Below are 72,089 nucleotides of genomic sequence, written 5' to 3'. Positions count from 1 at the left end.
TAAACTTGGACATGTAAACCAGGATAAGATTCGCAAGATGTCGAAAGATGGATATCTTAGCCCATTAGGTAATGACCTCATGGGAACTTGTGAACCTTGTCTACTGGGGAAGATGACCAAATCTCCATTCACTGGGAAAGGAGAGCGTGCCACTGAAATTCTAGGGTTAATCCACACTGACGTAAGTGGACCTATGTCTACTACGTCGAGAGGAGGCTTCTCCTACTATATCACATTCACCGACGATCACTCTCGGTTTGGCTATTTGTATCTTATGAAGTACAAGTCAGAATCCTTTGAAAGGTTCAAAGAATTCAAGAATGAAGTTGAGAAGCAAACTGGGAAACAGATAAAGACCCTAAGATCGGATCGAGGGGGTGAATATCTGAGTAATGAGTTCCTAGATTATCTCAAAGAGTGTGGAATTGTATCACAGTGGACTCCACCAGGAACTCCTCAACATAACGGAGTTTCTGAGAGGAGAAACCGAACCTTGATGAACATGGTTTGTTCTATGATGAGTTCCGCTGATCTACCAATATCATTATGGGGATATGCACTACACACAGTAGCTTATTTGCTGAATGCGGTGCCTTCTAAATCTGTTCCATAAACACCATATGAGATATGGTATGGAAAGAAGCCAAGTCTTAAACATCTTAAGATTTGGGGTTGTCCAGCATACGTTAAGAAACAAGATGCTGGAAAGCTTGAAGCGAGATCCGTTAAATGCTATTTTGTGGGGTATCCTAAACAAACCTATGGATACGAATTCTATCACCCTGACGATCAGAAAGTCTTTGTCGCCAGAACCGCTATATTCATGGAGGATGAATTAGTTCTTAAAGGAACTAGCAAGATAGAATTGAAGGAAATTAATGAGATTAATGATGAACCACAAACAAGCACTCGACAAGTTGACAACCCTGTTCCTGAACCCCTAGCTCCACGTAGATCTGAACGGGTTAGTAAGCCACCTAGGAGGTATGGCTTAGACAAAGACTTTGGGGAATTGTACCTTCTAGGTGACAATGACACAAAGGAAGACCCTAGAGACTACATTGAGGCAATGTCCGACATTGACTCAAAGAGATGGCAAGAAGCCATGAAATCCGAGATGGATTCCATGTATAAAAATCAAGTCTGGACTCTTGTAGACCCTCCAGAAGGTATAGTACCTGTTGGAAACAAATGGATCTTCAAGAGGAAAATAGGCGTTGATGGGAACGTGGAGACTTATAAGGCTAGACTAGTAGCCAAGGGTTACAGGCAAAGATAAGGGATTGACTATGAAGAAACCTTTTCTCCTGTAGCCGTGATTAAGTCCATTCGGATTTTGCTTGCTATAGCTGCGTACCATGATTATGAAATCTGGCAAATGGACGTGAAGACAGCCTTTCTGAACGGCTACCTAGAGGAAGAGCTTTATATGGCTCAACCCGAAGGTTTCGTGTCCAAGTCTGAAAAGACAAAGGTATGCAAACTTCAGAGGTCCATTTATGGACTCAAGCAAGCCTCCAGGAGCTGGAACATTCGTTTTGATACTGAAATCAAATCGTTTGGTTTTACTCAAAATGAAGACGACAATTGTGTTTATCAAAAGGTCGTTGGGGAAGCAGTTGTATTCCTAGTGTTATATGTAGATGACATATTACTATTCGGGAATGACACTGCAGTACTTTCTTCTGTAAAAGTGTGGTTGTCCAAAACCTTCCACATGAAAGATTTAGGAGATGCATCTTATGTACTTGGGATAAAGCTCTATCGTGATAGATCCAGAAAATTAATTGGATTATCCCAATCTATGTACATTGATAAGGTGCTAAGTAGGTTCCAGATGGAACAATCTAAGAAAGGTATTCTTCCTGTTAGACATGGAATTCATCTTTCTAAGTCCATGGGACCTAAGACTCCTGAAGAGATACGGCATATGAATATGATTCCTTATGCTTCCGCCATAGGAAGTCTTATGTATGCCATGATATGCACAAGGCCTGATATCACATATGCTGTAAGCATTACTAGTCGATATCAATCTAACCCAGGATCAGAACACTGGGCAGCTGTCAAGACGGTCCTTAAGTACTTAAGAAGAACTAAGGACATGTTCCTCGTTTATGGAGGAGCGACAGAGTTGCGAGTGGAAGACTATACAGACGCAGATTTCCAATCTGACGTCGATGATAGAAGTTCCAACTCCGGATATGTATTCACTCTGAATGGTGGGGCTGTCAGCTGGAAAAGCAAGAAACAAAGTGTAATTGCCGATTCCACGACAGAGGCTGAATATGTCGCTGCAGCTGAAGCCGGCAAATAAGCGTTTTGGATGAAAAAGTTCATTACTGAACTTGGAGTGGTTCCAACCATTACATCACCAGTAACTTTGTACTGTGATAATAGTGGGGCGATAGCTCAAGCCAAGGAACCCAGGGCACATCAAAAGAACAAGCACTTTGACAGGCGCTTTAATATCATTAGAAGATATGCTGCCGAGGGGAAAGTCAACATCCTCAAAGTTGCTTCAGCCGATAACGTAGCAGATCCACTGACAAAGCCAATGTCTCAAATCCAGCTTGACCGTCATATGGAAAAGATGGGTATTAGATACATGGGAAGATGGCTTTGAGTTCAAGTGGGAGATTGTTAGAAGTATGCCCACAAAGCCACTCATTTGATGTAATAGCTTTTTGGAATACTTATTGTGTTAAACTTTTATATGTTTAATAGAGGGCAAAGCTTATTGTTAATCACTATTTATAGTATCTTGTATTTAAGCAATAAGGGAATCCAAGGAATGTATTTGATCTAAGAGACAAGTGATTTAAGTTAGTTAAATTAACGGGACCTTTCTCTTATGTTCATTCCTAAAACGTTCCTAGCCATAGGATTGCCAATTGGGCATTGACAATCCGCTAAGGTTAGTATGTGTTATGTCGACTCAAGCGTGAGTATGAACTAGTCTCAAGTCATTTGGTGTTGGACACTAAGGCAAACACATAGGTGCTCGAAAGAGTAATCAAGTACACTGAACAACGATCAAACGAGAGTTCGAACATACATGTCATGTGAGAACTCAATAGTTGCAATATGCAAAGTAGTCCTTTAACCTGAGGCATCATTGATGTCTAATGGTTAGGTCCTTGATCTTTGATTATGTCAACGGCATTCCATTGGAATGTCCACGGCATTGTTGGGGTCAAGCTATCTAGTCATGTAGGCATATGAATGCACAACAAGGGATCTCTAACCTTCCATGGTGGAAGGAGAATACTCTAAGATATGATTCGAGAGTCTTTGGCCAAAGCATATGAATATGACTAAGGAAGTTTGTTCCAAATCTTATTCAATTGAATCATATAGAGAAGTATCACATTGGATAGTAGACATGAAACAAACTATCACTTAAACAATGTGATTAAGAGTATTGTATTAGAGAAGGACCGTATTGCATTGTAGTTGTAACTGGATAGGTTCTCCAACCACTTCTACTTAGCTTGGGTAACAATGACATGCTGCTAGGCGTCACCCATGGTTTGTGGAAGCCCTAAAGATTAGCAAACGCTAATTTTAAGGGAGAATTGAAATGTGGTTTCAATTCACAATCGATCGTTAAGAGTAACATCGCCCACTACCTCACTAATTGGAACCTAATGGATCGTACACCGAGTAAGGATATAAGTGAAGAAATTATATGAAATGGATAAGCAATTAAATGGTTTAATTGAAGAATGGTCAAGATTAATTAAATAGTTAATTAATTATACGAAACGTTCGTATTGGGCGTTTAAGTTAGTTTTGGGCTTCGGGGCACAAAAACGTTTTGGTCCACAAGGCCCATTATGTTTAAGTTGTATGACAACTAAAACAAAATGGGCAATTAAGCCCAATAACAAATGGAGGCCGGCCATATCAAGGGTAGTGGGAACTTTTGCTTAATTGCAAGTTTGCCACTAACCTAAGAGATGAAGTATAAAGTCATCTTTATAGCTTTGTTTCTAATTAGGGTTTTCTAATTGAATTTGGGTGAAACATATTCTCTCATTTTCTACATAGAGGCCGGCCACTTAGGGGAGGAACATCTAGCAATCTTCTTCTTCCCTAAGTCATCCATTTCATCTTCACACTACATCTTTGGTGTGGAGACTTAGAGACACCAAACCTTTGGTGTTTTTGGAGAACAAATCCTCAAATCCTCAAAGAAGAAAATGAGCACTAAAAGGGAGGAAATCACAAGGAAGATCCAAGGAGCAAGGAGGTGACTTGAAGGCCCTCCACTTGGGTGAATCCCTTGTGTAATCAAGGATGAGCTTCAAGGGTAAAGAATCTCTAAATTCTTATTCTCTTTAATATTGTTAAAGAGTCTTATGGTTCACCATATACTAGGCTTTGAAAGTCATGGGTTTTATGAATTGTTTTTGAATGCATGCCTACTTTAAAGTGTTATTAGTATGCCTATGTATTCAAATGTTCTTACATGTTCTTAGCTAGGACAAAATTTTTCCTTCAAATATAAGTAGCAACAACTAAAGCACGAAGGAGATGATATCTTACGATGCCGTTAGTGCAAAACTTGGTTTGGAAATCCATCGTGAAGAATGGTGCACATAAGGTGACATGTTGGCTCTAAACACGAAGAAATAGAAGGTTATGCATCAGCAATTAGAGCAGCTTCAAACATAACAAGAACAACATTACAAAGGAAAGAAGAATACCTGGACGATTGATGAAATGATATCGTAAAGGGTGCAGTAAGGATTGGCTGCCGCAGGGACATGTGTACATGAGATGAAGCTAGGGCTAAAGTTGCATACTGTAGACTGTGGCTAAAGCAGAGGGGGCTAGATTGTAGGCCTAGGGCCTCAAGTGCTGGCAGAGAGGCAATAAAAAGAGAAGTAAGTTGAATGTCTAGTTCAATGAGATAAAAGGGAGATGAAACCTGCAAAGAGAAAAAGGAATTATAATTTGTTAAATAAAACATGCCTAAAGTCGTAGACACGACCAATGATGGGATCTAATCAACAATACCTTTGTGGTTAACACTATAACCTAAAAAGACACATTCCAAAGATTGACTCATTCATTTGTGTTTGACATAAGGACCAAGGTAGTGAAACAGACACCTAAAGATGCAAGGGTGAGGCATTGTCACTTAGTTGAAAATGCTCACACTCTTTTTGCAGCTTCTAAAGTGCCACACATATATTGGGTTGAGGCATTTAACATAGCAATTTATCTTATTAACAGATTGCCCACTGCATCCAGACAATCTCCTTGGGAATCTCTGTATCATCTAACACCAAACTATGAATTTTTAAAGGTCTTTGGTTATGCCTGTTTCCCATGGCTCAAGCCCTATACTTCCTCGAAGCTAGATCCTAAAAGTAAGGCATATGTATTTCTCGGCTACAGCCTGAATCATAAGGATACAAGTGTCTTGATCCTGCAACCAACAAGGTGTACATTTCAAGGCACGTTCTTTTCAATGAATCCAGTTTTCCATTCCACCATATGTCAAACTCCACAACCCTATCTCCAACCTCGCATACTCGATCTAGATCCGCTATACCATCCACTTTTACTTTTACGTTTACTTTTTCTCCTACACCTGTTAATACCACTTCACCAACTATGTCCTCCTCCATTCCACCTTTCATTTCCCATGTACATTCCCCTAGTACCACCTCAAGTCCTCCAGTGGCAATTTCAGATCCTATTCCCACCAACCTTATTCAACCCACTAACACTCATTAAATGCAAACAAGGTCTAAATCTGGCATCTCCAAACCTAAAGCTTTCACTACCACTAAACACCCCTTACCCACCCATCTCTCAGTGGACTACATACCCAACATCTACCTTTAAGCCTCAAAGTACCCTCATTGGCGCCAAGCAATGCAAGAGAAAGTCCATGCTCTTATCAACACTGGAACATGGTTTCTTGTTCCTAAGTCTTCATCACAGAATATTGTAGGTTGCAAATGGATCTTCTGAATCAAGAGAAAGCCCGATGGCACTATAGACAGGTACAAAGCCCGGCTAGTTGCTAAGTGGTTCAATCAATAGGAAAGTTTAGATTACACTAAAACTTTCAGTCCTATAGCTAAACCAGCTACCATTATACTTCTCCTTACTCTTGCAGCTCAATTTGATTGGTTTTTGAACTAACTTTATGTTAGTAATGCCCTTTTACATGGGACACTCAATGAATCAATTTTCATGCAACAACCTCTTAGATTTGAAGATTCAACTAAGCCATTTCATGTATGTCACTTGCATAGATCCTTATATGGTTTAAAACAAGCTCTGAGAGCTTGGTATGAGAAGTTTCATGGTGCTCTTCACTCTCTTGGCTTTATTGAATCTCCAAGTGATCATTCGTTGTTTAACAAAAAGGTTCCAGATATAATTTTCATTCTTGTCTGTGTTGATGATATTTTGGTCACTGGTCTTAATTCTGCAGCATGTCAACAAGTAATTCAGCAACTCAGCTCCATGTTCCCAATCAAGGACCTTGGACCTCTCCACTACTTTCTTGGTCTTGAAGTTAAAAGATCTTCCTCAGGTACCTTCCTATCCCATACCAAATACATCTTGGATCTATTATCCAAAGCCAACATGATTGGAGCTAAACCTTGTAGTACCCCACTCAGCACCTCCAAACTTGATCATAACTCTCCCTCATGTGAAAATGCTTCTAAGTATCGTTCATTAGTTGGTGTTCTCCAATATCTAACCTAGACATGGCCATATCTCAGTTTTATAGTTAATCTTGTCTGCCAATACATGCAAAATCCCAGAATTTCACACTTTCAAGCAGTTAACAAATCCTCATGTACCTTAAGGGTTCCCTTGATCTTGGTCTATGGTTCTCCATGTGTTCAACCACTCCCACCATCATAGCATTCTTAGATGCTGATTGGGCTGGATGTGCCCTTGACATAAGATCAACTGGAGCTTATTGTGTTTATATAGGCAACTCATTGATTAGCTGAAGTGTTAAGAAGCAACCAACTGTTACCTGATTTTCCACAGAGGCAGATACAGATCTCTAGCCAAAACTGGCTCTGACATTACCTGGGTATATCAGTTAATGGTGGATATTGGCTATTACTTGCCTAGTTCTCCCCAACTGTGACAACATTTCTGCCATATCTTTGGCCAAAAACCCTATTTTTCATGCTCAGAAAAAGTATGTAGAAATAGACTATCATTACATTCGGGAAAAAGTCTTGGCTAAACATATTTCTGTGCATTTTGTTTGTACTCAAGATCAAGTGGCTGATGTTTGCACAAAGTCTCTGTCTAAGTCCAGATTCATCTTTCTTCATGACAAACTTCAACTTCGAATTCCTCAGTTTAATTTGAGGGGGGATATAAAGGGAAATATTGTAACTATACCATCAAAAGATATTTCTTAGTGGTTAAGAAATATGTTAGTTTGTTTCTCTTAGTGGTTACAAAATGCTTGTATATATATACCTAAGTTGTAACATTATTCATGTGTGAAATGAAATCATTTTTACCAAATAAGAATATGTAGGTGACATTGATAGAGGCAAGAGGAGGGAGTGGCTTAACTGAGAACGGGAATGGAAAGATGATTGATGAGATGCATGAAGGTGAGTGCGGCTCCAGCCCAAAGGTTATGAGGAATTTTAGATGTGGATTAGAGAATACGAATCATGGTGGCCATATGCCCGTGTTTGCGTTCAGTGAGGCCATTTGTTATGGTATATGAGGACAAAAGAAGAAGCATTGAATAATGCCATTTTGTTTGCAAAAAGTAGAAAAGGAATTATTGACGTACTCAGTGCCATTATCACTTTGAAGATTTTTCGCAACCCCATTAAATACATTTCTAATTATAAATAGTGTTTGGAAGTTGATGAAAACTTCAAATTTGTAACGCATAGGATAAATTCAAGAGTAAAGAGAATATTCATCCGTAAATGGTATATTTTAAAGAAAGCCTTTAACAAAAGACACGTGACATCCATATATCGGAATGAATTATTTAAAATAAACAGTGCGTAATATCAGTATTATGCAAAAAAGTTTGTTGATAAGACTTGCTGAGAGCTCAGTGTTTGCAAAAGTTATGAGAATGATCCTAAATGAGATAACACTGATGAAGATGGGTAACCCAAGAGGTTATGGCAGACATAGGAAAAAACAGCAGCAAGAGCATTATCTAAGGATGGATTGGTGGAGCGAAAAGACAAGGGATACAAGCCACTTCTAGAGGGTCTGAAAAAGTAACGCACCAATACGTAAGTCATAGATTTGGTAAAAGTTAGGAGCAAAGAGAAAGAAAACAAGATTTTCTTAAGTGAATTGAGCAAAAGAGTACAAGTTTTTCTGTAGATAAAATTCAGAATGACCAAAAGATAAGGAAATGCTACTAGTGTGGGTAATAGACATAAAGTCCCCATTACCTAAACAAAACAGAGTTATTACATAAAGCTGAGGGTTTTGAAAAGAGTTGGGCTAGCCCTCATATGATGTGTTGCGTCGGTATCTGGATATCAAGGAATATCAGCGGGTTGAACAGTCTTAGTACTAGCAAATGGAGGAAAGGCGTCAAGGTTATTGTAGTGATCCAAGCTTGCAACAATAATGTGTTGATTGGGGGAATATATAAGACACCACGGAGGGGGAGCAGTGCCTAAGAGATTAGGTTAGAAGAACGAGGACAAAATCCACTTTGGAGAAACTGATATGGCATGGGCCTACCCCACTGATTCTATGCAAAGGCTGGAGCCCAAGACTGTAGTGCAAGAGAATTCGTTTCCTTCCGATTGTTCTAGTGAGAAATGCCATAATTTCCATTGCCAGAGTTACGATTTCCACGAAACCCTCCATTATCAAAGCCATGATTTCCACAAGAACCATCCTAGGAGTATGAGCCAGAAATAGGACAGGGCCCATGGTTAAAGAGAGAACCTATTATGTGAGAGTGGTGGTGATGTAATTGATGATGGGCTGGTCGTGACAATGTCAAGTTGCAAAGATAGGATTACGAACATAAGCGAGGGCTTTATCTTCATCTATATGTTTACGGTAAGGGATGATGGGGAGGGACGATGATGGGGAGGGACAAAGATGGGAACCATCGATGAATTTCATAGATCATGACTGATAAGAAACAATTGAATCTGACGGAGCCCAACAAAGGTAATTAGTTTTAGGGAGTTTAAGAAAATGAGCGGTGTTCAGCTATGAAGAGAAGGAATAGTAGCAGAATAGAATCGGGGGAAGCCATTGGAGAAGAAGAAGAAGGAAGAATGCATGATCAAAGGAAATAGTACGTAATCCTAGAACTATGATGATACCATGTAAAAAATTTGTTTCCCTCAATATCTTTCATTAGTGTGCATACAATACATACAAATACATGTAAGATGTTTTAGGAAAAACAGGCAAATAAATCAATCATGAGATTTACACATTCCTAAACTTAGGGAGATGAAGAGATATTAGTGGGCTTAGAAAGAAACCCTACATGCTCGAAAGCCAAAATAAAGGAATTCAACGAAAACTACAATCTATATACAATTGTACAACAAATCTAGAGAAAATTAGGAGGATCCTTGAAGCAAATGTTAATCGATGTGCAACATAATTCGCATGCATGTCTCTTAACAAAGAAAATTTTGAGGCATTTAGATTTAGCAACAACATCCTTACATCCTCAATAATTCCAACAATTATAGATAAGTCAGAATTCTTTGCTAAGTGGGAATCACAACTTGCAGAGCGTCTGCTTCAATGTGCACCTAGGAGAATCCTTGCGACAAGACCAAAGCCACCCACCCCCTTCTAGCTGCCAGAGCTTCAACATGATTTAAGGAAGTAGGTCCTGAAATAGATCACTCGTGATAGGAGCATATTCATGCGACTTAAATGGCTTGTTCTCGTGCATTTACGTTATGTTTATTTAGTTATTTTAGTACTTTAAGCTATTTTCGTGTATTTGTAGGTCCAAAGGGCTAAAGGAGCAAAAAGATGCATTTTGGAGACTTTTGGAGCACTTTTGGGCTAAGGATGGATAGCTAATGCTTGGAGCCAAAGTGTTGGACGAAATTGAAGACCTAATTGAAGGCCAAAGTGTTGGAACCTTGTTCCCTTTAGTTTTAGGACATTTAAACCTTTCCTTTATCCTTAGCCGTGCATAACATTCCAACATTCCACACTCCCACTTATCACATATCATTCACCACTTATCATAACATATCACTTATCACATATCATACACCACATATCACTTATCACACACCACATATCACTTATCACATATCACTTATCACATATCACTTACCACTTATCATTCAACCAACTTTGCACATGCATTCATCATAACCATGCCGTGCATCCCCTTTACATTTCAGCCATTCCACATGCACTCATTGTCATTCCAACCTTTAATCCACATGCATTCCCATCCATTTCATCATTGCATTTGCAGAAAATCCACTTCCTTTGCACATGCATTCATCATCATCACTCTAGTTTTAATTCACATGCAAAACCACCAACACATGCACCCATCACCAAACACTTACCTTTGCCGTGACTCTTCACTCCCATTTCCAGCTTTTCCTTTGCATTCCCCCTTTAATCAACACATGCATCCACTCACCAAGAAATCATTCATTCCACATGCACCCAGAAATCACTCAATGCCGTGAGTTCCCATTGCATTTCCAGCTTTGCACATGCATTCACTCACCACAAACAAGTCACATGCATTCATCAACATATCTAGCTGTCATTCACATGCATTTCATTCATCATTTCCACCTCCACATGTCCCTTTAATCCACATGCATTTCCACCTAGCTTTCCACCTCACAACCACCAGAAATCTCCCAAAACCGTGCATATCATTCCCCTCACTCTTTGTTTATTTCAGCCACATATCCAACTCACATATTAATTCAACCTAGCTTTAATCCACATGCACTCCCATCCACCACTCATTGCCGTGCACATTCCATCAGAAAATCCACTTCATTCACATGCATTCATCATCATTCACCACACCTTGCAGCCACATGCATCCTTTAATTCAATTCCAGAAAATCACAACCCATGCCGTGCACATTCACTCACCATACCATTCCAACATTTGCACATGCAACCTAGCTGTCATGTTCCCCCCATTTCACCTATACATTCTCATTCAATTCGTCCATATTCAGAAAATCATCCAAAACACCACCAGAAATCATCCCCTTGTGCCTTGAGTATCCCTACTAATCCAAACACCACTCCAACCACTCCCCATCCCTCCAAAACACTTCACATTATCCCAAAACACACCTTAGACCTTGTGATACAACAACGAGGAAGAGAAGAGTGCCTAAACGTTCATACAATTCAAGTTTGAGTTGTTGGAATGTTTAGGTGTTTCTTTGATCTCAATGTTTAAATTCAATTATCTTTGTTTTGTACGTATGAGGAATGGAAGAGAAGAGTGCCTAAACGTTCATACAATTCAAGTTTGAGTTGTTGGAATGTTTAGGTGTTTCTTTGATTTCAAAGTTATGAGGAACTAAACCCCCCCTTGGCTAGGGGGGATTCGAAATATATGTTTATGCTTGCATTTTGATTTGATTACTTCTAATTGCGTTTCATAAGTTGTGGATTCAATTTGTTTAACCGTTTGATTGATAACTTATTTATGTATGTTTATTGAGAATGCGCGCTTAATTTTCATGCATGAATATGACGCTAGAATATAAGTGAGTTTCACCTAATAGTTACGAACTTATATTCACAAGTAGTGGAGGTTGCTTATAAACAATCGCGTTAAATGAATTCTTGGCATAAGTTTCATGCGTATTCCATAGTAACGAATGCCTCGTCGATGTTTATGATTTCCGTTGAACTTAATGATCTTTGTTGAATGTCTCTATCATGCGTATTCCATAGTTAGGGACTTTGATTAGGAATAATTTGGTTGTAATGCGTATTCCATTCAATCCAATGAATCTAGGGAAATCTAAAAGTTAATTTAAGCGGACCTAATTAACTTGGAGCGTTGAGAAGTCATGGTTTATTGAAATGCAATTGGAAATCATTGTATTATGCAAGTGTAACATATATGGAGATCAACCCCTTAGCTATTCTATCATCCATTCATTCCATTTCATCAATTTCATATTTACAATCTGTTTTAATTAGAATCTGTGCATTTAGTTTAAATTCGTCCAAAACTCAATCCCCCTTTACTTTAATGTCAAATTAGTTAGAAAGTGTCTTAGTTTATGTTTCTCAGTGTTTTGATTCAATTTATTACATAATTTCGTCCAAATTCACCAAAGTGCTCAAAACTGCCCAGAAAGTGTTTTTAAGGCAGTTTTGAGTGTTTTGGGTGATGTTTGAGTCTTTTGGTTTATTTTAGTGTTTTAAAGTTTAGTTTTGCATTCTTTGAGTCTAGTATAGTGTTTTATATTGTGTTTTTACGTTTTTGAGTCAAATCCAAGTGATTAACAATCCCTCCTAATCCCCGGTCCAGAACGATCCCTACTTATACTTATACTACAATTGACAAAAAGAGTGTTTAATTTGTGTGCGTATAATTCTCGCATCAACTCGCAGCGAAAAGAAAGCAAATTGATCTTTTGAAAGGTCCCTTGCAATTTGAAAAACCCATTCTTTAGTTCCTTCAATTAGGAATAGGATCATTTTCGGATCCTCTTTGTGAAGATTATGTGGATTACTTTATCGTGTCTATTTATTATCCGTTCATCTATCATCCTCCGGCCAGAAATCATTTTAAATTTTTTTAATTTAAAATTGAACATAAACAATACTTGATAAAAACTTGTCGCACAATGTACAATAAACTGTTGGAAATGTGCCCTAAAACCAATCATATGATGATACTTTATGGACATTTCACATGTTAAACTAATCTAGTTTAATATTAAGGGCAAACATTATTGTTTGAGCCGTCTCATATAAATGTTATATGCTTAAACGATAAGTCCAAGGAATATGTGATTGGAAGAATGCGATCTAAAGAAGTTAGATTCATGAGACCATTCTTTCGTTGACACATCCTAAACGTTCCTGATCATAGGATTGTCAATTGGGCATTGACAGTCCGTTAAGATCAGTACGTGCTATTTCTTCTCTCAGGGAGAGTGACTAGTCTCGAGTCATTGGTGTGTGTGACATCAAGACAAGTACGTAGGTGCTCAATAGAGAATGAGTTCACTGAACACGATCAACGAAGAGTTCTCATATTCATGTCACATGAGAACTCATGGTTGGGATAATGCAAATTAGTCTTTTGACTTGAGGCATCACAGTTGTCTTGTGGTTAGGTCCTTAATCTTTGATTATGTCAAAGTCACTCCATCAGGAGGGTGTCCACGGCATCGTTGGGGTTAAGCCACTTAGCCATGGAGGCAAGTGAATGCGCAACAAGGGATCTCTAACCTTCAAACTGTTTGAGGGAGAATACTCTATGATATGATTAAGAATCTTTGGCCAAAGTATGAATGAGATTTAGGAATGTGTTCCAAATCACATTCAAGGTAATCATATAAGCACAAGACTCACATTGGATAGTAGACATGAATAAACTATCAAACCAAACAATGTAGTCAAGAGTATTGTATTAGAGAAAGACCGTATTGCATTTGTAATCCTAAAACTGAATAGGTTCTCCACCTCTTCTGATTAGCTTGGGTAACCATGACATGCTGCTAGGCGTCAACCATGGTTTGTGGAAGCCCTAAAAGTGTATTATCACTAACAGGAGAATTGAAAGTAAGTTTCAATTCACAATCGATTTGAAAGAGTTTGAATCGCCCACTGCCTCGCTAAAAGGAACCTAATGGATCGTACACCGTGTAAGGTAGAGATTGAAGATTCAACGAAGATGAGTAAGAATAATTAAATGGTTTAATTATTTATGGCAAGGATTAATTAATATGTTAATTAATCAAACGAATAAGTTCGTTAAAGACCTCGGGATAGTTTTGGACCTTAAGGCCCAATGGGCTTCGAACGTCAAGTCCATTGACTTAAGTTGTATGACAACTTAATGAATAATGATTCACAAAGGCCCAAATAGCCCAATAAATCCCCTTAGGCCGGCCATTTAGAGGAGGGTAGTGAACTTGGCTTAATTGCAAGTTTGCCACTCCATTGTGAGGTGGTATAAAGACATCTTTATAGCCATTTCATCCTAAGGGTTTTCTTAGGAGTAAAGATGAGAACACAAACCTCCCTTTGCTCTAAAAGAGGCCGGCCACCTTGGAGGGATCATCTAGCAATCAAACTCCTCCAAGGTCACTCATTTCTTCTACAATATGCCTTGGTGTGGAGACTTAGAGGTTCTCAATTTTGGGAACTTGGAGAAACCTTTTCATCCATCCAAATCCATGGATCTAAGATGCAAGGAATGAAGGCCCTCTCTTTGGGTGATTAGCCTTTGCTTATGCAAAGAGGAATCTACAAAGGTATTGATTTCTCAACTCACTTTGTTTTGAGTTGAGTCTTGGTTCACCTATCTACTAGGCTTTGAAGTTCATGGGTTAAGTTTTGTTTTTGAGTGCATATAAACATGATTCCGCCTTTTAATTGTTAATTGCATGTTGTTGATGTTGCTCAAATGAACTTGTTTTTCACAAATCTTCCTTCATAAACAGACACGATGATGTGATCCCTGGAATCCTCACAAAGAGAATCCTGAGAGGATCCTCGTCGCTTCAGTTACTAACCTGACATGTCGCATCAACTTGCAAACCCAATGGACTAGCAAGCCAGACACAAGAAGCTTGAACACAATCTCTAAACTCAAGAACTATCTTGAGTGTAATTTTGATGGCTTTATGTTTGTTTCGGCAAAGTTGTGTTGGGATTGAACTACATGATTTGAATGGAAAATGTATATAACAAGTTTTGTTCTTACTGAATTTTCTTTAGTTTGAAGTTGAAGAAGAGGCCTTAAGAATGGGCAACAAAGCAAAAAAGTATGGAATTTTGTATTTTTTTTTTTTTTTGTATATTTTGTTTTGGTCAAGCGTAAAATATAATACCACAACAACAAACATACAGAAAGAGGTCCAAATACAATGTGAGCACTAAACTGAAAAATGGATCCCAAATCAACACTAAAACAGAGCCCAACCAACCGATTGAGCCCAAAATATACAAACAAAAAGCAAAAAAACCCTAACAACTATGTCGCTGTTTCCGAAGCCGCTGACTACAAACCAACGCCATAATGGAAAAGAAGAATGCTCCACCCTCCACCACCAAGCACCACAAAGTCCAAATCCACAACGAACAAGTAAAGGAAGCTAGTGGAAAAAACCTCCCACAAGCAACAATGCAAACTGCATATAGGAGTTAGAGCTCAACACACCTTCCAAGATGGCCACAAACCGCGGTAACAGAAAATGAACACAGATCTATAACATTATAGGATGAAGAGAAGCCAAAACAGGGGATAGGTAGAAAATGGATCGATTGGAGCCAGGGATATGAGAAATCTAGAGGTAGAAGGGGAAAAGGGAAGTCGGAATTAAGCTTTTCCGGTTAAAGCTTAAGAGTAGTTGAATCAGTACCAAATCGGGTTGGAAAGCGGAGAAAAATAGGTCAGAAAAAGAGGGAGAACCTGGCGTACAGAGGAAGGAAGAGAGACAAAGAAAAAGAAAAAAGGGTTATCACCGACCCAAACCCAGCCAAGGGCCGGTGGCTGAAGAAAACGCCTGAGATGAAGACTCGCATAAGTGCTGAGAATGAACTCTCAGATAAAGAAAGAACTCTCATGCTGATAGAAAAGTTAGCATATAGATGTTGGAGATATGCCCTGAAAGTCAATCTTTGGAAGAAACCTTTCAGGACAATGTCTGTATGTGTAGATAACTCTAATATAGCAAAACGGCAAAGTCACTCATTAAGACTATCTCAATAAACGATATACGTCCAAAATAGTGAATCCATGGACAATGGATTGATGGAAGAAGTAATCTTATGATGTTAGACTGCAGGGACCTTCTTCACATAACCATAATGTCCAAAAGGTTCTTGGTCATAGGATTGTCAAAGGGACACTGACAATACATAGACTAGTACATACTATGTCCCTTTCAAATGGGAAGGATTGAAAGTCTCAAGCCATTTTTGTAGTGACACTAAGACAAGTATGCAGGTGCTCATTAACGGAATGAATTCATTGAACACAATCAAACAAGAGTACTTGCATGAAGGTCTACTCACATGTCAAGCAAGTAACTCTACTGGTTGGAATAATGTAAGTAATCCTTTGACATGAGACATCATAGTTGTCTTAGGGATACATTACTGATCATTTGATAATGAAACGTGACCACATTTCATCTTGGATGTTTTCTATGCATTGTTGGGGTCAGTGATTTATTCTCAGAGGCATGTGAATGATCAACAAGGGATCTCTAATCCTTGTTATGAGAGGAAGAATACTCTAAGATATGATTCGGGAATCTTCGGCCAAAGTATCAAGTGTAATGATTGAAGGTATTCCTATACGACTCAATTGAATCATTTAACTTGGTATAATCACATTAAGGGTTGGACATTAAATATCCATACCCTAGTAATGTGATTGTGAGTATTGTATTAGAGAAGGATCGAATTACAATGTAATTCCAACTAAATAGGTTCTCCCACCAAATTCTACATTTGCTTGGGTAGCCATGATATATGGTTAGATGTCACTCATGGCTTGTGGGTTGTTCTAGATGATTAAATAAGTAGTCATCAAAGAAGAAGGATAATTAAAAGTAAGTTTTAATTCACTGAGTGAATTTTTAATTCACTGAGCAATTGGATAAATACTAATCAATTGGATTGATATAAATCACCTCACTGTCTCGCTAATTAGAACCTAAAACGATTGTACACCGATACACTCTTGTGTTGAGACAACTAAAGGATGATGGAACTAATTAATTGGATTAATTAAGTCTCATGATTAATTAGAAAGTCTAAAGAAATCTTGGAAGCAATGAAAGATCGCTTCGATCTTAAAGAAAAGTTTGGGTTCATTATCGGGCCCAAACCCAAAGTTCAAACCTACACTAAGGGGCTGGCCAAAGATGAGGAAAGAAGAGAGAGAAAGAGTCAATTAGTTGACTTACTTCTTTTACCTTTATAAAGGGAGTTTAATTAAAAAGTTTCATTAGGGCTTTTTGTGTGAACTTTTCAACAAGAGAAAAACAAGTCACTCTCTCTCTCTCTCTACACACATACATAGCCAGCCACCAAGAGGGGAAATAGTTGATCATCTCTTCTCCTTTTGGTTATTCCAACATCTATCTCACTACACTAGTGGGTGTGGATCTTTAGAGGTTTTCTACTTTGGAGACTAGAGGAGAATCAAAGGAGTTCCAAATCTATCAAGGTGGAAGAATCAAGGAGGGAGGCTAGACTCAAGGAGTTCCAAGAACAAAGAGCTTGGATGTGGTCTATCCTTGGTCTAAAGTCTAGATCAAGAGGTATAAAACTCAACCTTCACTTTGTTCTTCAATATTTTGTTAGATGCATATATGAACCTATGCTTCTTGAAGGGGATTTGCATGACTATAACTTTGATAATATGTGATAATATGCTTCCGTTGCTTATGTATATAAATTTAGAATTGTATATGCATGCTAGTCACTAGAAATCTCACATAAATCTCATTATTTCCCTTCAATAGATATACAAGTTTTTGGAGGATAAAAAAGGGTTTCACTGAATTTTTTAAAAATATTCTATAAAATACTGAAAAATATCATGTCAGAATTACAAGTTTGAGTTTGAAGATGTGATTGGGGACAGTGACGGCGTCAAAATTCTATGTGAAAAAGGGCTTTTTAGATATGTAATGAGAAAAAATTACGAACCCATAACAGAACAATTGGATAATCTTTACAAAACTGAAAGATCGATTAAATTTAGGCAATGCTAGGGAGACAAAATTTGGAGACAAAATTTGCTAACTAAATGATGTAACACCAATAGAAATGAGCGTGTTTATCACTGTTTAGGTAATAAACTAATCATCAACTTCCATGTTCTTTAGTTTTCAAATTTTTGTTTACAAATTAAGTCTCCCTAGCATTACCCTTAAATTTAATAGAAAGAATCAAAAGAATTGTATGAACTATGTGGGAGGTAGAGAGCAAGGTAAACCACTAAAAAATTTGAAATTATAAAAAATAATAATAATAATAATAATTGATTAGGTTGCTTTAGGTTGTAAATAATAGTTGATTAGGTTGCTTTAAGAATAACATTAAATTGATTTTAAAACTCTCATCCTAAACTCACCATTTCACTAAACCACAAAGATAAAACAAACAAACTCTAAGAAAATATGAGACACGACGTCGTTAGGCTCAACTTCTTCAAGAGGACAATTTAGATCTTCTTCCTTATATCTTATGGTTCTACAACTGTAGGCTTGAGGCTATTAAAAATTTCTATAAAATAGACAGAATGGACATAATTAATAAAATGTTTTAATTCAGAAAAAATTATATTCTTGAATTAAAATACAAAGCTTAGTCTTTGGCTCTTCCCAACTCTGAAGGGTTACAATATTACATTCCTGTCGTTTTGTGCAAGGAGATGACTCTTCCAACCCACTTCCCACTTTTATGTGCCGGGACAAAGGTCAATGCGTATGCTATGCCAAGCAAAGGAGCTCGTACAATGCTTGCGCAGCCTAAATAAGATACGATTAATTAGTCAGTGGTGACAAATAAATAAGATATGATTAATTAGTCATTGGTGACAAATATCTTATTAGCCTCAAAGATATTGGGCAATAAAGTTGAGACAAAAACTTTGCCTTCCTCTATGCAAATCCGATGTTATGGCTTGCGTCACTTTAGTTGCCAAGACCTGATAAGGAAAAACCTAAAACAGATTTTGATCTCATCCAAATTCTCTTTGTGATTTTGGATCCTCACATTCTATCCGTTCATCGTGCATCTTGTGGTCAGAAATCATTACGAATTTTTTTATTTAAAATTAAACACAAACCGTACCTAACGAAAACTAACCACACAATGTACGATGAAAGGATAAGATAGAATCCTCACAAATAGAATCCGGGGAGAATCCTCATCCACCTAAAACCATGTTCTCCAAATATTGCCTCAGACAGCCCCTAGTTTTGGAACATGTGCTATATAATCAAAGTTGTTTGCTAAAAATTGAAATCTACAAGGAGAATGGCTCTCCAGTGCCCTGAAGAGTTGCCTCTAAATCTAATCTTCACTGGCTTTTACTATATATATTCTCTGCCAAAGAATATTGATCTCATTGTTCATACCGTCAATACAATTTTCAATCAGTTAAGTTAAAATTCTTAGAGCTCCACTTTTTGTGACAATTAAATTGTTATAGCATGGAAGGCAAAGTTTTCACAGAAGAACAGGAAACACTGGTGGTGAAGTCATGGGGTGTGATGAAGCAGAATGCTGCTGATTTGGGCCTTAAGTTCTTCTTGAAGTAAGTCTGTTTTACATAACTCGCAAATTTAGCCAATACAAAGCTATAATATAGCACCCAATTCTTCCGTTTCGTTCTTTTTTCATCTGCACTTCATAGTTTATATATGATGTCAAAAGAAAGGTTTTGAACCAACTGGGACTTCCATTTGCAGGATCTTTGAAATTGCACCATCAGCTCAGAAGCTGTTCTCTTTCTTGAGGGACTCTAATATTCCTCTTGAGAAGAACCCAAAGCTCAAGCCTCATGCCATGTCTGTATTTGTTATGGTAAATATAATTAAGCCGCTAGTGTGATACTATTACATACGAGTTAATTATAATTAACTTGGGTTCGATCACTAATCCTTGATTTGTGTTCCAGACTTGTGAATCAGCAGTTCAACTCAGGAAAGCAGGCAAGGTTACAGTGAGAGAGTCAACCTTGAAAAGATTAGGTGGTGTCCACTTCAAGTCTGGAGTGGTAGATGAACATTATGAGGTATATGCTTCACCATAACTAAGTAAATAAGAATAATGTTTGTCCTTGCACGCGAAGTTTTGCGTCCGAATTCTTCTCTTCCAAATATGTGCCTTAGCGAACAATTTATTTTATATATAGGTGACCAAGTTCGCATTGTTGGAAACCATAAAGGAGGCCGTACCGGAAATGTGGTCACCGGAGATGAAGAATGCATGGGGAGAAGCTTATGATCAGTTGGTTACTGCTATAAAATCAGAAATGAAGCCTCCCCTTAATTAGCCACAACTCTTTACAAGTTGTTTTCTTAATTTGTAACTTAATAAGGGGGAAATACTATCTGCCTCTATTTGTTTGGTTGTTTGTTAGGCCGTACCGGAAATGTGGTCACCGGAGATGAGGAATGCATGGGGAGAAGCGTATGATCAGTTGGTTACTGCTATAAAATCAGAAATGAAGCCTCCCCTTAATTAGCCACAACTCTTTACAAGTTCTTTTCTTAATTTGTAACTTAATAAGACGGAAATACTATCTGCCTCTATTTGTTTGGTTGTTTGTTCCTATCTTTTGTTATTATCTAAAACACCCTCAATATTTTAGTGTCGTTCTAAATTAACATCAATTTTTTTAGGATTTTTATCACAAGTAGTCCCTCAAATTGACTTTTAGCATTAAGATGGTTCCTGAAAATGAAAATCAATAAATGTAGTCCTTGGATATTGATGTTGCAAATCAATGTGATCATTCCATTAGAATTTTGTCAAATTTTCAGTTAGTGTGCTGATGGCACATATTTGAACCCACATGTATTGCCACATGGATAAATTATTAAAAGCTTTATAAATTTTAATTAAAATCATTTAAAACTAAACTCAAAGCGATTAAATAAAAAAACATAAAGCTGTTCAACAAAAAAAAAAAAGGTTGCATCTACTTTCACAAGGAGGAAGGCACAATTTGTGCCAAGGAGAGAGAGCCATGGGCAGGCTAGAGGCAGAAAGAGCCAGAATTTTAAATATTTTATAAAATATTGAAAAATATCATGTCAGAATTACAAGTTAGAGTTCAAATAAATGTGATCTGGACAATAACGGAGCCATAATTGTATGTGAAGGAGGGTTTCTCAGATATGTAATGATGAGATGTTTGGTCAAGTCCTTTAATGAGCGAAACCCTCATTTTGTGTTGCTGAGACATGCACCTAAGGAGAAAGTCTTCGGAACCGAAGTGAGCCAAGGAACCAAGTGACATGCCCGCCCTACTAATTGAGTGCCAGCACGTAGCAGTGTTGTCAGTAAGAAGGGGAGCCAACAGTTTTCTCACTTGTTTAGTAAAGTCAAGTTTTTTGCCTTATCTAGCAGGTGACGACAACGTGGAGTTGGCAGCAGAGAAAGACTCAACATTCAAATGAGCCACCCGGTGGTGTGGTATGTAGTGATTTAGTACACCCATCCAAAATGGCTCTGAAAGGAACAAAAATGTGTGTGCCGCACTCACGAGGGATTGCCAGTGAAATATTGGAGGAAGGTGGGGATGTGTCAAGTTCGCATGGCCCTTATGGGTTGGGCCACACATGTGCTTCAATGGCAATTACAATGGGAAGCAAGGCTTACGAACCCATAACATGAGCAGTTGAAGTAATTTTTATAAAACTAAAAGTCCAATTAAATTTAATAGAGAGAATCCAAAGAATTGTATGATACAACTATGTGAGAGGTAGAGAGCAGGTTTACCACTAAAAAGTTTGAAATTATAGAAAGAAAGTACAAAGAAATATGGTTTGAATAGTCAAATGAAAAATGAGGGCAAAGAGGAGGGCTGCAAATAATAGTTGATTAGGTTGCAAATAATAGTTGATTAGGTTCCTTTAGGAATAACATTAAATTTGATTTTAAAACTCTCATCCTAAATGTTATGTTCCTTTCAAGTGCAAATATAAGGATAGTATAATGACACAAGTAGGGTGTCAAACCACATGGACTGATTAGACCTCTACAAATTACTAGCTTTATGTGAACCCTAACTAAACAATGAAACTACAAACTGAATTTGGATTTTTGTTTTGGAAAACTAAAGTAAGCTTAAAATGCAAGAGAATATAAATATAAATGATAGATTGATTTGGAAATAGGGATCTCGATTTCACCATTACAAGCTAATAACGTGTTTATTAAGTCAAAACGTATTCAACTTTCCAATCTGCAACTGGAGTTCGTTTTACTTATTTATGATCATCCATTTGATGTGTGCTTGTGATCAAGTACTCCTAATCTACAACCTAGTTGTGATGTTGTTTGGGCCCAAAATATTATTGTTGGGCCGAGCAGCAGGATGTGCTCGGCCCAAGGTAATGACAAATACTATGGGCCGAATAATAAATCCCGGGCCAGTTGGCAGGGTCGGCCAAATCCTATCCTAAGTAGTCCGGATAAATAGAAAAGGTCCAGGAAGTCCTGGTGCGACCAGGATTCTCAACCGGCAAGGAATAAAGCCTCGAAAAGAAGGAAAATTCAGAATCCCAGTGGGAGTAGGTTTGTTCGAGTTAGAGTCGAAATGGGACAAGGACTCCCAATCCAAATCAGAATTGGTCTCAAGGAATGGGGTGCTATAAATACAAGAAATCATGCAACAGAAAAGGCCCTTCAAATCAGCATACAATTGCCCTGCGCAAAACCTCTCAAACACCTTGAGATTTTTCCTTTTCTTTTCTGCCGACACACCTTCAGTTTGGATAAACAGCACTGTGGAAGCACACGCCGAGCATCTTCAGTTTGGATAAACAGCACTGCTGCCGCAGAATCAGCCGACCAAGAAGCACCTTCAGTTTGAATAAACAGCACTGCGTCGAGGTCGACCGGTTATCTATCTAAATCTCGACCGAAAAGGGTTTTCGAACCTTTGTTGGCAGAGGTCACCTTGCTAGCCTTCTCGGCATAGTCAGGTGTTACGAATTGCATCGCTCGGCGTGCTGGACGCTGAGTGATTGTATGATTGGATACTCGCAAGTAGGTTTCAGGGTTCGGCATTCCGACTGCCGAACTACGTTTACCATCAAGACATACATCACGTTTGAGTACCTGTGCCCATATAGTTTGGTCTCGATTCGACGTGCTTATACTCTTACGAATATAATCACAGTGACCGAATCGGGCTCCGACGATTTGTGAACTCCGCAGAATTAGTAGCCTTGTCTTCAGGCTGTAGAACCCAGAGACCGAGAGTGTTCCTTCCTCGGTCGCAATCATAAGATAGAGAAGTCAACGACGCGCTCAACGCGACATCAACAAATTTTACTCCTCGGCCGAGCTCGGCCGATGAGTTGGCACGCCCCGCATTCAACCGAAGGACGTAGTTAGCTTATTAGTTACTCGGCCTGCGCGCCACGTAGGTTTTGTAATTTTTAGAGTCAACAGATGTTCAACTTAGATTACCAATTAAGAATTCATTAAGAACAAGAAAACTTCAAAGAACCAAGAAGTCATATGGCATGATGTTTGCATAGCAGCTTCTCCATTCATTCACATTTCCACCAAGATTAAGTATGATGTATACTATAACCTTGATTATATAATCTGTAGAAAACCCTAATGGTCATCAAACATTAAGATAAACTAACAAATTAAACTATAAAATTAGTAAATGAAACAAGAAAACAGATTGACAAATTGAATGCTTTAACTTAATAACATAGAATAGTTTCGCAAGGCTCCATTACACAACATGATCACATATAGATATGAAGAACATTAGTGAAATCAAATCCATATAAAAAACCCCTTGATACAATTTTGATGTGGAACTCCCTTAAGAACAGCGCGGCTGCAAGGTTTCTTTGGTGCACTACTACGAAACCATTTATTAGTGTCGCTATGAAAACCGACAAGAAATGTATATTACTGTTGGATTTTAAGCAAAATCCAATAGAAAATGGATGCAGTGGCGGATATAATAAGCAACAGAATTGCTAGTGTCAGGAAATGAATTTTCCGACAAAAAATACTCTAAAACCGACATAAATTGTATTGGATATAACCGACAGAGAATATATTAATAAATGAATAAATAAGAGCATTTATGTCGGATAAAACTGACAGAAAATACTAAAACCAATAGGATTTCTGTCGGATTTAACCAACAGATAATTTGTTAATAAGAATACATAAAAGCATTCTTGTCGGATAAAACCGACAGAAAATATATGAATAATAAAAAAAATATAAACAACCACTTTCTGCATTTTCCATATTCACTGCATTTTCCATATTCACATTCCATTATAATCACTCAATCACATCAAGCATTCCTCATTCAATTGAATCTCTCCCCAAAATTGAATGAAAATTGAAATGCTTATAGTGTTGATGAGATCTATGATAATGGAGAGCTCCTGGTGTGCCAGCTGCAAGTTCTGCACCATGCTCTGCCATTGCCAGTGTGTTGCCGCGCTCTCCTTCGAGCTCTTCTTCTGCTTCTTGGTCTCACACGACCTTCCAATAGCTATTCCAAGTTGCTTCCGGCACATTATCAGGTCAGGATGATGCTTCGCCATGTTCCTGCAACAATAGGGTAAACTAAGCTTCTGTCCAGCAGATCAAATAGGGCCAAATTGCAGTAGAAACAGAATCCAAATGATAAAAAATAGAAAAGTGATAGATAAGAGCAATTGATTCGAACAACGATAATTGAGTTCTATGGAAAGAAACCCAGGAGAAAACTTCGATTTCTGGAAATATTTTGAAAAAACTGAATACAAAATTCTCTTCATATCCTATTTCTACTAGAGTAGAGAAGCCTAGAATTCCTAATCCTTGTTTATTAGGAAATCCGTATTCTACTAGGAACTACCAAATAAATCTTATTCATACTACTTCATAAACCCTGATCCTAATAGGACTACACAAAACATATAGGAAAATTTGAAAAACAAAAAAACATGCAGATACAGACACAAAGGTGATTACAAGAATCAATCATCTCTATAAGATTGTACCTAGATGCCGGGTGCACCTCCTTGAGACTCTCGTAAGTGTGGCAGATTAGCCCTTTAGCTTCAGCTGTGCAGTGATAAGCTTATATTTATATATATTTTATATCAAATTCACTTGTCTTTTCTTAGTTAATTCCTTATGTTTTTGAGTTATTTACTTTGTTTTTGTGTTTTGTAGGATTTGTCAAGTAAAGAAAAGAAAAATAACACAAGTGGAATTTTAAGTAACAAATTCGTCAAAACTGCCTGTGCAGGTCAGCTGACTTTGGAAGCAAGGTGCAGACAGCTCAGAATGAATTAGAGAATGTGCCTTATATTCTTGGAAAGCTACGGATGTCTACTTTCTGGAGAATTTTGCGGATTGTTAATATCATTTTTCTAGAAGAAGTTATGGCCATTTTAACACTGAAAGGTTCTCAAGAGGCTGAGCAGTTTGTAACTGACAAGAAAGCATTGAAAGCAATAAATCCAATAAATCTAGTAGCCAAAACTGATGCAATCAAGAACAAACCAGCTGACACCTATTCAAATATTAGAGGAAATGGAATTAAAGATAAGGATTAAGAGGGAGTAATTGGCATAAAGGCTACCCAAGGAGTTACAATTGTTTTACATTTCCAATCACTTATTGTCATCACTAAATGGCTATTAGTGGGTGAGTTAAGGAGAAGAAAATGATGCAGCAAGAATTGGTTTAAAAGTAGCATTGGGGAAGGAAGGAAAGAGGGAGGCCTCAGTCGATTTCTTTCGGTTTTATTTTCTCAAACTCATGTCTATCTTTTGTTTTAACTTAAGGATTGTGTAACTAAATTTTTAGTAGTTAGGGGCTGTTTGAAGCCCCAAATATGATTACAAGTTTGTTATGACATTTCGTTTGAATTACTTTTATGAACGGATGAAAATTGATTTACTACTTGTCTCATTGATGAATTCTTTATGTGTTTTCTACGGATGCATACTTAGTAAGCATATCTAGGATTCTAATGCTATGAATATGTGTGTGCCTGCCCTTGTTGAATGAGGACCTACATATGTTCTAGAGTAGTACTTGTTAATTGCGATTAACATGTGAACCAATTTCTAGGATAAGTAAGACAACGCCAGTACTTACGATGCCTTATGATGACTCAAACTCTTTTTCTTCTTAATGATTTCTACTTGTTAAATCTATGAACACTCCATTCTAGATTGCATGTTAGGGACTACAATAAGTTGAAAACGCCATTCTCTTAACATACTACATAAGAAAGAGTAATAGGTTGAGTTCTACCATTAAGCCAACTTGAGCATCTTCATCCGGAAATGAAAGGAATTTGAATAAAACATAACATGTTTGCATGATTATTTGGTGGTGGATAGCAATTCCCCTAACTCGTTTTTCTTAATTTATGAACTACTTAAAATCTGTTTCTGTTCTATTTTTGTTTGATTTAATTTAAATAGCAAATCAACTCCAAAAATCCCAAAAATTTGTGTGAGTGTAGCTCTGTCTGTCTAGTGCTTGCATATAAAATTTCGTAGACTTTAGATAAGTGTAAGTCGGTCTAATTATTATTTTTTGGTGGCTGGTCAGTAGGGACAGCAGCCCAATTTTTGTGACATTTTAAGTAGTTAGATAAAACAATCTTCTGCGGGAAAGACCCTTATTTTCATATGCTACAATTGACAAATCTTATTGTTAATAAGGAAAATTAATAGGACATTTGTGTGCTACTTTGTGGTGTGCTTTTAATCCTATCATGCAGTCTGGAAGCACAAGAGCTTCAGCCTCTCAATTGAATCTAACAATGTGACAACTATGCTTGAACTCATGTCTGAATTATTTCACCTTGTCCTTTCCCAAAGGCTCTCAGTTGCAAGTGTTGAACTCGACAGAAGGAAGGGAGGGGAGAAAAGGGGGAAGGAAGGGGGAAGGGAGAAGGAAATGAGGAGAGAAAAGAAGAGAAGGAAATGTGGAGAGGAGAAGGAAGGGGGAAGGGAGAAGGCACCGGCGCAAGGAAGAGATGGAGAGGTATTATGTTGGAAAATTTTCATTACTGTCGGTTAAAATCGGCAAAAACATTTTTTTTGAATATAAACCGACAAAAAATTTTCATTCCTGTCGATTATAACCAACAGAAAAAAAATGGCGGCAAAATTCCCTCCCAAAATTTTGTTAAGATTAAAAAAAATAAAATAATAATTGTTTGGTTTAATAAATAATATGTATTTAAATAGAATACGATTTTAAAAATTAAATAAATAATTGTTTGGTTAAATAGATAATAACCCATGTAAAATATGCAATAAAGAAACAAAAAGATAATTGTACAATGAAAATGTCATCACACAAACTAAATATTGTCTAATCAATACTTGAAAAACATAAATAAAAATTTAACACAAATTACTTTTCATACTTCAAAATTTAGGCAAATTTAACGGAAATATGCATTCTACGAAGCTAGTTTCAATGATCTAACCATCAAACTTGTTTGTAGATACTACAAGATCGCATACATAAAAAATTACAAAAAAAAAAAAAAAAAAAAAAAAAAACATTCAGAGATTAGGTAACGGAACAAAAGTTTTCGACGGTTATAAACAAAAAATCACAATTTAACGGTTATTTTAACTTCGGTTTTGATGGTTTTTTTACAACTACACTCCTCAATCCTATAAGAATGCAATGAACAAATTCGATCTTCAATTTAAAATATTTACACTAGTGGATACCACAAAATCCTATTTTATACTTAATGGAAGTATAATATTAACTTTAAGTGTTTGTTCAATCTACCGTTTTGGTGCGATATGCATTCTATGAAACTTTTTTCAACGATCCAACCGTCAAACTTATTTGTACATACTCCGAGATTGTATACGTAAAAAATCGTAAAAAATAAACATTCAAAGATTACGTAATGGAACAAAAGTTTTCGACGGTTATAAACGAAAAATCACAATTTAACTGTTATTTTAGCTCCGATTTTAATGATTTTTCACAGCTACATTCCTCGACCCTATAAGAATGCAATGAATAAATTTGATCTTTAATTTAAAATATTTACACTAGTGGATACCACAAATCTTATTTTATATTTAATGTAAGTATAACATTAACTCTTAAGTATTTATTTAATCTACCGTTTTGATGTGATAGATATTATACAAATTTTTTTTCAATGATCTAACCATCAAACTTGTTTGTACACACTCCGAGATCACATACGTAAAAAATCACAAAAAACAAACATTCAGAGATTAGGTAACAAAACAAAAGTTTTCTACGGTTATAAAGGAAAAATCACAATTTAACGGTTATTTTAGCTCTGATTTTGATGATTTTTTACAGCTACACTCCTCAACCCTATAAGAATGCATTGAACGAATTTGACCTTCAATTTAAAATATTTACACTAGTGGATACCACAAAATCTTATTTTATACTTGATGGGGAAGTACAACATTAACTCTAAGTGTTGGTTTAATCTACCGTTTTGATGCGATGCACATTCTACGAAATGTTTTTCAACGATCCAACTGTCAAACTTGTTTGTACACACTCCAAGATCACATACGTAAAAAATCGCAAAAAACAAACATTCAGAGATTAGGTAATGGAACAAAAGTTTTTTATGGTTATAAACGAAAAATCACAATTTAACGGTTATTTTAGCTCCAATTTTGATGATTTTTTGCAGCTACACTCCTCGATCCTATAAGAATGCAATGAACGAATTTGATCATCAATTTAAAATATTTACACTAGTGGATAAATCTTATTTTATACTTAATGGAAGTATAACATTAAGTCCTAAGTGTTTGTTAAATCTATCAATTTGATAGGATATGCATTCTACGAAACTAGTTTCAATAAGAGATTATTCTGGCGGTCATCCAAAATTTTGCTTTGTTCGTGTCGGTTATATCTAACTGGGCCATGAGTGAAAAAAAATTTAAATATGTGTTTATTTATTTATTTTTAATCAATATAACATTTTAAAATAATAAAATCAGACATGATAGACTTCACCAGATGTTTATGTGTGTTTATGTGCTAGACAATGTGCTTTATGGGCATAGAAATTTTTTTTTTGAATTTCTTTGTATCTTTTTGCTTGCCTGTGAGGGAGCATAATCCTTATTACAAAAATGATAGAGCTTCAGATTGTAGTCAGTTGTTATTATTCTCTCAAAAAATTTATGGCTCGTGGGAATTGTGTGACAGCCCGTCCCGGACTTTTAGCACCGTAGGGGTGAAATGATGGTTTTGCCCCTAGTATGGTTGCTTCGTTGTGTGGTTATTTTTGGGCTTTGGTTGGTGGAGTTTGGACCACACACATATCACACTCACCCTTTCTCTCTGCCCTGTCCTGAGTCCCTCTCTCTCTCCCTTTCCTATCCTTTTCGTACGGACACACCCAAAACTCTTGAAACCTTCACAGATCAAGGAAACAAATTACATATTCGTGCTCATGAGGTCCTTAGGAGTTCAACCATACCCATTTCAGGTAAGGATACCTTCGTTTTCACGTCAAACTCGGGATCCCCCGATTTGGTCACTGTTCATGCACACATTAATTCTTGTGTTTTTGGGAATTTCAAGCTTGTAGGAAGCTTGGTGAGGTCCTTAGGAGGCTCGGGGTGGTTCGTTTGAAGGTTTTGGACGTCGGGATCGTGAGTTGCAGGTTTGGCCGGAGTTGGTGGTGTTTTCCCGGTGAGATTCCGTGGGTTTTAGTGCTTGAAAGTGGTATGGAATTGTTCCTCTTGTTGTAAGCTTCATTTTGGTACCAATTTTGTGAAATTTGGTTGAAAAACGAAGAAGTTACAAGGTTTTAAAAATTTCCCGGTTTTCGGGTGCCGGCGACGGCGCCGGAGTTTGGCCGTAGAAGATGACGGAATATTCCGTCAGTTTGGACAAAATATTCCTAACGGCGTTAACGACATCAGTTAGATTTAATGGAATATTCCTGACGACGTTAACTGATGCCGTTAGTGTGCCAGGCACGTGCCTGCGCGTGGGCGGTGCGTGTGGCCGTGCCTTGGCCGGCGCGTGGGGTCGCGTGCGGTGTCAAAAAATTATTTTAAAAATATGGGGATGTTCCTGAGGTTGAGTAGATCACGTTGGTGTATTCATCCACCCCATTTGAGCCTTGTATGAGAAGTTATTTCGTATGGTTGGTTATGTGCTTTAAAATTAACGTTTTTATAGTTGTTTCGCATATAGGTGAGACCTATCGCGAGGACGAGTGCGGTCACTCGAGGTAAGGGGGTTACGACCCTTCTACATACCAGTGAGTGGGCTTTTGGTTTTCCGTATATACCTATATACTTATGTTTTTCCCAGAAAGTGAAATGAAACGTTTATACGTTTATATGCCATGCATTATGTTTTCCAATTTATTTATGCATTATTAGTTGCATATCTATATGTGTGTTGGTGCTGCGGACGCACAGGTAAGTGCCAGGTGAGTTATGGTTTATTTTTATGTTCAGTAGTGATTTGAGATGCATAAAGAGCTCATAACCTGCACCCCCGGTGTTAGTGCTCCCGCCCAGAGTTGGGCACAGTCCTTCACGTGATGTTCACCTCCCGCACCGCACGCTCATCTTGGATCCAAGTTAGGTGCACAGTCCTGTCGTACAAACCACTTTAGGTGGTTCCGACTCGTAGGTGACCCGCGATTATTCGCCCAGCCTTCACGTGATCGTAGCACTTGAGCGTACTTATATTACACCCAGTCCTGTCGTACAAACCACTTTAGGTGGTTCTGACTCGTGTGCAGGTATAGTTAGTGAGATGGAGATTTGAGCTCTAGATTCAGTGATGCGTGAATTATACGCACACAAATTAAACCCTCTTTTTATCAATTGTAGTAAGTATGTAAGTAGGGATCGTTCTGGACCGAGGATTAGGAGGGATTGTTAATCACTTGGATTTGACTCAAAAACATAAAAACAAAGTTAAAAACGTTCACAAAGACTCAAAGGACTCAAAACAAGTTCAAAAGACTCAAAACTGCCTAAAAACACTAACTAGGCAGTTTCTGACCTTAAACCCAATGTTGGACGAATTTAAGATTATGGCTTGATTCAAACGTAAAATAACAATATAAAACACTATACTAGACTCAAAGAATGAAAAACTAAACTTTAAAACACTAAAACAAACCAAAAGACTCAAAACAACACAAACACACTCAAATCTGCCTAAAAACCACTTTCTGGGCAGATTTGAGCACAAACACAAATTTGGACGAATTTGTGTAACAAAATGACTCAAAACTCTTATAAACACAAACTAAGACACTTTCTAACTAAATTAGACAATAAAGTAAAGGGGGATTTTAATTTGACGAAAATTGAAATAACGAAACAAGTTTAATAAACTAGACAGAATGTAAATATGAATGCGATGAAAATGAATGGATGAATGCTAGCTAGAAGGTTCTTCTCCACACATGTTACACTTGCATAATAAAATGATTTCCAATTGCATTTCAATAAACCATGAATTCTCAACACCCCAAGTTAACCGTGATGCACTAATTAACCTTCAAATCTTCCTAACGTTATTGAATTGGATGGGTTAGCGCATACAACAATTCAAAACATTCCCCACAAGTCCCCTACATGATTGCATAATAGAGATACAAGCAAGAATCATTACGCTCTATGAAAATTATAAGTGTTGACGAGGCATTCGTTACTATGGAATACGCATGAAACTTATGCCAAGAATTTGTTTAACGCGATTGTTTATAAGCAACCTCCACTACTTGTGAATATAAGTTCGTAACTATTAGGTGAAACTCACTTATATTCTAGCGTCATATTCATGCATGAAAATTAAGCGTGCACTCTCAATAAACATACATAAATAAGTTATCAATCAAACGGTTAAACAAATTGAATCACAACTTATGAAACGCAATTAGAAGTAATCAAATCAAAATGCAAGCATAAACATATATTTCGAATTTCCTCATAACTTTGAAATCAAAGAAACACCTAAACATTCCAACAACTCAAACTTGAATTGTATGAACGTTTAGGCACTCTTTTCTTCCATTCCTCATACGTACAAAACAAAGAGTATTGAAATTAAACATTGAAATCAAAGAAACACCTAAACATTCCAACAACTCAAACTTGAATTGTATGAACGTTTAGGCACTCTTCTCTTCCTCTTCGTTGTAGCACAAGGTCTAAGGATAATTTGATGGTGTGAATGGTTTGGGGAGTGGTGAAAATGGAAGGATGGTGTTTGGATTGTAAGGGAGTGGTGCCTCAAGGCCACGGCACCAAGGGCAGTTTGTGATGGCTACATTCTGAAATGGAAGAGTTGTGTCGAATGGGTGAATTTCTGGCACAAAGGCCTTATTTCTGTGGTGAATGGATCCCCCCCTTTGTGGCTGCAATGAAGGGTTATTTATAGGTGAAATGGGGGGAACATGACAGCTAGGAGGGTGGTGGAAATCTGGAATGGTGATGGGAGATGCATGTGGCTGATTTATGCATGTGATTAAAGGGTGGAAATGCATGTGCTTTGAATAAGTGGCTGCATGTGCAAGGGGACAATCTGGAAATGAGATGGGAGATGCATGTGTTGAAATGGTGGTGCATGTGCTGAAATGAATGTGTTTGCATGTGACTTAAAGCTAGGGTGAATGATGATAAATGCATGTGGCTGGAAATAATGAAGGGTGAATGTGCATGTGCTGCAATGGGTTGGGAAAACATGTGAGGGAATGATTAAGGTGAATGAATAATGAAATGGGAAAGCATGTGCAAAAGGGGAATGCATGTGGCTGCAAGATTTTGTGTTAGGTGATGGGTGCATGTTAAGTGATAAGTGATTATGATAAGTGATATGATAAGTGATGATGATAAGTGATAAGTGATAAGTGATAAGTGATATGATATGTGGTTATATGATAAGTGGTGAATGATATGTAATGATATGTGGGAGTGTGGTTGAAATGAAGAAGTGGAATGTTGGAATGTTATGCACGGCTAAGGATATAGGAAAGGTTTAAATGTCCTAAAACTAAAGGGAACAAGGTTCCAACACTTTGGTCTTCAATTAGGTCTTCAATTTCGTCCAACACTTTGGCTCCAAGCATAAGCTATCCATCCTTAGCCCAAAAGTGCTCCAAAAGTCTCCAAAATGCATCTTTTTGCTCCTTTAGCCCTTTGGACCTACAAACACACGAAAATAGCTTAAAGGACTAAAATAACTAAAGAAACATAACGTAAATGCACGAGAACAAGCCATTTAAGTCGCATGAATATGCTCCTATCATTCAGCCGTACAGGTCACGTTAGGTGACTCTGGCTGACATATTACATGGCATTGATTTGACATTTCCTGAGCACTTGCATTCTATTTAGAGGAATTTAACATGGCATATTGCCGAGCATGACTTATACATATGTATATTCTATTTTCTGGGAAGTATACAGGTTTTACGGCGAGAGGTTAGAACTTTGTTTATAAAATGATTTTTGAAAAGCTTTGTTTTTGCCCACTCACGCTTTCTGTTTTGCGCCCCTCCACGTTCTAGTTGGCTAGCACTTTTGGTGGCTCCCCAGAGGATTTTCCCGGCATATCTGATACATTATCACCAGTGTAGGACCACCTTTGGGTGTGTTATATAGTGTTGTTCCTCCCGGACTGCATTAAGTCTTCCGTGCTCTGAACTTTGTTTTTCACTCTTCCATGCTCTGAACTTTGTTTTTCACACTTACGCTTGCACATGTATGTTATTATCTTGTGTATAGCTGGGTTTTCATTTATTCGTACTTTTATTTTTATTACTTGTAGCTTACGCACTGTGCACATGGCTACGTCACTTCCACGTGAAGGCCAGCATGCCCTGATCTCGGTCGGGGTGTGTCAAATTGGGTTCATTAGACTTTAGGGTCATGAGTGAAAAAAAAAATATTTAAAATGTGTTTATTTATTTATTTTTAATCAATATAACATTTTAAAATAATAAAATTTTCATTTATGTCAGTTATAACCGCCAGAATACTAGAATAATAACCACCAGAAAGTAAAATAATAAAATAGTCAATTTCTGTCGGTTATAACCGCCACCATTAACTTAAAAACCGCCAGAATCCGTCACTAAATATCCGCCAGGACTTTATGTCAGATATAACCAACAGAATTTTTCTAATATCCGCCACTAATTAAATGATGTGTCGGATATAATTTATCTGACATAATTTTTATAATATCCGCCACCATCATCCGCCACCTAAAGCTAATATTGTAGTAGAGGTGGCAGCTAGTGGTGAATGGAAAAAGGATTTTGTTTCAAGAAGAAAGGCCAAAGAAAGAGAAGAGAGAGAGCTATGGGCATCTCCAAGAGGGGGTTTGTGTAAAAGTGATGTAAAACCTAGTATTTAAGTGCTAAAAGAGGCTACTACAAGATGCCAAGACATTGCAGTAATTGAGCATTTATTTCACACGTTTTTTATTTATTTCTGTTATTGGTCTCTTAAATGACCATATTCATCACCATATTCAATTGTACACAATCTCTCAGTACATCAGAATCTGGCCTTATTGAATTCTCTACTTTCAACACCATTTTGCCTTATTTGCCACCAAATGGACTCTAAAATACAATTAACTGCACATTAACACAAAAGAGGGTAAAACACAATTAATTTAACTCAAAAAGATCACAAAGAGACTAGGAATGGATGGTATAAATTTATGAAATATATGAGTTATCACCATATATACTCATCATTTCACTAAACCACAAAGACAAAACAAACAAACTGTTAGAAAATATAAGATAGGATGTTGTTAGACTCAACTTCTTCATGAGGACAATTCAGATCTTCTCCCTCATCTCTTACGGTTCTACAACTATAAGCTTGAGGCTGTTAGAAATTTCTTACATAGTAGTCAGGATGGGTTTTGACAATTTGCACATTTTCATTGGAGCATTGCTCGTTGCCTACCAACATTGAAATACAAAGCTTCGTTTTTGGTTCTCTCCAACTCTGAAGGGTTTTGACAATACTATATTCCTGTCTTTTAGTGCAAAGATAACTCTTCAAACCATTTCCGACTTTTATATGCCAAGACAAAGGCCAATGTGTCTGCCATGCCAAGCAAAGGACCTCGTACAATGCTTGCGCAGCCTAAGAAAGATATGATTAATTAGTCATTGTTGACAAATATGTTATTAGCCTCAAAGATATTGGGCAATAAAGTTGAGACAAAAACTTTGCCTTCCTGTATGCAAATCCGATGTTATGGCTTGCGTCACTTTAGTTGCCAAGACCTGATATGGAAAAACCTAAAACGGATTTTGATCTCATCTAAATTCTCTTTGTGATTTTGGATCCTCACATTCTATCCGTTCATCGTGCATCTTGTAGTCAGAAATCATTATAATTTTTTTTATTTAAAATTAAACACAAACCGTACCTAACGAAAATTGACCACACGATGTACGATGAAAATATAAGATAGGATTCTCACAAAGAGAATCCGGAGAGGATCCTCATCCACCTAAAACCATGTTCTCCAAATATTGCCTCAGACAGCCCCTAGTTTTGGAACATGTGCTACATAATCAAAGTTGTTTGCTAAAAATTGAAATCTATAAGGAGAATGGCTCTCCAGTGCCCTGAAGAGTTGCCTCTAAATCTAATCTTCACTGGCTTTTACCATATATATTCTCTGCCAAAGAATATTGATCTCATTGTTCATATCGTCAATACAATTTTCAATCAGTTAAGTTAAAATTCTTAGAGCTCCACTTTTTGTGACAAGTTAATTGTTATAGCATGGAAGGCAAAGTTTTCACAGAAGAACAGGAAACACTGGTGGTGAAGTCATGGGGTGTGATGAAGCAGAATGCTGCTGATTTGAGCCTTAAGTTCTTCTTGAAGTAAGTCTGTTTTACATAACTCGCAAATTTAGCCAATACAAAGCTATAATATAGCACCCAATTCTTCCGTTTCGTTCTTTTTTCATCTGCACTTCATAGTTTATATATGATGTCAAAAGAAAGGTTTTGAACCAACTGGGACTTCCATTTGCAGGATCTTTGAAATTGCACCATCAGCTCAGAAGCTGTTCTCTTTCTTGAGGGACTCTAATATTCCGCTTGAGAAGAACCCAAAGCTCAAGCCTCATGCCATGTCTGTATTTGTTATGGTAAATATAATTAAGCCGCTAGTGTGATACTATTACATACGAGTTAATTTAATTAACTTGGGTTCGATCACTAATCCTTGATTTGTGTTCCAGACTTGTGAATCAGCAGTTCAACTCAGGAAAGCAGGCAAGGTTACAGTGAGAGAGTCAACCTTGAAAAGATTAGGTGGTGTCCACTTCAAGTCTGGAGTGGTAGATGAACATTATGAGGTATATGCTTCACCATAACTAAGTACATAAGAATAATGTTTGTCCTTGCACGCGAAGTTTTGCGTTCGAATTCTTCTTTTCTAAATATGTGCCTTAGCGAACAATTTATTTTATATATAGGTGACCAAGTTCGCATTGTTGGAAACCATAAAGGAGGCCGTACCGGAAATGTGGTCACCGGAGATGAAGAATGCATGGGGAGAAGCTTATGATCAGTTGGTTACTGCTATAAAATCAGAAATGAAGCCTCCCCTTAATTAGCCACAACTCTTTACAAGTTCTTTTCTTAATTTGTAACTTAATAAGACGGAAATACTATCTGCCTCTATTTGTTTGGTTGTTTGTTAGGCCGTACCGGAAATGTGGTCACCGGAGATGAAGAATGCAAGGGGAGAAGCGTATGATCAGTTGCTTACTGCTATAAAATCAGAAATGAAGCCTCCCCTTAATTAGCCACAACTCTTTACAAGTTCTTTTCTTAATTTGTAACTTAATAAGACGGAAATACTATCTGCCTCTATTTGTTTGGTTGTTTGTTCCTATCTTTTGTTAATATCTAAAACACCCTCAATATTTTAGTGTCGTTCTAAATTAGCATCAATTTTTTTAGGATTTTTATCACAAGTAGTCCCTCAAATTGACTTTTAGCATTAAGATGGTTCCTAAAAATAAAAATCAATAAATGTAGTCCTTGTATATTGATGTTGCAAATCAATATGGTCATTCCAATAGAATTCTGTCAAATTTTCAGTTAGTGTGCTGATGGTATATATTTGAACCCATATGTATTGCCACATGGATAAATTATTAGAAGCTTTACAAATTTTAATTAAAATCATTTAAAACTAAACTCAAAGTGATTAAATAAAAAAACTTAAAGCTGTTCAACCAAAAAAAAAGGTTGCATCTACTTTCACAATGAGGAAGACACAATTTGTGCCAAGGAGAGAGAGCCATGGGCAGGCTAGAGGCAAAAAGAGCCAGAATTTTAAATATTTTATAAGATATTGAAAAATATCATGTCAGAATTACAAGTTAGAGTTCAAGTAAATGTGATCGGGATAGTAACAGAACCATAATTGTATGTGAAGGAGGGTTTCTCAGATATGTAATGATGAGATGTTTGGTCAAGTCCTATAATGAGCGAAACCCTCATTTTGTGTTGCTAAGACATGCACCTAAGGAAAAAGTCTTTGGAACTGAAGTTAGCCGAGGAACCAAGTGACATGCCCGCCCTATTAATTGAGTGCCAGCACGTAGCAGTGTTGTCAGTAAGAAGGGGAGCCAATAGTTTTCTCACTTGTTTAGTAAAGTCAAGTTTTTGCCTTATCTAGCGGGTGACGACAATGTGGAGTTGGCAGCGGAGAAAGACTTGGCATTCAGACGAGCCGCCGGGTGGTGTGGTATGTAGTGATTTAGTACACCCATCCAAAATGGCTCCGAAAGGAACAAAAATGTGTGTGCCGCACTCACGAGGGATTGCCAGTGAAATATTGGAGGAAGGTGGGGATGTGTTAAAAATATGTGTGCCGCACTTACGGTTCTACAACTGCAAGCTTGAGGTTGTTAGAAATTTCTTACATAGTAGTCATGATGGGTTTTGACAATTTGCACATTTTCATTGGAGCATTGGTCGTTGCCTACCAACATTGAAATACAAAGCTTAGGTTTTGGATCTCTCCAACTCTGAAGGGTTTTGACAATACTACATTCCTGTCTTTTAGTGCAAAGATAACTCTTCAAACCATTTCCCACTTTTATATGCCAAGACAAAGGCCAATGTGTCTGCCATGCCAAGCAAAGGACCTCGTACAATGCAACATGTTAATAGCCTCAAAGATATTGGGCAATAAAGTTGAGACAAAAACTTTGATTTGGATTCTCACGTCTTTTCCGTCTATCGTATATCGTACGGTCAGAAATCTTAAGATTTTTTTTTAAAATTAAACACAAATAGTATTTAACGAAAAATAATCGCACAATTTACTATAAACGAATAGAATATGAGGATCCTTAGGATCCTCGCAAAGAAGATCCGAAGAGGGTCCTCACAATGAGTATCCAGAGAGGATTCTCATCCACCTAAAACCATGTTCTCCAAATATTGCCTCAGACAGCCCCTGGTTTTAGGACATGTGCTACATAATCAAAAGTTGGATGCTAAAAATTGAAATCCATAGGGAGAATGGCTCTCCAGTGTCCTGAAGAGTAATCACAAAAAGAATATATATTCTCTGCACTGGGTTTTACTATATATATTCTCTGCCAAAGAATATTGATCTCATTGGACATATCCTCGATACAATTTTCAATCATTTAAGTTCAAATTCTTAGAGCTCCACTTTTTGGGACAATTAAATTGTTATAGCATGAAAGGCAAAGTTTTCAGAGAAAAACAGGAAACACTGGTGGTGAAGTCATGGGGTGCGATGAAGAAGAATGCTGCTGAATTGGGCCTTAAATTCTTCTTAAAGTAATTCCGTTTAACATAAACTTGCGAATTTAGCCGATAGAAAACTATAACATAGCACCCAATTTTACCGATTCGTTCTTTTTTTTTTTTCATGTGCACTTCATAGTTTATATATGATGTCAGAAGAAAGGTTTTGAACCAACTGGGACTTCAATTTGCAGGATCTTTGAAATTGCACCATCAGCTCAGAAGTATTGAAGTTTGAATGTCTATATTTCATTACATTAAACAAGATACAATGAAAACTCATATATATGAGCGGAAGAAAAGGAGAAAACAGAAGCAGAAATCAAGGGACAACACTTCCTTGATTTATGCTTTACCAACAACTAAAGGTAAGGGCAATCTGCTAACAACTAAAGCAAGGTAGAAAATCCCTTGAATTAGTGAGAATGACAACTATGATAGCCATACACAACCATGACAGCCATACTTAGTTGTTAGACTGCAATGCACCATACATACACCTATGCCTGCCGACTAGGGTTTGGGATTTAACTTAGACTAACCCTAAAACTTCTTCCAATACTCCCCCTCAAGCTGGATCAAGGGGATCAATTGATCCGAGCTTGGATAGGAGGTGATGAAAAGTGGTAAATGACAGTCCTTTGGTGAAGATATCTGCAAGCTGATCATGACTGCGAACGAAGTGTGTAGCAATTACCTTGGACTGCACTTGATTCCGAACATAGTGACAGTCAACTTCAATGTGTTTAGTTCGCTCATGGAAGATAGGATTTGATGCGATGTGCATTGCTGCTTGATTGTCACAATGAAGAGACATAGGTTGCGGATGAGGAAACCCTAGGTCCAAGAGTAGAGTTTTGAGCCAAGTAAGTTCACATGTCGTTGATGCCATAGCACGATATTCCGCTTCTGCACTTGAGCGTGCAACCACACTTTGTTTTTTGCTCTTCCAGGTGACAAGGTTACCCCCTACGAATGTGCAAAAACCCGTGATAGACCTGCGATCGAGAGAGTTCCCTGCCCAACCTGCATCTGTATATCCTGAGATCTGAGTATGACCATTATTGCGCATAAGGATCCCTCTACCAATAGAACCCTTTAGATAGCGAAGCACACGGTGAACAATCTTCATGTGATCTGTGTTTGGAGCATGCATGAACTGACAAACAAGGCTCACAGCATATGCTATATCAGGACGAGTGATAGTTAGGTAAATGAGCTTGCCAACCAGTCGCTGATAATACTCTATATTAGGAATGAGATCACCATGAAACTGCAGCTTCAAGTTGCTATTCAAGGGTGTCCGAGCAGGTTTACAATCTGTCATGTTTGCCTCATGAAGAAGATCAATGATGTACTTGCGCTGATTTAGAAAACAGCCCTTGTGGGAATGTGCCACCTCGATGCCTAAGAAATACTTAAGAGTTCCAAGATCTTTGATAGCAAATTTGTGACTGAGATATTGCTTAAGAGCACTAATCTCAGAAACATTATCACCTGTAACAATTAGGTCATCGACATAAATAAGTACAACAAGTTTACCAGATGTGCCCGATCGCACAAATAGAGAGGAATCTGCATTGCTCCGAGAGAAACCAACTCCCTCTAGGACGTGACTGAGCTTGGCATACCATGCTCGGGAACTTTGCTTGAGTCCATAAATGGATTTATGAAGTCTGCACACCAAGTCTGGATTGTTTGATTGAGGATGACCCGAAGGGATTTTCATGAAAACTCCTTCTTCTAGTTCCCCATGTAAAAAAGCATTTTTAACGTCCATTTGGAAGAGAGGCCATGCATTGTTAATGGCAACAGATAAGAGCACCCTCACTGTATTCATCTTTGCCACAGGTGCAAAGGTCTCTTTGTAATCCACTCCATAAGTCTGAGTAAATCCACGAGCAACCAATCGAGCCTTGTGTCTTTCAATCATGCCATCTGAATGGAACTTGATCTTGTACACCCAACAACTTCCTACAGCCTTCTTTCCCTTAGGAAGCTTCATGATGGTCCAGGTGTTGTTCTTGTGAAGAGCTTGAAGCTCTTCTGCCATAGCATCCCTCCATTCGCTATGTAATCTAGCTTCTTGAAAGCTTTGAGGTTCATAGGTCTTGGTAACTGTATTAAGGAAAGCAGCAAATGAAGGTGACACTTTGCTGTAATTAATAACAGAAGTCAAGGGGTGCCTGACATTATAAGTTACATAATCATTTAACTTGGGTGGGAGTCTCCTCTCACGGGAAGGATTTCGACGAACTGTGGAAGGTTGAGCCACTGGTAGTTGAGCAGTCTCTTGGTTGAAAGGACTTCTTGAGGGTTCAGATGAGATAAGTTCATCAGGGGCCACTGGCTGAGAATGGACCTCATCCAGTGTTTGGTCCCTTAAGACATTCGTTGCATCTTCTTCACATGGATATGGCATTGGAAACAAGTCAAGCATTTTCTCCCCCTCTTGAGAGTAGTCCAGAGATTGAGTGAAGTAAGGCATTGGTTCCTCAAATCTTACATCTCTTGAGACAACCATCTTCCTAGTTGTGAGATTGTAACATTTGTAACCCTTTTGAGTAGAAGAGTAGCCTAAGAAAACACATTTTGCAGCCCGTGGTTCTAGCTTGTCACGTTTCTGTGCTTGAATGTGAACAAAGCATGTACATCCGAATACCCGTAAGTGTGACAAATCTATCTGTCTGCCTTTCAGAATCTCATAAGGTGATTTAAAATTCAAGACCTTACTGGGCAATCTATTGATAAGATATGCAGCAGTAAGGACACCTTGAGACCAAAAATTTTTCGGCATGTTCGAGTGAAACATCAGTGCCCTAGTTTTTTCAAGCAGGTCTCTATTCTTCCTTTCTGCTACCCCATTTTGTTGGGGCGTTCCAACACAACTGGTTTGATGTAATATGCCATGTGTGCTTAGATAATGAGACATATTATGGGACATATATTCGGAGCCATTATCTGATCGTAAGACATGGATATTTGAATCAAATTGAGTGTTTACAAGTCTATGAAAGTCTTAAAAAACTTCCAGCACTTCACTTTTAAATTTCAAGGCGTCGATGCCAAAGTTGTTGTTCTTGAATCAGGCTTGAGGTGACTTGAAAAGCCTTGGGAGTTTGAACATGCTTGGAAAGGTAGTAAAGGCCGTTTAGAAAAAAACCTTCACCAATCGTCTTCTTGGTGGTGATGTCCTGAAAAATCACAATTTTGGGAGAAAAAATGGCAGTACAATTTAGTGAGTTTGTGATTTTTCCAACAGATAAAAGCTGAAAGGGGAATGAAGGGACATAGAGGGCCTCTGACTCGACATTACTAGAGATCAAATGTATTTTTCCTTTCCCTACAACCATGGCACCCTTGCCATTAGCAACTGACACTTGGGATGGACATGAAAGTTTTTTAAAATCATACAGATTTGTGGACTTGTTGGTCATATGATCAGTGGCTCCTGAATCTATAATCCAATAATCATGTATATTACCTATTTTAAGAGCAGTTGAGAAGGATCGCAAGATACCTGGAATATCTTGTTGTGTCATGCCTTCTTTCCCAGCCAAAAAACTAGCAAGCTGTCCAAGTAGAGCAGCTGGTTTGTTGTCAACCTGACTGGTTGATCCTTCATTCTCCCCACCACCTTGTTTCTTGTGAAGAAAGGCAGCAAATTCATTTATCAGCATGGCCGGATTAGATGTGAACATCTGTGCTTCCTCGGAATGAGAAGTCATGGTATTGTTTGCCTTGGGTGATGGGTTGTGTGCTCCTCTAGTAAAGCTCTTGTTACTGTCTCTCGAGTGCTTGGGCCTTAGTTCAGGATGAAGGATCCAGCAATGGTCTCGTGTATGTCCACCAGTATCACAATAGCTACACTTCACAGTAGGTTTCTTTCCTTTATATCTTCTCTATTCACTAGCCCTATGGTTTGAGAAATATACCCTAGATTCTGGTATATTTGACTTTAATTCCACAGTCATGATTTTTCTGCGAGTTTCTTCCCTTTGAATAGTGGCGCACACACTTGAGAAGGAGGGAAGTTCAGGATTCATGAGAACATGACTCCTGAGATCTTCGTATTCAGAGCTCAAACTTGCTAGAAGCTGAAAGATTTTATCTTCCTCAGCTCTCTTGATCAACACGACAGCATCAATGGTGTGTGGCCGATAAACATTCAACTCGTTCCACATGGTGGTCAACTTGCCAAGATGATGCACAAATGAGTTCCCTTCCTATTGTAGACTAGCAATATCCTTCTTTAGTTGGAACACTCGAGCTGCGTTGTTCTGATTCCCATACATCTCTTTGAGGTTTTTCCAGATAACGTACGAAGATTCTGCATAGCTGAAGATTTCTGCAATTTTTCGATCCATAGAATTGAGCAGCCATGACATGTCCAGCTGGTCCTTGCACAGCCAATCGTTGTAACCTGATGAGGACACATTAGGCGCTGGAATCGCGCCATTAACATAACCAAGCTTTGATCGTCCTCCTAACGCAAGTGTGACAGCCCTCTCCCACGGGAGATAGTTGAACTCATTTAGTAGGACCGAACTGAGACGTTGATTTGGATTAATATCAACGTCTAGATGAGATGAAGAAGACGCAGCATGCGAATTTACTTCTTCGCCTTACACGGAGCTCCCTTCAGCCATGATAGAGAAGAAAGAGAAACAGGAAGACGGTACTCAGAAGCAGATCGATGGAGATCACTGCTCTGATACCATATTGAAGTTTGAATGTCTATATTTCATTACATTAAACAAGTTACAATGAAAACTCATATATATGAGCGGAAGAAAAGGAGAAAACAGAAGCAGAAATCAAGGGACAACACTTCCTTGATTTATGCTTTACCAACAACTAAAGGTAAGGGCAATCTGCTAACAACTAAAGCAAGGTAGAAAATCCCTTGAATTAGTGAGAATGACAACTATGACAGCCATACACAACCATGACAGCCATACTTAGTTGTTAGACTGCAATGCACCATACATACACCTATGCCTACCGACTAGGGTTTGGGATTTAACTTAGACTAACCCTAGAACTTCTTCCAATAAGAAGCTGTTCTCTTTCTTGAGGGACTCTGACATTCCTCTTGAGAAGAACCCAAAGCTCAAGTCTCACGCCATGTCTGTATTTGTTATGGTAAATATAATTAAGCTGCTAGTGTAATACTATCACATATAAGTAAATTATAATTAACTTGGGTTCGATCGTTAATCCTTGATTTGTGTTCCAGACTTGTGACAGTTCAACTCAGGAAAGCAGGCAAGGTTACAGTGAGAGAGTCAACCTTGAAAAGATTAGGTGCTGTCCACTTCAAGTCTGGAGTTGTAGATGAGCATTATGAGGTATAAATTATCAGGCTTCAAGGGATTTTATCTAAGTAAATAAGAATAGCGTTTGTCCTTGTACGCAAAGTTTTGGGTTCGAATTCTTCTTTTCCAAATATGTGCCTTATCGAACAATTATTTATTTTATATACAGGTGACCAAGTTCGCATTGTTGGAAACCATAAAGGAGGCCATACCGGAAATGTGGTCACCGGAGATGAAGAATGCATGGGGAGAAGCTTAGGATCAGTTGGTTGCTGCTATAAAATCAGAAATGAAGCCTCCCTTTAATTAGCCACAACTCTCTTTACAAGTTCTTTTTTTTCAATTTGTAACTTAATAAGAAGGAAATACTGTCTGCCTCTTTTTGTTTAATTTTTTGATCCTTTCTTTTGTTGAGCATCTAAAAAACCCTCAATGTATTAATATGGTTCTAAATTTGGTTTTTATTACAAATAGTTCTTAAAATCGACCCATTATATTAAGATTGTCTCTAAAATTGAAAGTTGATCAATGCTGTCCCTGAATATAAGTGCTGCAACTCAATGTGGTTTTTTCATTAGAGTTCTGTCAAATAATCTACTAGCGCACTGTATGAACTTATAAATCCAATTAAAAAGCGCTATGTGGATTATGTTTTATTTGTGAGATAGAAATGAGTTTTTTTTTTTTTTTTTTAACAGACGATATTATCCACAATAAAAAATAGGGGATTGATTTAACTTCATAATAGGCTAGTAATAATTTGGTTCAAAATTCACCTTTGCCGAGAATCGAACCTATGACTTCTCACTTACAAGTAAAGAAAAATACCACTAGACTATAATACTAAACGGCAAGCCACAGCCACCCTTTAGGCCACCGTTCCCATCCCTCCCCAGCCACCCCAACCCACTCAAAGCTGCCAAAGTCCACCACAACGGACGACTTCTCTCTCCCTCTTTCACGACTCCCTGATCAAATCTCCCCTCTGCGCCCAACCATCTTCCCTAACCCAGCGCCCCACCTTCTTCCACGACGCCTCACTAGCAATTTCCAGTTTTGATTTTTCAAGATTTTTTTTTTTTTTTTGGTTGTTGTTGTTGTTGTTTAGACATCCCCAATAATTCCATAGCTATATAAATACCATAATTTCTGTAATCTTCATTATCTATGCATAATGTAGTCTGATAAGTCAGAAAGCCCAAAATCAATAAGATTCATAAGTCAACAGGATTCATAACAAAATGAGAGTAAAATTTTAACCACAAGCTGGCATGACCCCCTTGTTCAATTGCATTGACAATGGTCAAAACCGGGAGAAGATGAGACCAAGTACGAGGGAAAATCGGTTCGATTACGATCCAAGCGATCAAAAGTAGTGGAAAGAACCAAAGAGTCGAGAGATCCCAAGGGCCAAAACGACAAAAGATTTATTTATTTCTTTCTATTTACTCAATTTATAGTTTTCAGATTTTTGAATCTTTTTGAAAAATAATAACTTTATATAATCCAAGGGTCGGAATTTAATCAGGTAAAGTGGTCCAAACATGTGCCACATCAACACACAAACAAATTATTTGACGAAATTCTACTAGAAGGACCACTAATTTGTGGCACTCATATTCGGGGATGACGTTGATCAAATTTTAATTTCAGGGACTATTTTGATAGGGTGGATCAATTTCAAAGACCATTAATGATAAAAACCTTTCTAATAACATCAACTTTTTAAAAGTTTTTATCACAACTAGTCTCTGAATTGACCCCTACCATCAAGATGGTTCCTGAAAATAAAAATAAAGTATTATAGCCTCTGACTATTGGTGTTGCAAATCAATATGGTCATTTCGTTTGAATTTTGTCAAAATTTCAGTTAGTGTGCTGATGTGGCACATATTTGAATCCACAAGTATTGCCATATGGATAAATTATTAACAACTGTGTAAAAATTTAATTTAAAATCATTTAAAACTAAACTCAAAGTGATTAAATGAAAAAAAAAATTAAAAGTTGTTCAACAAGAAAAAAAAGGCTGCATCTACATTCACGATGAGGAAGACTCAATTCATGCCAAGGAGAGAAAGCCAAGGGCATGCTAAAGGTAGAAGGAGATCATCTGCAATGACCGAGCCAAGGACATCACCCAAGCTTGCTTGTCTCAAAACTTCTTCGTTCTTTGGTTATCTCGCTGTCTCAAAATTGGAATCGAGGGTTGCGATGGGGGACTGGTGGTGTGCCTGGCTCGGTGTCGGTCAGAGGTTGGGATAAGTTGGCGGTTAGGTTGAAGGGAAGCTGGTTAAGGTGGGTTGGTGCGGTTAGGGTGAGGAGGGGAGGGGTCCATGATTTGACGGTGAGGAGGAAGGATTGACAACAATGATGTCAGGGGTGGGGTATGGGTGGGGGAAAATGTGGCTTGGGGTGGGAGAGATGGCAAAATAATTGGCAAATTAAGAAACCCAGGTCCTGATGGTGGTATGTGCAGAAAAGGGTAATCGTGGTTGCGGTGTTTGAAGAAGAAGATGAAGATTGCAGATGATCTCCCCCTAGCCTGTCCTTGGCACGAATTGTCTTCCTCCATCATGAAATGCAACTTTTAATATTTTTTGTTGAACAGATTTTAATTTTTTTAATTTATTCATGTTGAATTGTTTAAAGACTAGTGGGTCGACCTATGTGTACATCGAACATACTAACAGAAATTTTGATAGAATTGCAACAGAATTATCACATTGATTTACGACACCCATACTTAGGGACTGCATTGATTAATTTTCATTTTTAGGGATCATTTTGATGGTACAAGTCAATTTTAGGGACTACTTGTCATAAAAACCCTAAGTAAATAAATGAAACCACCTTAAAAATGGTGTGTGTGTGTGTAAGTGTTGTGGGCCTAATTTATTGAATCATATAAAGGACATAGAGAAAGGGGGTGCGGCAATAGTAGAGAGAAAGAAAGAGATGTGTAATTGTGCGCTGTGTTCTATTCCACCCCATTGTGTCTTTATTTATAGTAGTAAGGAAGGTTAAATCCTAACCCTAATAGGATTACAACTCCAATAGGATAATATCTAACCCTAGGGAATATTCCAAGATATCCTTAGATACACTAGGATTTACACAATCAAATTCCTAATCTAATAGGACTACAACACTTCCCCTTGAGTGTGTAAATACTGAAGCAAATGGCGTATCAGGTCTTTAGAGATGAAGTAAGTACAGTTGATAAAGTCCTCGGCACGATGAGAGAATGCGAGTCTCAAAACAACTGAAGAATGCATAAAAGGTAAAACTCACAAAACTACGCTATGGTAAAGCCCAAGGTAGGAGAAAAACCCATAGACTAAGGAGAAAAGTGAGAAGTTGCATTAATTCAAAATTATACGTCTTCTGGACACAAGTAGAAGAGCTCACCAAGGTATAACCAGCTAGGATGGGTGCCTGATATGAAAATTAACTTGACACACAAATTAAACCCTATTGTTGACAATTGTAGTATATATGCAAGTAGGGATCGTTCTAGACTGGGGATTAACTAGGGATGCTAATCAACACAAATAAGACTCAAAAACACTAAACTAGACTTTATAGATTCAAAACTAACTTAAAACACTCAAAACAGCAACAAACAATAAAAAAAGACTCAATTCTAGACCTAACAAGTGATTTTGACGAAAATAAAAATTAACTTGACTCAAAAGACTTAAAAGAAAACAGATTTTGACTCAAATAACAAGACTAAATGAAAGGGGGATTGTTTTTGATGAATTTGAAACTTAAAACAGAAACTTTGCATAAAATACTTTGTAAAAACGAATTTGGTGAATTTAAATGGGTGAAAGGCTAATTAGAGGGTCCTTCTCCACACATGATATATACATATAAACCAATTTCCAGTTATTATTCCTTTAGACTATAAATGAGAACGCCCCAAGTTAATTGCATCGCACAACCAACCATTAGATTTTCCTTATTTCATTGAATTGAATGAATATGCATTACAACCAAATTATCTTTCTCAAGTTCTCTATATGAAATGCATAATAAAGATACATATCAAAAGTCATTAAGTTCTTTGAAAATCATAAGCATTGACAAGGCATTCATCACTATGAAACGCATGTTACTCATGCCAAGGATTCACTTAACACGATTGTGACTAGCAACCTCCACTACTTTTAAATATAAGTGAATAACTATTACATGAAACTCCCTTATACTCTAGCATCAAATTCATGCATGCAAATTAAGTGTCAACCCTCAACCACATACATAACCAAGTTTTGATTACTTAGATAAGCAAATCACATTCAAGACTCAAGAAACAATAACTGGATGTAATCAATTCATATAAAACATATAACCATGGCTTTGAATTCACCTCCAACTATAAAGAAATTATTTCCACATGTTCATCATAATTGAAACCAAAACATAAACATTGAACTAAAACTATGGATAGAAAGAACCCAGAAACACTCCACACTCCAATGGCATGCACGGCACTCCCTTGGATGGTAGATTGCACAAGTCTTCTTCTCCTTCCTTCCTTGCTGCGGCACTAGGGTGATGTGGTGTGAACTATGGTGTTTGATGGTTGAATGTATAAATGAATGAATGAGTGAATGGATGATTTGAATGGTGCGGCAAGCACTTATATTTATAGGGCTAGGGAATGTACAATTTTTGAAGGGAAAAGGATTGCACAATCCTAGGAGGAAAGGGTTAATGCTTTCAGAAACCAAGGGGGAAAGGAATAAGGAATACACGGCAGGGATTGGGGTTTCTAGAAGGGAATAGGTGCGGCACCTTTGTAGGAACAGATAGAGTGTTATAGAACCATATATTTAGGTGTTCTAATGTGAAATTAAGTCCCCTTTGTAGCTGGAATTAAGGTAGCAAAAGATTAGGATAGGATAAGATAAGGTTGGATAAGATAAGATTGGATAATGTTCCTTATTTCTTGCTCTTTCCTTATCTTCTTTGTCTTTGAACTTGTTTCTCCAGATTTGTAGCATGTTCCTAGCCTCTCTTGACTTCAATTTCGTCCATCTACCTTGCTCCATATGCAAGATATCCATTCCATGCCCAAATCTGCTCCAAAATGCACTTTTTTGCCAACTTTACCATTATGACCTACAAACACACGAAAATAGCTTAAAACACTATAATAAGTAGTAATTAGCTCACTAAATGCAAGGAAACAACATAGCTAAGTAGCATAAATATGCTCCTATCAGTGCCTCATCAAAACCTAGTTAGGTAGCAAAAACCCAGTGGGAAAATTGCTCCTTATCATAGGGAAAAAGAGTACATTAAGATCAAGTGAGTATACTTCTAGATACTCCCCTAAGTTCGACAGAACTTCCAAATGAGAACTACAAGCATTTCATATGAATAGCTAGGCATACCAATTCCTCGAACAAGCTTCTAGAAGGTTGACCTCGACAGTGATGTCGTGTAAAGGTCGGCAAGGTTGTCTGGGATTGGCTTGCATGACTTCAATCTTCTGATGCTTTGCTGATGTAGATGTAGACTTAATATGTCTTAGAGTGGACTTTGTTGATGTATCATGTCTTGGTCGAGTTGATACATGTGGCATAATCTTCATAGATCGTCTTTAGGACTCAACAATGGATGAAAACAGCAAGTACTTCGAATATACTCAACAAGAACTCCTAACCATGTCTCACATGTGGGGTAGTGAAGTGATGTGTGTCATGGAACATTTCGAAGATTTTGCAACTAAGGTCATATCGTGGACCTCCAAGATATTGCGATATCCATAATGGTAAAGACATAACCATTCTGGGATTTGCCTTGTGCGGGTTTGATAAGTGACCAGCATCAGCATAACAATAAGGCAAGTATCATTCTGAGGATCAAGGGTGTTAGATTTGCTCGGGATGCATTGGGATTAGCCCAAATTCGTAGTACCTTTTAGGGTAGTGGAAAAACGTCTTGAATACTAATTCAGTGGTTGCATGTAAGATCGGTGCTGCATCTTTACTAGTAGATCAACAACGAAGGAGATGTCCTATCTAACACAATAAGCTAAGTACAACAAAGCACAAAGTTGAACTTAGATATCGAATTTTGAGTTCCATAACCTCTTCAAGGGTCTGCTTTGCATATAGAGTATGGAAGATCATAGGTATACTCAAATGTAACACCTTCAGGTTGTAATTCAACTGGAAAACCAAAGTTTAGTTAGAACAATGCTTTAACTTTAGGTTAAGGTATAAACGATTTTTCCCAAGATCTTTTATCGCAAATTTCATCATTAGGTGCGAGGCAGTTTTATTAAGCTCTTCTAGAGTCTTAGTGAGATTCATGTCAATGACATGAACTGTAACTCTAGCAATTCAGAATATGGCTTCATAGCTTAACACACAAGGGCTTACTTCATATCCCTAATTGATCAAATAATCACTTAGACGGGTATAACACATTTGCCGGATTACTTTAATCCGTAAGTGAACACCTTTAACAAGTTAAGAGGGCATTTCGTGGTTTAGAACTATTTAAACCAGTCCATGTAATTCTTCGAGAACTTACATTTAAATCTCGGTATCAATATTCCATAAAGAAATACTAACCAATTCGTAATGCTGCAATCAATCACATGGCGTTTGAGAGAAACCTTGCGCCGTAAGGCATACATCATATCGCACTGTTTCATTCATCTCATTATGTTTCCTTTCCCACTTGTAATACAACAGGGTTACCTCAGGCAGTGTTCTCACTAATCAATGAAACACGGTTCGATATCATCGCTTTTCATTTATGTCGGTAGCTACCATATAAGTGCAAACATGATTGATAACAATCTCATTCCAATTCCATTAACTCATCCAAACTAGTATATGGGACCAAGAACTTCAAGTCTTGGGAGTAATCCAGATTAATCTCATGAGATGAAAATGATTTAAGGCAAGGATCGAGTATGGATTCATTGTTGCACCGTGACCATCTTTTTCTAGGGAAGTGAATCGTATGAACCGAGTGATCCGTCATGCTTCTGGCCAAGACATATTGATTGGCTATCAGCCGATGTACCAGACTGTTCAACATCAACGGCACACCCTTTAGGGATGTTGACTCGACATCTGTTAAGTACTTTTATCCTTGCAAGTTTGTTTGTAGTTGGTATATGATCTCGTCACTTTAGCAAGATCAGAGGAATATGTCTAGAGCAACATTTTGAAAGCTAGAATTCATCACACTTGCTGATCACACTTATGCGGTACAGGGATCGAGATGAGACATAGTGGGCAACATCCATGCAAATTTGCACCGTTCTATAGGAACGTTGACATTCTTATCTCCCCTTAATGGCAAGAAGACTGTCTCATTGAAGTAATAATCCATAAATGAGTGTTAAAGAGATCGCATGCAAAGGCTCTAAAGAGCTAGTGTGAAGGAGAATCATAATCGACAAAAATTCACAACCTTCTGTGATAACCCATATTGGTAAGTTGCGGCGACGCAACTTGGCACATTACATGCACACTCAAATGTATAAGTATGAAACGTCAGGTTCATACCCAGTAACCAACTTTAACGTTAAAATGGTTGGGTGGCAATTGATGTGTTACGAATGTGACACACAAATTAAACCCTATTTGTGACAATTGTAGTAATGATGTAAGTAGGGATCGTTCTAACCAGGGATTAACTAGGGGTGCTAATCTAATATAAATTGACTGAAAACACAAAAAATTAAACTTAAAGACTCTAATTAGACTACTATGACTCAAAACAGATTTGAAACACTCAAAACTGCCTAAAACAACCAAGTTGACTCAAACAGCCACTAAAACTTGATTTGGACGAATTTGAAAGTGCTTATGACTCAAAATACTTAAAAACACCAAATAAGACAGATTATAAAGACTAAGACTTAACAAAATATGGGGGGATTGTGTTTGGACGAAATTAAATTAAATGGACAGATTGTAAAGAAAACAGATTGTAAGACAAATTGTGATGAACCAATGGATGATGGAATAGCTAAGGGGTTCTTCTCCACACATGACATATATGCAACGTAAATCAATTTCCAGTTATCAATTCAATAAGTTATGAACCTCGACACTACAAGTTGATTAGGTCCGCTTAAATTAACCTTCAGATTTCCCTAGAATCATTGAATTGGATGAATATGCATCGCAACCAAATTATTCCTAACAAGTTCTCTATATGAACAACATGATAAAGACACAAGTTAGAATCATTACGTTCTTTGGAAATCATAAGCATCGACAAGGCATTTGTAACTATGAAAAGCATGCTACTCCTGCCAGGAATCTACTCAACACGATCATGACTAGTGACCTTCACTACTTGCGAATATAAATTCATAACGATTAGGTGAAACAAACTTATACCCTAGCACCAAATTCAAGCATGCAAATTAAGCGTGCACTCTCAATCAACATACAAGAATAAGTTCTAAATTAAACGGTTAAGCAAATTGTATTCACGACTTATGCAACGATAACTGGAAGTAATGAACTTATTTCACATATATAATCATGGTTTCGAATACACCCTTAGCCAAAACAAATTTAGCCAATCATTCTCAAAGCAAAACAAAGATTACATGAATTAGACATTGAAATATAAGATAGAATACACCTAAAATTGTTCAACAACTCAGAATGAAGAGCCAAACAATTGAGTGAATCTGTCTCATTTCCCTTGCTTGCGGCAGATTGGGTTGTGATGGTTTCTAGGTTGTTTTGATGATGTAGAATGGATTTTGGGGTGTTTAGAGGCACGGCAAGGGATGTAGGTTGAGTATGGATGAGTATTTGATGGTTGGAAGGTGGTGGAGGACTCGGCAATGATGGTGGAAGAAGGTGGAGCGGCTGGTTGTGTTTCTAGGTTGTTTTGATGATGTTTTGGGATGAATGGATGTGTGTGGGAGTAAATGGACGAGTTTTGGTGGTCAATCCCCTCTAGGGTTCGGCCAAGGGCTGATTATATGTGTTTTGGGAAGTTAATAACATACCTAATTGAGTTATGATTCAAATTTGCTAGTCTAAATAGAAAAGGTAAGTGAATAAAGTCCAAATAAAATCAGAAAATGGGGATGCACGAATTTAAAACAAGTAAGGAATGTCCTTGCCTTGCAAGGAATCAGAAATTAGACCTCTTGCACAGCAAGGAAAGGGAATTTAAGGTAAGAAACGAAATTGGTACAAAAGAAGGAAGGAAAAGTCAATTCCTTGCAAGAAATCAGAAATTAGGACTTTAGGGAAAGTTTTAGAACTAGGAAAGTGAATTAAACTAGGAAATAAGAAATTGAAATCAGGAAACACAAGGGAAGGATGCGGCACAAAGCTTAGGGAAAGGTAAGGCACAAAGCAAGAGGTATTAGAATAAGGGAAAGGTCCTAACACATATGAAAAATAGGGAAGTTTACACAAAGAAAGGGAAACAACCTTCCTTGCACGGCAAGGAAGGGAAAGTTGCAAAGAACCTTTGTTTGTTGTCCAAGGGTGCTCAGGAGCCATCTTAAGTGCTAAAACTTAGAGCGTTCTTGATTTAGGAAAGGTCAACCAAAATAGGAAACTTTGGCTTAACTTTCCTACTTCAAGTAAGAATCCTTGTGTGATTAGGAATCCTCGTCCAACTAGGAATCCTCATGGGAGTGGGAAACCTCCTTCAATTTGGAAATCTTCTCGTAATTGGAATCCTCATCGTAGTAGGAATCCTTGCGACATCAACTCTTCAATTTCGTCCATTCCTTTTGCTCCAAGCATAAGCTATCCAATTTGTGCCCAAAAGTGCTCCAAAAGGCTCCAAAATGCATCATTTCGCCAAATACGTCTCATGAACCTGAAAACACACAAAAGAAGCTTAAAGAACTAAAATAACTAAGAATTAATAACATAAATGCACGAAACAAGCAAACTAAGTCGCATAAATATGCTCCTATCAAATTCCCCCACACTTAGCTTTTGCTAGTCCTCGAGCAAAACGGAAAAAAAAAAACAAAACCTAAACCTTCCAACAATGGTCTCAGGGATTCTTAATGCACACGACATGTTCAAGATCATTACTTACATAGATTTTAGTCATCCTTATGCTTAGGCACATACGTAATCCTAATCACTACTTACTAGTTCTCATTTAATCAATTTAAAACAACATTTGAATGTAGTAACATGCCTTAGAGAATTCACTTAATTCCTTACAAGATACTCTCTTATTTTCACACAGAATTTCTGATTACACACCCTACACTAAGTATATGTGAGAAGATTGATGTAAATATGAAACTAAACACTCACTTATGTTTATAACAAGGAAAGCACTTTTCTGGAATGTATATGAATATGATCTCACGAAAGGAATGCTACTAATTAGATGCAAGAACCAGGGACACCATATGCTTACATCAATTCCAAACTCCACATTATTGAAAACATAATGATCAAGATTGAAGCGTAAGGGTTGTAACGGGTTAAGGGTGATTGGCTAACAATGAAAGGTACGGATAACAAACGTTCTTTAAGCAATAGCAAGCAAAGTAATGAAATTTGACACTTAGAATCACTTATGATTGCAGAAACTCACTTAGACACACAAGGGGAGAATTCACACAACTCTTAGGGCCATATTCAACATTTTGGACCCTTTCTTCAACTACCACAAACATGTGAGCTTATTTTCACTTATTTCATACTCTTTTTCTTTCTTTTCACAACTTTTTCTTTTCTTTTTCTTTTTCCACGAATTTTTTTTTTCTTTTTATTTTCACTCATGCCTTATTTCTTTTCGTGGCATATCAACAGACACACACAAATTCCCCCACACTTGTTGTTTTGCATAATCGAAAGGATTCCCTCTAAGTCATGCTTACTATGCTTCAAGAACAAGGGTATGGGTGGTCCTAATCTAGGCTAGGTAGGGATGATATGGGTAAACAAAGAACAAAGGCTAACAATGGCTCAATGGGGGTCATGACCTATAATATATAGTGCATGGGTTGGCTGTTTGGTTGATGGCTTCACTACACACTTCATCTTGATATATATTATGCAATCAATAACATGCTTTGAATGGAATGGATGCAAGTTCTAGCATTTGGAACTAAGTGATGAAATGCCTTCTAATTAGCAACCAAGCAAGAATAATGAGATCATGCAACGAGTTTGAAAACAAGAATCACAGATTAATACTCTCCAAAGAATGTTTAAAGCTCAAGTCTCTCAGGGTTGTAATGTTATTCTAAGTTCCTTCCTTCAAGCATATTACAAAAACTTATTATTATTTTTTCTTTGGGATTAAACATGAATTCATAAACAACAACTATAACCAAGTATAAACCAAGAATATATCAAACTTCCATCCATGTTTATAACTCTCTTTCACAGCCATGCACATAAAAATCAAATCCTCATCATTGTGTTGGAAGGTATCCTAAGACACAAACACACAAAAACAAACACAAAACTGACTCTTTTTAGTTGTTTCAAACTGTTTTTCGGATTTTTTCAAAGTAACACATAAAAAGACTTCAAAACATGTTAAAAACACTTAAAACAGTGGGAAACAAGTTTAGACATGTTAGGTGGTAATACCATACGAATTTCATGCAAAAATAGCTCAAAACAGAATGTTACCCCCCTCTCCCCCCCCCCCCCCCCACACTTAAACTAAACATTGTCCTCAATGTTTTAGACTAAACTAACAGCAAAGGAACACATAAATAAACACATCTCACATAACATAAAGTAAGCAACAAAGGAAAAGTTTTAGGGATGCAAATCTGAGTTTGGAGCGATTCCTAAGTTCTTCCTTTGTTGATTGCATGGGTTGCCTCCCAAGTAGCGCTTTCTTTTACGTCTTGCAGCCGGACGATGCCACATTGATCAACCTTCATGGGAACCCACGTCATAGTGGGTGGTCTTCTCCACATCATGTTCTACAAAGCTCTCGTAGTAAGGCTTCAATCGATGCCCATTCACCTTGAACTCTTGACCTGTTTTGAAACTACGAACTTAGACTGCACCATGAGGAAAAACATTAGTAATAACAAAGGGTCCAATCCAACGTGAGTGTAACTTACCTGGAAATAGACGAAGACGAGAATTAAACAACAACACTTTCTGTCCAACAGAGAAGGACTTGGTGCGAATCATCTTGTCATGAAAGGCCTTTGTCTTTTCCTTGTAAATACGGGCATTCTCGGAAGCTTCATTCCGTATCTCTTCAAGTTCATTCAATTGAAGCTTACGATGAATTCCCACCTTATCTACATCCATGTTGAACTTCCTCACGGCCCAATGAGCCTTGTGCTCCAACTCCACAGGTAAGTGACATGGTTTGCCATAAACAAGCCAAAAGGGGGACATTCCTACGGGTGTTTTGTGGACGGTCCTATAATCCCACAATGCATCCTCTAACCTCAAGCTCCAATCTTTTCTTGTTGGCCCAACCGTCTTCTCAAGAATTTGTTTTATCTCCCGATTCGACACCTCGGCTTGCCCGTTTGTTTGAGGATGATAGGGTGTCGAAACCTTATGTGTAATGTTGTACTACTTGAGCAGTGCCTCGATTGTGCGATTACAAAAATGTGAACCTCCGTCACTTATAAGGACTCGAGGCATTCCGAACCTAGCAAAAATGTTAGACTTCACAAAATCTACAACCACTTTGGAATCGTTAGTACGGGTGGCTTTTGCTTCCACCCATTTGGAAACATAATCCACCGCCAACAAGATATAGAGAAAACCATGTGATGAAGGAAAAGGACCCATAAAATCAATTCCCCACACATCAAATATTTCAACAGAAAGTATAGGGTTTTGTGGCATTTGATCCTTAACACTTATATTACCCATTCGTTGACAACGATCACATGTAAGGCAAAATGTCCTAGCATCCCTAAAAATGGTTGGCCAATAAAACCCACATTCTAAGACTTTAAGGGCAGTGCGTTGGGTGCCAAAATGTCCCCCACATGCATATGAATGACAAAATGTTAAAATAGATTGAAACTCATATTCATTCACACAACGTCGTACAATCTGATCGGGACAAAATTTCCAGAGGTATGGGTCATCCCAAACATAAAACCTAGCATCCTTTTTAAGCTTATCACGTTGATTCTTATTAAGTGTGCTAGGGGTATGTTTAGACACCAAAAAGTTCACCAAATCTGCATACCAAGGCTCACTTACCTGGATAGACATTAATTGTTCATCGGGGAAGGTTTCAGAAATTGGCAATGCTTCCTCATGCACCATTCGACTTAGGTGTTCAGCCACCACATTCTCCACGCCCTTCTTATCCCGAATCTCAATGTCAAACTCTTGTAGAAGCAACATCCATCGAATTAGTCTAGGTTTGGCCTCCTTTTGCGTTAGCAAATACTTGAGAGCTGCATGATCAGTAAAAATAATAACTTTAGTACCAAGTAAGTATGATCGGAACTTATCTAATGCAAATACCACAGCAAGTAATTCTTTTTCAGTGGTTGAGTAATTTAATTGAGCATCATTTAGTGTCCTAGATGCATAATAAATAACATGAGGTTGTTTGTTCTTTTGCTGCCCCAAAACAGCACCAATCGCATAGTCCGAAGCATCGCACATCAACTCGAATGGAAGGCTCCAATCTGGAGGTGTAATAATGGGAGCCGAAGTGAGAGCCTCCTTTAAATGTTTGAATGCCGTGGAGCATGCATCATCAAACTCAAAAGCCACCTTTTTTTTGAAGCAATCGGCATAGTGGCTGTGCAATCTTGGAGAAGTCCTTTATGAAACGCCTATAAAAACCTGCGTGACCAAGAAACGAACGAACCTCTCTAACCGAAGTTGGAGAGGGTAAGTGATGAACAAGGTATACCTTAGATTTATCCACTTCAATGCCTTTTTCAGAAATAATATGTCCTAGAACAATACCTTGCTTAACCATAAAGTGACATTTTTCCCAATTAAGCACAAGATTCGTTTCAACACAACGTTTCAAAATTAAGGTCAGATTATTCAAGCAATGATCGAATGAATTACCAAACACGCTAAAGTCATCCATGAATATCTCAATAATCTTCTCCACATAATCAGAAAATATACTCACCATGCATCGTTGAAATGTCGCAGGGGCATTGCACAAACCAAATGGCATGCGCCTATATGCAAAGGTGCCAAAGAGGCACGTGAAGGTTGTCTTCTCTTGGTCCTCCGGAGCTATCATAATTTGGTTATATCCGGAATATCCATCAAGAAAGCAATAAAATTTATAACCGGCTAACCTTTCTAACATTTGGTCGAGGAATGGCAATGGAAAGTGATCCTTCCTTGTCATGGCATTTAACTTCCTGTAATCAATACAAACACACCAACCGGTCACAACACGAGTGGGTACAAGCTCTTGTTTTTCATTCTTCACCATCGTGACTCCAGACTTCTTTGGACCAACCTGCACGGGTGACACCCAACGACTATCAGAAATAGGATATATAACACCACCATCAAGCAATTTTATAACCTCCTTTTTCACTACTTCCAACATGGGTGGATTAAGGCGACGTTGAGCTTCACGAGATGGCTTGGCTCCCTCCTCCAAAAGGATGCGATGCATGCACGTGGTGGGACTAATGCCTTTGATATCTGCCAATGTCCATCCAATGGCAGATTTGTGCTCCTTTAACAGCCTTATCAACTTGTTTTCTTCTTGGGCCGTGAGTAAGTTAGATATGATGACAGGTAGTGTCTGATCTTCTCCCAAGAAAACATACTTCAAGTGACTAGGTAATGGCTTTAACTCAAGTGTAGGTGGCTGCACAATTGATGGAAGTAACTTGTTAGTCAAAACCGAATCTAAAATTGAGAGTGGAGACTTACCTGATTGTGAGGGTAATGACTCGAGGGCAGCGACCATTTCAATCACTTCACCACAAGGGGGCACGGCAATATGGTCAGATTGCATGCCGTGGGTTGCAAGAATTCCCCCACCCTCAATTCTTGCTCCTATGTCGTGCACTAAGGCTACCTCCAGTGCATCTTCGTTCATTTGATCCAAATTTACCTGTGCCAAAGAATCAACAATGTCAATAGCAAAACAAGAATGGTCCTCTATTGGATATTTAATGGTTTCAGAAAGATTAAAATTAATAATGTCCCCATCAAACTCCATGGTTAATGTTCCCGTAAACACGCCTATCTTTGTTCTTGCTGTTTTCATGAATAGACAGCCTAGCAAGATTGGCAATGATGGAGCATGGCTCGAATCCTCCATTTCTAATACATAAAAATCTGCAGGAAAGATAAGATGATTGACCTGCACTAAAACATCCTCAAGGACTCCCTTGGGATAAGCATTAGAACGATCGGCCAATTGAATTATAACGCCATCTTGTTTTAACTCACCAAGGTTCATAGATGCATAAATGGAATATGGCATGACATTAATAGAAGCACCTAAATCTAACATGCATTGTTCAAATCTAGTGTTTCCAATTATGCATGGGATAGTAAAGCTCCCTGGATCCTTACAATTTGGAGGTAACTTTCGTTGCAAAACTGCGGATACATTTTCACTTACTTTCACAACTTCTTTGTTTGAAATTCTTTTCCTGGTTGTGCATAACTCTTTTAAAAACTTTGCATACCTGGGCACTTGCTTAATAGCATCAAGTAAAGGAATGTTTACTTAGACTTTTAATTGAGGTTTTCCTTCTTCGTGCTAGAATATGTTTAGTATAATGGCACAAGTAAGGGTGTCGAATCCACAGGGACTAATTGGACCTATATAATCACTTGTTTTGCAAGAACTTTTTACTAGAGAAATAAAACTAATCAATGTAGGCAGATTTGTTGTTGTAACTTGAAAGCATAAGGAAATGAAGTAAACACAAATAAATGAATCAACAACTAATAAAATGAGATAGTACCAATGGAGATGAAGCTAGGGATTCGATTTTACCATTGCTAACCCAAGGCCATGTTTGTTAAATCAGTTTATACTCAGTCATCTACCTATTTCTTGAGTTTGTTTCACTTAGATATGATCAACCATATGATGTGTGGATTTGATCAAATGTCTCTAATCATGAGCCTAATTGTGATGTGCAACTTTGGTTCCTAATCAAGAATATGTAGTGCACAAGAAACTTTCACAAAACCAAAGGGAACACTCAGCAGGATGTCTGCAAAACATTCCCTTCATTCATTCACATATCCACCAAGATTATGCATGATGTGTGCTTTAGTCTTGGCTAAACAACCTGTGGTTAATTCAAATGATGATCAAGCATTAAAATCAACACACTAAGTCACAATTAAATCGGAGAATGAAACAAGAAATAGATAAATTAAATGAGAATTCTGAATTAACTACATGGCAATCTTGCAAGGCTACATCGAATCCCTAGAGAGAGATTAGTTACACTTCATGTTTACAAAAGGTTTGACATAAAAATATATAACATGAGTGAACATAGGATTAAGAAGAAAGAACCCTTGAAGCAAAACTGATGTTGAAATCCCTTAAGAGTTGCCTTCGGTGTTGGTGCTCCAAGTGTGTTGTAAATGAAGGTGGAGCGGCTAAGGTTGAATGGTTTCTGCAAATGGGAGAGTGTATGGAATGGAATGAAGCCGAGAAGAGATTGTGTAGAAATGGAATGGGAGCTTGTGGCAAAGGGGAAGATTGGATGTGTTTGTGGTGTCTTGTGTATGAAAATGAGATGTGATTTTTGTGTATGAATGCATGGGTTTTTATAGGGGGAATGGGAGAATATGTGGGTGATTGTTTAAGAGTGAATGTGGTTGTTATGATTGAGAGTGCATGTGGATGAAATAATGATGTAAAAAGAGCTAGGTTGTTGGTGTGTGAATGCATGTGTTGAATTTGTGATGCAATGATGAAAGAGTAAGTGCATGTGTGTGTGAATGGTGGTGCAATGATGAAAGAGTAAGTGCATGTGTGTGTGAATGGTGGTGCAATGATGAAATGATGAAGTAGGAAGGTGGAAATGCATGTGGCTAAGGGTTGTTGATTGGGCTAGAGGTTTTGCATGGCTCAAATGATTGTTTGATTGGGCTAGGCCCTTTGTTTTATGTCCAAAGTGCATACAAGGCTTTCAAATTCGTCCAACACTTTGGCTCCAAGCATATGCTATCCATTCCAAGCCCAATTTTGCTCCAAAATGCATCTTTTTGCTTCCTTAGCCATATGAACCTAAAAACACACGAAAATGGCTTAAACTACTAAAACAACTATGAATTAACAACATAGATGCACGAAAACAAGCTAAGTAAGTCGCCTAAATATGCTCCTATCAAATTCCCCCATACTTAGCTTTTGCTAGTCCTCGAGCAAAACAAAATAATAACAAATAAACAAAACGACACTAAACAAGTAAAACACAACCTAAACCTTCCAACAACCGTCTTAGGGATTTCCAATGCACATGACAAGTTAAAAATCATTATTCTCACAGATTTTAGCCATCTTTACACTTAAGTACATTCTTAATCATAGTCACCACATACTAGTTCACATTTAAGCAATTAAAACACATTTCAAATGTAGTAACATGCTTTAGAGAATTTACTTAATTCCTTACTAGAATGCACTCTATTTTCACACAGATTTTCTGACTACACACCCTACACTAGTTATATGTGAGAGATTGATGTAAACATGAAAGACTAGTATCTCACATATGTTATAACAAAGAAAGCATTTTCTGGATTTACAATAATGACATGAATATGATCTCATGAATGGAATGCTACTACTTAGAATGAGAACCAGTGATTCCATAAGCTCATATCAAATCCAAACTCCACATTATTGAACACATAACGATCAAGATAGAAGTCAAAGGGGTGTAACGGGGCTAGGGTATTGGTTAACAATGAAAGGTGAAGGATAAACAAACATTCTTAAAGCAATAGTGAGCAAAGTATTGAATTAGGCACTTAGAATTCCCTTTAGAGCGCGGAAAACAACTTTTAGACTAATAGGGGAAATTCAAACAACTCTTATTTTTCTTTTCTTTTTCATTTTTTTTTTCAATTTTTTTTTTTTTTTTTTTTTTTTTAGCCGTGCCTATGGCACAACAACTCTCATCAATAATCCTTTCCCCACACTTATTTTCTGCAACATATTAATCAAAAAGGAACTCATTTTCCGTCATGCTTACTATGCTTTAAGAACAAAGGCATGGATGGTCCTATTCTAGGCTAGGTAAGGATAACATGGGTTAACATAGAACATAGGCTAAACAAGGCTCAAAGGGGTTAAAACTTACAACAAATACGAAATATGGGAAGTAAGGCTATTTGGCTATGGTGGCAACTACACAACTTTATCTTGATATATGTTATGCAATTCAATGCTTTGAATGAAATGGATATAAGTTCTAGCATTTAGTTCTAGCATGATACAATTGCATTCTAAGTAGCAACCAAGCAAGGAATAATGAGATCATGCAGCAACTTTAGAAAACAAAGAATCACAGAAAATAACTCTCCAAAGAATGTTTAGGCTCAAGTCTCACAAGGTTGTAGCGTTTGTTTGAGTTCCTTCCTTCAAGCATGTTACAAAAACGAATTTTTCTTTTATGATTGCATGTGAAGTCATACATTATAACCATAACCAAGCATATACCAAGAGTAAATCAAACTTTCATCCATGTTTATAACTCTTTTTAACCGTCATGCAATTACAAACCAAATCCTTATCATTGTGTTGGAAGGTACCCTAAGACACAAACACACAAAAATGACTCAAAACACTCTTTTTAGGCTTTTCAAAACATTTTTTTCAAATTTTTATGTGATTTTCGGAGTTATAAAACAAAACACACTAAAACACTCTAAAACAATTTAAAAACACCTTAAAACAGCAAGGAACAACATTTGAAGTTATGGGTGATAAAATCCCACGAATTTGCATTAACAACATTAGTTACCCCCCCCACACTTAAATCAAACATTGTCCTCAATGTTTTAAGCATAGATTCACACAAAACATAAGTAAACACACAAAAAGCACTTAAACATACTAAACATGGCAAAATGTAATTAACAAAGAGAAGAGTTTAGGGACGCAAATCTGGTTATGGAGTGTAAATTCCCTCTTCTCCTTGGTGATTGCATTGAGGCATTGATCTTGGTGATTCCACAGGCTTTCTCTTGAACTGGTTTCCGCCCATCGTTGATTTTCCTTTGTGCTACATAATCTTGAACTGGGCAGCAGGATTCTTTTGGTCTTCCCGGAAGGTCTGAGCTTACCCCTTTTATCTGTTTCTTTGTTCAATCTTTGCAGGAGTGGTCCCTTCTCTGGAAGTGTATCAACCGTTGAAGATGACTACTCGAGAGCAATGCTAGGTAAGCAATCAGGAATAGATTCCAGGCAGTTGGCTCCATAACAGAAGACTGACTCTAAGTGCTGGCTGATTGCTTCTTTCACTTTGCCATGCGAGTAAGAACAAGGACAAAGAAAAAGACAGGGAAAGAGCATGATATGAGATACTTTTGCTTTTGACCTTGATGATATGAGATACCTTTGCTTTTGAAGAAGCGGTGAATGAATCAGCACACTTCAATCCGCCGTTTCCTCCTGGGTCATCTGTACTCCAGGCATCCGGTATCATCTTTGGGGAAGAAGAAAGAATTGAGTATTTCGAAAGACTTTGCTGGGAGTGCGCCCTCAGAGGTGAGGGAGAGTTGGGCATTTTCTTCAGGTTTTCCTTGCCATAAAAGATGAAGGTCGACATATATAGAGATAATAACAAGTGGTGGTACCATTCTTTTACCCTTGTCGATAGACGTTTTGATCCCGCAAATCCGGCTTTTTGAAATATTGGCGCCTCTTCGATTTTTGAGCAGGCGCCCCTTCGATTTCTGAACGACGCCCCTTCGCTTTCTGAATGACACGTGGTAGTGCAGATGCGGCTCCTTTTGACAAAGCTGCACGCGTCTTCTGAAAAGCAGAGAAAGCGTCGCCGGACTTTGCGCCTGTCGGCTAAAGATGTGTAGTTGTGATGATGGCCTCCACGTGTTTTCTGAAAAGAAGAAATCTTTTGACAAAGTTGAACACGTCTTCTGAAAAGCCGAGAAAACGTCGCCAAAATTACGCCGGAAATTCCGGCTTTTTGAATCGGTGGACGCGTCGCCTTGGCTTTTTATAAAGGTATCGATCACCGCCAACAAACACACACTGAAGATTTCCCATTCTTGAAAATTGACTCCGGCCCTTTGAAATTTAACTCCATCCCTTCTCTTTGAACACTTTTGAAAAATGGCAAACCCATCGAACCTTAGCTTGGAATTGAGCCTTAGCAGTGATACGGGCGCGCCGCGTCAAGGTAACGTATGGCGCCCTTCTTTCTTATCTTCTAACGGTCTTCTTACAGGTGAAGACTCCGTGATGCAGGACGCCACAACAGCTACAATAGTAGCTAGGAACCTCCTCACTCCAAAAGATAGTAGGCTGCTGTCAGGACGGTCCGATGAGTTGGCCGTTCAAGAGTCCCTCGCACTTAGTGTTCAGTGTGCGAGTTCCGTGTCCAACATGGGCCAACGCCTGCTTGCCCGCTCCTGTCAGGTGGAATCATTGATGGCAGAGGTGGAAAGTCTTAAACAAGAGATCCAGCAGCTTAAGTACGAGAATAGAAGTTTGCATGTGCTTGCAAATAACTATTCGTCGGGCATGAAGAGGAAGCTTGATGAGCTGCAAGAATCTGAGGGTCGAATTCACAATGACTGTCAAAGGCTTGCGGCTTATCTCCAGAGGCACCTTTTTCCTGGGTCATCCAGCGCTTGGCCAAGTATTGAGGCCTGGAATGCTCTAGCTCCGATGGCTTCCGCTCCGATGCCTCCCGCTTCTATGCCTCCCGCTTCTATGCCTTCCGCTCCGACGCCTCATAGTGGGGCTTCACGTAAACAACCTTTGTGAAGCTCCATCTTTCTCCATGTTTATTTTTATTCTTTTTTTTTTTTTGTTTTTTTTTTAATCAAATCAAACGGCATGGAATTGATCTTTGAATGGAGGGTGATACTTGAAATGATCCGGTAATGGTTTAAATTCTAGAGTGGATGCCTGAATCATTAACAACATATTAGTATAAAAGAAAATTGAAATTCGGGGAGGCGGCTTACCTTTGTGCTCCGACATGAACTTACAAATAAACACCCCCTCGAAAGTTATGACATGTCCCGTGTCATAAAACCCTTTTTCAAAGCAACCCAATAGTTTGTCTACAAACATAGCCCTCATATACATTCGTGTAAGCAAAAACACACTTAACCACAACTAACACAAGGCAAGTAGGCAAAGAATATGGAATGGTGACAACATAAACACAAAATGAGGAAAGAACACAAACCACACTAGGTTGCCTCCTAGTAAGCGCTTTATTTAATGTCTAGGCAAGACATGGTAGCTTGTTCACGGTGTTGTAAACTCAAGAAAATCTACAACTTGATAAACTTGCTCTTCCTCCACTTTCTCCAAATATGGTTTCAATCGCTGCCCATTGACTTTAAAAGAGGTGCCATTCTTCATGTTCTCTATCTCCACAGCTCCGTGGGGAAATGTTTGCAGCACCTTAAATGGTCCCACCCACCTAGACTTCAATTTACCTGGAAAAAGTCTCAAACGTGAGTCATACAACAGTACTTTCATACCTTGGTGAAACTCCTTCCGTAGGATGGCCTTGTCATGATAGAGCTTAGTCCGTTCCTTGTAGATTTTGGCATTCTCATATGCTTCATTTCTGAGTTCTTCCAACTCATTAAGTTGGAGCTTCCTTGCTATTCCAGCATCCTTGTAATCAAAGTTGAACTTCTTGATGGCCCAATATGCACGGTGTTCAAGCTCCATTGGCAAATGACAAGCTTTCCCAAACACAAGGCGATAAGGACTCATGCCAATGGTGGTTTTATATGCTGTTCTATATGCCCATAGTGCATCATTCAACCTCAGTGACCAATCCTTCCTTGTAGGGCTTACGGTCTTCATCAAAATGTTATTGATCTCCCTATTGCTAATCTCCACTTGTCCTGAGGTTTGAGGATGGTACGGGGTTGCCACTTTGTGGTTGATGTTGTACTTCTTCATCAAGGATTCAAAGGGTTTGTTGCAGAAATGGCTGCCACCATCACTAATAATAGCTCTTGGGGTTCCAAACCTACAAAAAATCACATCTTTAAGAAAATTCAAAACAACCTTATGATCATTAGTTATTGTAGCAATGGCTTCAACCCATTTGGATACATAATCTACTGCCACTAATATGTATAAGTAACCAAAAGAGGATGGAAATGGTCCCATGAAATCGATTCCCCAAACATCAAAGAGCTCCACCACCAAAATGTTGTTCAATGGCATCTCATTTCTTCAGCTAATGTTCCCCATTTTCTGGCACCTATCACACTTAGAACAAAAATCAAAAGCATCTTTGAATAAAGTAGGCCAAAAGAAACCAGATTGTAAAACCTTTAGAGATGTCTTTTTGGCACCAAAATGTCCTCCACATGCCAATGTATGGCTGAACATTAGAATGCTTTGTTGCTCACTCTCTGGGACACACCTCCTAATGATTTGGTCAGGGCAATATTTAAACAAATATGGTTCGTCCCAAACGTAGTGCTTTACCATGGCAAGGAACTTCTTTCTTTCCTAAAAAGAAAGGTCATTTCTAATTATACCACAAACAAGATAATTAACAAAATCAGCATACCATGGTTCTTTTTCTTGAATAACAAGGAGTTGTTCATCTGGAAATGATTCATTTAGAGGCAAAGGTTGTCCAACTCCATGGTTTTCATTGAGCCGTGACAAATGGTCAGCCACAACATTATCACTTCCCTTCTTATCTCGAATTTCCAAGTCAAACTCTTGTAGTAAGAGTATCCATCTAATTAAGCGTGGCTTAGCATCCTTTTTTGTCATCAAGTACCTAAGGGCTGCATGATCAGAAAACACAATAACTTTAGATCCAACAAGATATGACCGAAACTTCTCTAAGGCAAAAACAATAGCAAGCAACTCCTTTTCAGTTGTGGAATAGTTAAGTTGAGCATCATTTAGAGTCCGGCTTGCATAGTAGATCACGTGTGGGAGCTTGTTCACCCTTTACCCTAAAACTGCACCAATAGCATAGTCAGAGGCATCACACATTAGTTCAAAAGGTAAAGACCAATCTGGTGCCATAATAATAGGGGCCGAGGTTAATTCATGTTTCAAAGTATTGAATGCATCCATACAAGCTTTATCAAAATGAAATACAACATCTTTAGCTAACAGATTGCATAATGGACGAGTGATCATTGAAAAGTTCTTAATGAAACGACGATAAAAACCCGCATGTCCCAAAAAACTTCTTACTCCCTTCACAGTTGTGGGAGCTGCCATATTGGTGATGATGTCAATTTTGGCTTTGTCCACCTCCATTCCTTGGCTAGAGATTACATGCCCCAACACAATTCCTTGTTTCACCATAAATTGGCACTTTTCCCAATTGAGAACCAAATTTGTTTCCTGACATCTTTGAAGTACTAACGAGAGATGGTTAAGACATTCATCAAAAGAGGAACCAAACACTGAAAAGTCATCCATAAATACCTCAATGAATCTTTCTACCATGTCAGAAAAGATTGCCAACATGCATCTTTGGAATGTTGCTGGAGCATTGCAAAGTCCAAAAGGCATTCTTCTATATGCAAATGTGCCAAACGGGCAAGTAAAGGTAGTTTTCTCTTGATCCTCCGGAGCAATTGCAATTTGATTGTAACCTGAGTAACCATCAAGAAAACAATAGTGTGAGTAACCTGCCAATCTCTCAAGCATTTGATCTATGAAAGGCATAGGAAAGTAATCTTTTCTAGTGCTAGAATTCAACTTCCTGTAATCGGTGCAAACACGCCAACTAGCCGTCGGTTTTGTGGGCACAAGCTCTTTGTTTTCATTCTTCATCACCGTGATTCCCACCTTCTTAGGTACCACCTGAATAGCACTCACCCATTTGCTATCAGAAATGGGATATATGATCCCCACATCTAACAACTTCAACACTTCATTCCTCACAACTTCCTTCATGTGTGGATTGAGCCTCCTTTGTGGTTCACGGGTTGACTTTGCTCCTTCTTCCAAAAGAATCCTATGCATGCACATGGTAGGGCTTATTCCCTTGATATCTGCAATAGACCAACCAATAACTGATTTGAACTCTTTTAACACCCTAATTAGTTTATCTTCTTCATTTGGGGTGAGGTCAGAAGTTATGATAACTGGAAGAGTTTCAAATTCAGCTAGATATGCATACTTTAGATGTGGTGGAAGTGGTTTAAGTTCAAGTTTTGGTGCCTTAACAGTGGAAGGGGTTAAATGTGACCTCGATGGTTCTAAAGGCTCTAAAAGAGGTAAAATATTCAAAGGATACGGTGCCAATGCTTCCAAGGCAGCTACCTCTTCCATGAGTGCATCTTCTTCATCAAACTCATCTTGAGATTGACTCAAAACAGTTTGTAATGGTTCATTAGATTGTGCCTGCAAGAACTTAGAGAAAACAAGCGAATCAAGCACATCAATGGCATAACAATCAAGAGATGAAGAAGGATGTGAAAGAGACTCAAACACTTTGAATTGAACGGTCTCTCCTAGCACTGTCATAGTGAGGAGTCCATTTTGCACATCAATGATGGTCTTGGCCGTGGCCATAAACGGTCTCCCAAGCAAAATAGGCAATTCTCGGTCATGTATAGGAGCTTCTTCCATGTCCAACACTACAAAATCCGCAGGCAAGATTAGTTTATCAATTTGAACTAGAATATCCTCTACTATACCTCTTGGATATTTCACGGATCTGTCCGCAAGTTGTAATGAGATGGTGGTGGCTTTCAATTCCCCCAAACCTAGTTAAAGGTATACGGAATAAGGCATTAAGTTGATGCTAGCACCTAAGTCAAGCATCGCCTTCTCTACCTTCTTGTCTCCTATGGTGATGTTGATAGAAAAACTTCCTGGATCCTTGAGCTTTGGTGGAAGTTTTCTTTGCAACACGGCACTTACATTCTCGAACACCACTACCTTCTCATGTGGTCCATACTTCCTTTTGTAGTTGTTTAACTCTTTGAAGAACTTCCCATAAGCTGGCATGTTCCTAATGACATCAAGCAAAGGTAAGTTAACATTCACCTTACTTAGAATATCAAAAATCTCTTTAAATGACTTATCCTGCTTGCTCTTGGCAAGTCTTCCAGGGAATGGTATTGGTGGAGTGTAAGGTTTCTCGGCCTTGTGAAGATTTGGTGCTTCAAACGAGGGAGTAGCATGGCTTGGTTCCTCATTTGGTTTCTCATTTTCTCCTTGAGTAACCCCTGCATTCACATGATCAGATTCATTAGTAACTTCATTGCCAACTCTATTATTGATAACCTTACCACTTTTAAGTGTAGTGATTGCTTTGGCTTGCTCTTGGTTCCTTTGGAGTATCACAGGTTGGCTTGGAAACTTTCCAACCTCTCTTTGGCTCAAGGCATCTGCAATCTACCCCAATTGTGTCTCCATTTTGGTTAGAGCCGCCGAATGTTGTTGGAGAGTGCTATTGGTGGTTTGTTGGAATTGCAAGGTATTTTGGGCTAACAATTTAACCGTATCCTCAAGAGTAGGTTTTGGTTGGAAGTTTTGGAATTGATTGTTGTTCTTCCACGAAAGATTGGGATGATCTCTCCAACTTGGGCTATATGTATTGGAATACACATCATTCCTTGGCCTTTGATTGTAAGAATTCATGAGGTTCACTTGCTCTTGGACATACTCGGGGTAAGCCTCCCTAGATGGACATTGATGAGTAAGGTGGCTTGGTATGTTGCAAATGGCACACACTTCACTTGCTTTTGGCACCATGTTGAGCACGGATTCAAGCTTCTTTTCTAGGTTAGCTACCTGCAAAGAAAGATCATGATTAGAGCTTGTTTCATATACTCCAACTCTCTTACCCCTTACATCTTTGTGTTGAGTATTAGATCCCAACATCTCATAAATGTTATATGACTCTTGAGCATTCTTTTTCTTCAAAGCTCCACCTGCTGCATTATCAACAGTTGATTGACATGTTTGGGTTAGTCCATCGTAGAAAATTTGCATTTGTAAGTGAAGAGGTAACCCATGGTGTGGACATTGCAACAAAAGGCCTTTAAAGCGCTCCCAACACTCATTGAAAGGTTCTCCATCATCTTGTTTGAAGTTGAAGATTTGTCCCCTTAATGTGGCTGTCTTTTGAGTGGAAAAGAACTTTTCCAAAAACTTCTTAGCCACGGCATCCCATGTGGTGAGTGAACCAGGTACTAGAGTCATTAACCAACCCTTGGCCCTATCTTTCAAGGTGTAAGGGAACACTCTCATCCTCAGATTTGCTTCACTTACTCCCTGTAAAGGTAAACCACTCACAACATTGTAAAATTCTTTAATATGAGCTAAAGGATCTTCATTAGGTAAGCCATAAAAAGAAGGAAACATATGGAAATGTGAAGATTTAAGATCATAGTTTCTAGCTTCTGTGGGCAGCAAGATGCATGAAGGTGAATTTGGTATGATTGGTTGAGCAAAATCCTCCAAAGCTCGAAGATCATCTTGGTCGCCCGCCATCTCTTCTTCTCTTTCCCAATTAAAGTGCTCCGATCCTTCACTTGTTGGACTAGACGGTTTCCCTTCCTCTTCTTCACGGACAATGGAGGAACTTGTTGGCACAAAGCTTTCCAAAGTGTTGCCCTTTAACCGTTCAATTCTTTGGCCTAATTCAGCAAGTCTATTTGACATATACTACCTGAAACAAGATAAAACAAGTTTAATAAAAATCAGAAATCTACTTAAAATGAAAAGAACAAGGTTTAATATCAAAACAAGCAATTATAAGGGACTGAAATCAGTCCCCGGCAACGGCGCCATTTTAATTGAGGTTTTCCTTCTTCGTGCTAGAATATGTTTAGTATAATGGCACAAGTAAGGGTGTCGAATCCACAGGGACTAATTGGACCTATATAATCACTTGTTTTGCAAGAACTTTTTACTAGAGAAATAAAACTAATCAATGTAGGCAGATTTGTTGTTGTAACTTGAAAGCATAAGGAAATGAAGTAAACACAAATAAATGAATCAACAACTAATAAAATGAGATAGTACCAATGGAGATGAAGCTAGGGATTCGATTTTACCATTGCTAACCCAAGGCCATGTTTGTTAAATCAGTTTATACTCAGTCATCTACCTATTTCTTGAGTTTGTTTCACTTAGATATGATCAACCATATGATGTGTGGATTTGATCAAATGTCTCTAATCATGAGCCTAATTGTGATGTGCAACTTTGGTTCCTAATCAAGAATATGTAGTGCACAAGAAACTTTCACAAAACCAAAGGGAACACTCAGCAGGATGTTTGCAAAACATTCCCTTCATTCATTCACATATCCACCAAGATTATGCATGATGTGTGCTTTAATCTTGGCTAAACAACCTGTGGTTAATTCAAATGATGATCAAGCATTAAAATCAACACACTAAGTCACAATTAAATCGGAGAATGAAACAAGAAATAGATAAATTAAATGAGAATTCTGAATTAACTACATGGCAATCTTGCAAGGCTACATCGAATCCCTAGAGAGAGATTAGTTACACTTCATGTTTACAAAAGGTTTGACATAAAAATATATAACATGAGTGAACATAGGATTAAGAAGAAAGAACCCTTGAAGCAAAACTGATGTTGAAATCCCTTAAGAGTTGCCTTCGGTGTTGGTGCTCCAAGTGTGTTGTAAATGAAGGTGGAGCGGCTAAGGTTGAATGGTTTCTGCAAATGGGAGAGTGTATGGAATGGAATGAAGCCGAGAAGAGATTGTGTAGAAATGGAATGGGAGCTTGCGGCAAAGGGGAAGATTGGATGTGTTTGTGGTGTCTTGTGTATGAAAATGAGATGTGATTTTTGTGTATGAATGCATGGGTTTTTATAGGGGGAATGGGAGAATATGT

At 38.0% G+C, this 72,089-nt stretch overlaps 2 protein-coding genes, 1 non-coding gene and 1 pseudogene across 3 annotated transcripts; all 4 read left to right on the top strand.

The window, feature by feature from the left end:
• Positions 1 to 19,262: 19,262 nt before the first annotated feature.
• LOC137726186 (anaerobic nitrite reductase HBII-like) lies at positions 19,263 to 20,378 on the top strand. The gene is made up of 4 exons (XM_068465068.1): positions 19,263 to 19,504; positions 19,659 to 19,773; positions 19,868 to 19,984; positions 20,105 to 20,378. Exons 1-4 carry the CDS (start codon positions 19,401 to 19,403, stop codon positions 20,243 to 20,245), a joined length of 477 nt encoding a protein of 158 aa, XP_068321169.1. The 5' UTR covers positions 19,263 to 19,400; the 3' UTR covers positions 20,246 to 20,378.
• Positions 20,379 to 35,639: 15,261 nt separating this feature from the next.
• Positions 35,640 to 36,668, top strand: LOC137726185 (anaerobic nitrite reductase HBII-like). Its single transcript, XM_068465067.1, has 4 exons — positions 35,640 to 35,854; positions 36,009 to 36,123; positions 36,217 to 36,333; positions 36,454 to 36,668. The coding sequence occupies exons 1-4, from the start codon at positions 35,751 to 35,753 to the stop codon at positions 36,592 to 36,594; spliced, it is 477 nt and encodes a 158-aa protein (XP_068321168.1). The 5' UTR covers positions 35,640 to 35,750; the 3' UTR covers positions 36,595 to 36,668.
• A 2,034-nt stretch (positions 36,669 to 38,702) lies between these two features.
• LOC137727044 (anaerobic nitrite reductase HBII-like) lies at positions 38,703 to 44,401 on the top strand (annotated as a pseudogene).
• Positions 44,402 to 70,222: 25,821 nt separating this feature from the next.
• On the top strand, positions 70,223 to 70,333 carry LOC137727177 (small nucleolar RNA R71). Its single transcript, XR_011067747.1, has one exon. It is a non-coding gene; the product is annotated as a small nucleolar RNA R71 (small nucleolar RNA).
• The last annotated feature ends 1,756 nt before the right edge of the window (positions 70,334 to 72,089 follow it).

The sequence above is a fragment of the Pyrus communis genome, chromosome 2 (assembly GCF_963583255.1).
Source record: "Pyrus communis chromosome 2, drPyrComm1.1, whole genome shotgun sequence".
Lineage (NCBI taxonomy): Eukaryota > Viridiplantae > Streptophyta > Magnoliopsida > Rosales > Rosaceae > Pyrus > Pyrus communis.
This window is presented reverse-complemented; position numbering and strand designations above follow the sequence as displayed.

Coding starts and splice junctions, on each gene's coding strand:
- LOC137726186 (XM_068465068.1), top strand. CDS start 19,401: ATGGAAGGCAAAGTTTTCACAGAAGAACAGGAAACACTGGTGGTGAAG. Junction 19,505..19,658: donor GGCCTTAAGTTCTTCTTGAA/GTAAGTCTGTTT, acceptor TTCCATTTGCAG/GATCTTTGAAATTGCACCAT. Junction 19,774..19,867: donor CCATGTCTGTATTTGTTATG/GTAAATATAATT, acceptor TTTGTGTTCCAG/ACTTGTGAATCAGCAGTTCA.
- LOC137726185 (XM_068465067.1), top strand. CDS start 35,751: ATGGAAGGCAAAGTTTTCACAGAAGAACAGGAAACACTGGTGGTGAAG. Junction 36,124..36,216: donor CCATGTCTGTATTTGTTATG/GTAAATATAATT, acceptor TTTGTGTTCCAG/ACTTGTGAATCAGCAGTTCA. Junction 36,334..36,453: donor TGGTAGATGAACATTATGAG/GTATATGCTTCA, acceptor TTTTATATATAG/GTGACCAAGTTCGCATTGTT.